The 72,089-nt window shown below is 39.3% G+C and overlaps 3 protein-coding genes and 1 non-coding gene across 4 annotated transcripts in view; 2 read left to right on the top strand and 2 right to left on the bottom strand.

The window, feature by feature from the left end:
- The window catches only part of LOC131956294 (uncharacterized), a 30,370-nt gene extending 87 nt beyond the window's left edge, over window positions 1-30,283 (bottom strand). Inside the window, exons 1-12 of the mRNA XM_059320752.1 lie at window positions 30,258-30,283; window positions 29,538-29,662; window positions 28,812-29,085; window positions 26,738-26,874; window positions 25,972-26,183; window positions 24,935-25,165; window positions 23,440-23,600; window positions 23,069-23,201; window positions 22,154-22,251; window positions 3,130-3,203; window positions 2,396-2,518; window positions 1-291 (exon numbers count right to left, since the gene is read on the bottom strand). The exon at window positions 1-291 is cut by the window's left edge and continues 87 nt beyond it. Of these exons, the coding sequence (XP_059176735.1) occupies window positions 83-291; window positions 2,396-2,518; window positions 3,130-3,203; window positions 22,154-22,251; window positions 23,069-23,201; window positions 23,440-23,600; window positions 24,935-25,165; window positions 25,972-26,183; window positions 26,738-26,874; window positions 28,812-29,085; window positions 29,538-29,662; window positions 30,258-30,283 (1,803 nt within the window). The 3' untranslated portion in view covers window positions 1-82. The remainder of the gene's footprint in view (window positions 292-2,395; window positions 2,519-3,129; window positions 3,204-22,153; window positions 22,252-23,068; window positions 23,202-23,439; window positions 23,601-24,934; window positions 25,166-25,971; window positions 26,184-26,737; window positions 26,875-28,811; window positions 29,086-29,537; window positions 29,663-30,257) is intronic.
- A 10,579-nt stretch (window positions 30,284-40,862) lies between these two features.
- LOC131956290 (complex I assembly factor TIMMDC1, mitochondrial) lies at window positions 40,863-42,156 on the top strand. The gene has a single exon (XM_059320748.1). The coding sequence runs from the start codon at window positions 41,038-41,040 to the stop codon at window positions 42,127-42,129; it is 1,092 nt and encodes a 363-aa protein (XP_059176731.1). The 5' UTR covers window positions 40,863-41,037; the 3' UTR covers window positions 42,130-42,156.
- Window positions 42,157-44,115: 1,959 nt separating this feature from the next.
- LOC131956303 (U6 spliceosomal RNA) lies at window positions 44,116-44,218 on the bottom strand. Its single transcript, XR_009388953.1, has one exon. It is a non-coding gene; the product is annotated as a U6 spliceosomal RNA (small nuclear RNA).
- Window positions 44,219-48,728: 4,510 nt separating this feature from the next.
- LOC131956293 (uncharacterized) lies at window positions 48,729-70,983 on the top strand. The gene is made up of 23 exons (XM_059320750.1): window positions 48,729-48,839; window positions 49,879-49,950; window positions 50,978-51,155; window positions 51,852-52,771; window positions 53,010-53,187; window positions 55,672-55,760; window positions 56,500-56,692; window positions 57,414-58,219; window positions 58,914-59,106; window positions 59,907-59,965; window positions 60,459-60,648; window positions 61,650-61,735; window positions 62,672-62,861; window positions 63,413-63,616; window positions 64,144-64,169; window positions 65,062-65,248; window positions 66,120-66,163; window positions 67,031-67,220; window positions 67,886-67,977; window positions 68,609-68,783; window positions 69,332-69,387; window positions 69,623-69,812; window positions 70,500-70,983. The coding sequence occupies exons 2-23, from the start codon at window positions 49,881-49,883 to the stop codon at window positions 70,897-70,899; spliced, it is 4,716 nt and encodes a 1,571-aa protein (XP_059176733.1). The 5' UTR covers window positions 48,729-48,839; window positions 49,879-49,880; the 3' UTR covers window positions 70,900-70,983.
- The last annotated feature ends 1,106 nt before the right edge of the window (window positions 70,984-72,089 follow it).

The following is a 72,089-nucleotide window of genomic DNA, read 5'->3' as shown; positions in this document are numbered from 1 at the left end:
ACAAGGAAAAATATTTAACATTTGAAAGGATCTGCTAATCAAGAAATTAACAACAGAGTGTCTAAAAGTTAACAAATGAAACTTAATTCTCTTGACATTTTACTGCATCAATCCTCCAGTCCAGAGTATTGCCCCTTTGTTTGATCTCTTTGTCTGCCGTGTATGTCCAGTACTCGTTTCCTTTGAAGAAAATTAACTCCCCTTTAGCCAGCAGAACTGTGTCAATGTTGCAGGGCAGCCCCCACTGCGGCAGTGGGTTTTGTTCGAGTCCTTCTGACGTCACGCTACATCCTGGGGAAATCAAGCACCCTTGTTAATATTTACTGATATGATATTTGTGATTTCGGACCTGGCGACCCACGGGGCAGGTAAAGTAGAGTTTACATGTTTCTGTGACCTCGGTATATGAAGGGATAGTGTGGTCAGCGAAATGCACAACCAATGTGTGTTTTGAACACCATCCCAAGGAATGAGTCTCCCAATTTGCGATTAGTTTTAAATTTTACATTTCAGTTATTTAAAAAAAAATGTCCTTGATATATTTTAAAACCGTGGATGGGTCACAGAAAATATGTCCCCCTCCTGCTGCTTGGTTTCGCGTTTTACCTTGATGGATAGTAAACGGTTTGATGTGTATAATACTGCTGGAAAAACTACCAGCTTTTAATCGCTTAATGCATTATAAGTGTTTTAAATCGTTATAGGGTAAATACTACTTTTTAAATAAATTGATAGTGTACAGTAGAGTTCAGTGCCTTGCAGTGTTAGCAGAACCCACGTCAGGGGCGGAACTACAGTGCCGCCAGACCCCGCAATGCGGGGGGGGGGGGGGGCCCACGCCATTTAGGGGCCCACGGCCGACCATATAAATGACTTAATGTTTGATTTGTAAAAAAGATTACCGTAGCTGCTCATTTTTTCTTCGTTTTTAAACCACTGTGAAAGCCGAGTCCTCTTTCTCCTACAATGAAACTTATCAAAGATAAGCAAACGTTCAAACCACTTCCATGACTTATTTCCCTTTTTTAAATAGTCAAATAGTGATGCTCATAGTCTCTTTTTAATAGATTTGTACTAAACAAATTAAAAAGCAATTACTTCTCTTTATTATTATTTGTTTATAAATTACCTACTAAAGAATGACACTGTATAAAAAGAAAATGTATTTAAAATTAATAAAATAAATACAAAAAAACATAAAAATAAACATGACACGAGACACCATTATTTACAGAAAGCTTTCATGTTTTATATTCTTTTGACTAATATAAGGTTAATGGTCTCAAAGCAGAGATAATATAAAACTGATTTTCACAAAACAGACTAATGCACTTACACTCATGATACGATGCTGTAATTTGTTTTCATTAAAAAAAAACCCACGTATTTCTCATAACACGAACAGGCCAGCATGAATAAGTATCCTATGTTCGTATGTTGTGTTTGAGAGTATATATATATATATATATATATATATATATATATATATATATATATATATATATATATATATATATATATATATATGCCTATATATTTATATGGGGGGGCCTACAAAATTTTTTTTGCGGGGTGGCCCCTTTTTTCTAGTTCCGCCACTGCATACGAACATAGGATACTTATTCATGCTGGCCTGTTCGTGTTATGAGAAATACGTGGGTTTTTTTTAATGAAAACAAATTACAGCATCGTGTCATGAGTGTAAGTGCATTAGTCTGTTTTGTGAAAATCAGTTTTATATTATCTCTGCTTTGAGACCATTAACCTTATATTAGTCAAAAGAATATAAAACATGAAAGCTTTCTGTAAATAATGGTGTCTCGTGTCATGTTTATTTTTATGTTTTTTTGTATTTATTTTATTAATTTTAAATACATTTTCTTTTTATACAGTGTCATTCTTTAGTAAGTAATTTATAAACAAATAATAATAAAGAGAAGTAATTGCTTTTTAATTTGTTTAGTACAAATCTATTAAAAAGAGACTATGAGCATCACTATTTGACTATTTAAAAAAGGGAAATAAGTCATGGAAGTGGTTTGAACGTTTGCTTATCTTTGATAAGTTTCATTGTAGGAGAAAGAGGACTCGGCTTTCACAGTGGTTTAAAAACGAAGAAAAAATGAGCAGCTACGGTAATCTTTTTTACAAAACAAACATTAAGTCATTTATATGGTCGGCCGTGGGCCCCTAAATGGCGTGGGCCCCCCCGCATTGCGGGGTCTGGCGGCACTGTAGTTCCGCCCCTGATGTTGTGTTTGAGAGTATATATATATATATATATATACACATATATAGGCCTATATATTTATATGGGGGGGCCTACAAAATTTTTTTTTCGGGGTGGCCCCTTTTTTCTAGTTCCACCACTGACCCACGTGTGGATGTGTGGTACCTTTAAAAACATGAACCTTCGAGTTCCACACCACGGCAGCGTCAACGTCACAGGTCTGTATTTGTTGTCTGTCTGACGTCACAGGAAGTAGGCTGGCGCCATCGACGTCCCATGATTCACAGCCTGTAGATGTTTACAGTTAAAGTTGATGTAAAATGATTGACGTGTTTTTAAGGAACCGAGTTGATAGTGTGTCGTATGAGGATATTTTGTTTATAAACAAGCAGTGTTCATATTTTTTTCAGAGGGAGGGGCGGACACTCGTAAAGTATATATTTTCTATAATAGTATATAAATCCCATTTCGTTGAGGGGGGGGGGGGGGGACTTTTTTCTGAGCTCCCCCCCCCCAAGAGATGCCTGGAAGAAACTCTGTAAACAATAAAACATAAGAAAAAAAACTGTCTATATTAACTAGAATCTAAGGGGTCGGCGTGGTCGAGTCGGTAAAGCTCATGGTTGCTAAACCGAAAAGTCTCGAGTTCGAACCCTCGGGCAGATGAGGCTCGTTATCTGCGGACAGCCACTCTTCTAGAAGAGACAACTCCAAAATCAAACAACTGCTGCCTTGTAGTTTGTTCTTGGTTGGACAAAGGCTATGGAAGCAAATCCAAAAAGAAAAGCAGGCTGAAATCAGTTGACACGTAATCCTTAATTGTGTTTTTTACTAACAGAGAAACCGTGTAACTAACAAAATAAAAAAGGTAAAAAAAAAAAGACCAGCTTAACACATACCTTTAAAAACCTTTATGATGTTGGTTCCAGGAATTTTGTATGCGGTGTCTATATTGTATAGTCCAGGTACGTTTCTTTAAAAGAAAACATTTGCGGGCCTTAATATATACACTAAACAATGGTAAAACGTGTGTAAAATCTTAAGTTCTTTTATACACATAACGTACACACAATCCAAACGTTTAAGTAACTCAACTTATGATGGGGTTGTGTGACCATCACTATACCCTACTGCCTTTATTTGACCTGACCGGAGTCAGGTACTTATCAAAGCTGAGTGGACTCAGAAATATACACACGCTACACCAGTACCCACATTAAGACAAAGTAAACACATTAGGACGTTAGTGTCTGAAGGAGACCATTCGTGAATGAAAACTGAAATTATATTTTTGAATATCAGCGTAGACACTGAGTTTAAAGTTAGATTAGTTACAAATGCCGTTATGACTAGGGTTAGGATCTATTTTAGGCAGTAGGTGGACGGAGTGGCCTAGCGGTAGAGAGCTAGACTGCTGGAGGGGAACTTTACTTAGGCGGTAGGATGACGATACAATCAAACAACTTCGATTACTTTGATCGTTAAAATCCATATTATTTTTATAATTAGGATAGTTAGTACACATAAATACAGTAAAGAATCCTCTTTAGACCTAGCAGATGAAGTAGAGTTCATACGTTTTTTGACCTCGGCATATGAAGGGAAGGTGTGGTCAGCACTTTGCCCAGCCGCCTTTACTTTCCCTAACATGAGTTAGGTATCTATCAGAGCTGGGTGGACTCAGGGATGTTCTACTGACTTGGACCCGGATTCAAACTCGAGACACATAAATACAGTGATGTATACTAATTATAGAACAAAATAACAGTTTTAAATCCTCTCCAGCTGCTTCAAGAGACCATATATTTCCATGACGTCATAGCCAGCTCTGACCTCAACAGTTTATTTATAGAAAGACAAGATGACGTACTTCACATCTGTTTGGGCCACTTTGTGCACAATAATTTTTTCTCCGACAAAAAAGAGCGTCGTATCGTCGTCTACACTAACGGCTGCGTCGATCTTCACCTGGTGAAAATCAGAATTTGAGATGAAAGGTTTGAACTAGACACTAGCTTCTGTGTTTGTTTCTGTTTGTGGCATTTACTGAAGAGATACTTTATGACTTATCACTCAACTTTTAAGCTGGTGTTTGAATGACTTTGTGCTCAGTGACTTCGGCCAACCACTTATTGATAAAGCTGAGATTTGAAGGTTTTTTTTTTTGTGTGGCTTTCAATAGGGCTGGTAAGTAGGTCACCAACCAGTTATATGGCTCATGCAGGTTTTATTGAGCCGTAGAACTGGTTGGTGACCTATTTACCAGCCCTTTTACAACTCAAAGACCAGAGTTTCTTCCAGGCATACCTTCGGGGGGGGGGGGGGGCGCTAAGCCCCCGAAGTAAGCCCCCCGAAGGAAGTCTACCGCCCCCCCCCCCGAATGATATGGATTTTACATAGTAAACATACAATTTTACTTGTGTCTGCCCCCCCGAAAAATGTTGACCGCCCCCCTCGAAAATATCAATTGCCCCCCCCCCCCCGGAGAAAAAAAGTCTGGAAGAAACACTGTTCAAAGACAAGGCCGATGTTTCAATATGTTTAATGGAATCCACCCGCCCCCCCCCCCCCGTCCAATAAAGCCAATGTTTGAATGTTTCCATTGACTTACCACACAGTTTTGAGGCCGATGCTTGAGTATATTCCTCACGTTTTGATGGAACACAGCGTGAAAGACCGAGTTAATGGAGTCGCTGTTTTCTTCCGGGTAATCTACTAGTAAAACATTTGGAGAGTCGCCGTTCCTGAAAATAAAACACTCTGATGCATTACAAAACGTTAAGAGTTATCTTTGCTTGATACAACCATTGTCACTGGTTGAGGAAATCGCGTCATCCCTGCCAGAAATTAGCCAATGGAAGAGTTTTTTAAAAAGTTACCCTTTCGGGCCTGGCTGGCCTATGGGGTAGGTGAAGTAGAATTCACCTGTTTCGTTGACCTCGGCATATAAAGGAGTGGTGCGGATAACACTCGCTTTAAAAAAAAAAAAAAACTTACGGGTGTCTAAATTCCTCACAGGCCTTCAACGCCTCGTGTAGATACTGCCGGCATTTCTGAGCTTTGTTCGAGTTACATCCGGGGCTCTCTGGGACTATAGAGACCTCCAGGAGTTCCTTGTTCTGTCTGTGGCGGCACATCGCTCGGCTCACATCCACCACCTGAGTCGGTCAAAATATGTCACATAACACACATAATATATGTCACATAACACACATAGTTAGAGCTTAAAATATGTCACATAACACATATATTATATGTGACATAACACATATATTATATGTGACATAACACACATAATATATGTGACATAACACATATAGTTAGAGCTAGGCAATAAGACATCTGAAAGTTGTGGGGAAAACTGAGGATCCCCTCCCCACCCCCCCCCCCCACTCTAAATGGATGTAAACAATTAAAGAACTGCCTTAAATGACTTCCGCTGATTATTAATTTAGTAGTTAGCTTGCCGTAAACATCACTAATTACCATTTTAACACTGAAATTTGCTTTGTAGATCGTAAGCAAAAGGATGTAGGCCTACATTTTTTTTTACACCAGTTTACAAAAAGGGTCGTCCGTAAATGACGTCACGCTAATTTTGCTATTTTTACATCCTCCTTACCCATAGCCACGGGCGGCGTTGTTGAATGGTAGAGATTTTGACTGCCGAACCGATGGTCTTGAGTTCGGATCTCAGTTCGCGATTGTGAATGTTGGGCGCCCCGAGTCCACCCAGCTCTTATGGGTACTTGACTTTGGGGAAATTAAAGGCGCCTGGGCAGAGTGCTGACCACAAATCCACATTTCAAAAAACTAAAAACTAAAATGTGACGTCGCACTTTATGAAGCCTCTTTTAAAACTTTTATAGAAGACTTATTAGAAAAAAACTTTGTATTTAGGATTTAAAAAGCTAGTTTTCAATATTATTTTTTCCTTAAACAATACAGCCAGAGCCGGCGTTAGGAATACACGGGGCTTAGGGCCAACCATCCGCGCAGGGGCCTGAGTTTTTCTATTGGTGTCTAAAACATGTACAGTGAGGCTGTATGAATTCAGGGAAATAGTGTACGAATTTAGTTGTGTGGATACCCGGGGCCAACTCTCCCACTGTATATCCAATGTTATTTACATTGTACTAAGTTATTAAATCACTTGCGATAGCTTTTTAATCGATCCAAATCACTAAAGAAAATTCAATAACTTGCCAAAAAATTAGGACAAAAAGCTGTTTAAGTTGTTTGTTAATGACCATTAGTTAATTAGTCATGCGTTATGTGTGTTTAGAAAAGAGACTGTTGGTAAGCACAGAATTTTAGACAAATTACAATATCAACAAACACTTAAATAATTAAAGTTAAAACAAATAGGAAACATGGATGGAATTTGGACTTGTTACGTATCGTGAATAAACAATGGTTACGGCTAAGGATAGCAAAAAGAAATGACTTTCAAATGTAATCATGAACGCTCAGTAGGGTGGAACTTGTAGGTGGGTGGCAGTTGGTGAGTGGGGTGAGGTAAAGGATAAATTTACATTAAAATTTGTGGCTGTTGGATGCCACACCTAAGAGAAGGGTCCCCCAAGTTCGAGAACTAAGTTACTTGATCTCTGACCGGATTCATTCAAGAGAAGGTGCGTGTTTATAGTGAGTCCACGTATTACATTACAAGTCAAGACCGCGGTCTTACAAAAAAATGTTTGTGTCTATAATTAAGGAGAGAACCACGTGACAGCCAGCTACACCTTATTAATGAGTTTCCCGATGGCATGTTCGGGCTGCCCTGAAAGTCGGTACTTTTGACGTGAGAGAAATCAGGACAACTTTACAATAAAGCGAACTCGGACCGATGTATTAAAAAAGTATAAGTATAGACTTCAAAATTTGTGTGGAATCCCAACAATATAAAAAAATCATAATTCAATATGGTCTTAACCATTATAAAGGGTATCCCTAAAATAAATTTAAAAAACAAACAAACATGTGCTTAATCACATTACGAATGCCGTTAAAGTTCACCAAAATGAATACGTGTATAATTATTGCATCCATGCCCTTCACAAAAAAAAAATACAAGTATAATTTATCTAAAGATGCCCTGACAATATATAAAATGAATATGGGCATGATAACTGTAATATATGTCCTTAAAAAGTATTGTAATGAATAAGCATAACTACATAAAAGATGCCCCTACAGTATGCACAAAAAATGTAATTTAATGAATATCGGCGTAATCCTAATATATAAAAGCCCATGTGCGCACTTCTCTCTCTCTCTCTCTCTCTCTCTCTCTCTCTCTCTCTTTCTCTCTCGCTCTGTCCGCAAAATAAATTCACAGGCTATGACATGTGTATCTTCAGCGATATATGGAAAACTTGATAAGGACTTTTGTTGAAAATAATATGTTAGTTTTTTAAAATGTATAACCTCCATTCACCTCAGGTTAAAAGCGAGGAGACCGTGCCCTGCACAGCTTGGTGTGACACTAATGTCTTCGTATCGAATGACGGCCTGTCCCGGTTCATGTCGGAGATAAATCACTAACACTAACCGTGGTAGTAATATCGGCTATTTACTTGTTTTTTTTTTCAAATTAAATTCAGCGAAGATTATTTAAGTTAATAAACTAATTCAGACAACAATGACGGTGCAAAAGCGCGAGGCTCCTTCAAGCGCGGGACCTGGGGCGGCCGCCCCATTCGCCAGCCGTACCACCGGCTCTAAATACAGCACACGCCGTATGAACAAAATGCACAGTAATATGTAGACCTCTTTACAAGTGTCCGGGATAGAAAATGGCTTCCACGTGCTCCCTAGCAATCTCTCACTGTGGATCCACGTCAGGTTGTAGTTGGACGAGTTCCGGTGAGCCTCGCTTTCGATGATGGGTGCGTAGAAGACGAAGACTCGTTGGTTGGTGCGCACGCTCTCGCCCAAAGTGGGCCAGGTGGTCTCCCCTGAATCTCGGAATCCAGAGTTTAGCATTGGTCCCAGCTGGCGCTAGGGGAGGAGGATTTATATATTTTTGAATGTTTGTTTATAGCAGTTTTGCTTTTTCAGATTTCTCTCTCGGGACAGATAGAATAAAATACATTAAATTCATTAATTCATGAAAAAGATATATAATAATATACTTGAACAGTTCTTATAATTGACCTCCCCCCACTCCAGACCATACGATTCTGAAAAAAAAAACCCAGTTAAATAGTATATTTTCTATTATTAAAAAATGTAACAATTAAATAAGGTTGTGGCTTAAAAAATAAACCACAGGAATGAATAGACGAAGACTTTTAAAATTTTTGCAATCTTAAGCGTTGAAAACGACACGAGGGGGATGAGAGGTTGCGAAAGAATTCTCGCCCCGCTACCCCCCCCCCCCCCCCCCGCCCTAGCGTACTACACTGACTTTAGCTACTGTATAGAACAACATTTCTATTGTTATAAAATATATTACACTGCAAGTAAAAAATCTATCGTTGACAAGGACAAATAACCAAAAACACTAACTTGCAGCTGCTTGTTAAGTCCCTTGAAGACGATCTCAGGCTCGGTGATTTCGTGGTTGAAATTTATCGTTGTGATGTCATCACGATGATCATGCAGAAATCGCCGAACTTGCTTGAGGATTGGGCAGATACTACCGACGCACACTATTGAATGGCACGTACCCACAAGCCCACATGATTTGTAGCAGGGGTCGATATCAAGATGGCGGATACCTACGTTAAAAAACATTTTAAAAAACCCGATATTTTCTAAGTTATGATTAAATGTTTCTGACATCCAGGTCTCAAAATTTGTTTGTTTTTTTAAATAGGAGGGGAGTGTCACAAGAGAATCTGGGGGTGGAGTGTGCCACTTACTCTCCGAAGAACTTTTACCGGCCCCCAAAAGAAATATAATTTATATAGAAAAAAATATTTTACCAGCATCCGACGCCCACCCCCCGAAAATTTAAATTACCCCCCCCACTCTTTGGAAAAAGTCTAAAATAAAACCACCAATCGTCACGTAATGTTAGACGAATCCCATCCCTGTTTCATATCGCCAAACTTCATTACAACCCTTCTAAACTGACGTCTGAGTCCCACCACAATTAAAGGAATTAATTTGTGTTTCATCATATTGTTGTTTTTAAAGTTGAAAAAAAAAGCTGCATCACTTATCAATATGTAAATAAACAAAAGTTAAACAATACAATGGCGTGGATTCGTTCCTACCTAGCGTGAGCTGATGGTAGATGCTGCGAGCGTGGTTCCTCACCCAGCAGTCCACGAAGCCGAAGCCTCCGTCAAAGCCGGCACCGGCATTGTGCAGGCCCGGCAGGGTCACCTGGTTCAGCGTCAAGCTACACAGCCTGGGTAAAGGTCATCATATATATATATATATATATATATATATATATATATATATATATATATATATATATATATATATATATATATATATATATATATATATATATATATATATATATATATATATATTGGGGGCCCAGAATTTTTTTACCGGGTGGCCCTTTTTTTCTAGTTCCGCTACTGGTCGTCGCTTCCCGTTCGACATTACGTACGGGCTGATACTCACACATACTGCCCGGACTGACCTTTTGTCACCGTTGCACGTGAAGTTGCCCTCCCTCGTCTCGTCCATCCAATCCGCTTCCTTGCAGAGTGTCCAGGAGCAGATGTTGAGCTCGTCCGTGTGGTGGACGGTCATGACGTCGTTATGCTTCCTCCAGTACTGGGCGCCCTTGATGAAGATGGCGCCCGACACCCACTCTACTGCGGCGTCCAAGTTGCAGGGCAGGCCCAGGTCTTTAGTTCTTCCACTCGTCTTGAAGTATTGAGTCGTCGCGTTATACTTCCACACCTTGCAGCCTGTAATAAAGTTTCACTCTTGGCTTAGCCGTATCTTACTCTAAAATCTTAGCTGAGGATCAGTTTAAAGGTTTAGACGAGAGCTAAGGTAAGGTATTATTAAAGATCAGTTTCTACAGTCTAGTGTTTTTGGGTGTTTATGGTAGTTAAGTACAGTGTTAGGTTGAGGGTTAGGTTGAGGGTTAGGGTGAAGGTTACTTAGATTTATTTTTATCCATTATGATTTCTCACAGTAGATGGTTTGTAAAGGGCAGTGTTAACTTGAAGGTTAGGATTACGGACTAGTCATAATAGCACGTATGGCATTACGTTTCATCAGGCTAGTTGGAGTTGAGTTTAGGGGTTAGTCCGGATTGGTAAGTTTGAGGTTTATGTGGGTTGAGTTTAGGGGTTAGTCCGGATTGGTAAGTTTGAGGTTTATGTGGGTTGAGTTTAGGGGTTAGTCCGGGTTTTGTTTTTATCCTCGCGGCACGACTAACATAACAGCAGAACATAACTTTGTGACAAACGATAAAAAACGGGAAGTTAAGGAGGCAATGCTGCCTGCTGTCTTCATTGTAAAATATCGGTAACGATGATGAGACATGACAGCCGCTATGATTTGTTTGCTTCCACCAGGTTATGAGTATCCTATTCTGGTGTCTGTCATCTCTTGGTTTAGATGCTGGTACAAGCTATATAACAATACAATAGGATTAGTATAACGAATAGGACCGTATATAATATGTACGGTTCAATTTATATAACGACTACGATTTTTATAACAACTATGTTTTCTGTATATCAAATTTATTTAACTGATAGAGAGGATCATTTATTTGCAGATTTTATAACTTGGACAATCATTGATCGGGCTAAATTTCGTAGGACGAAATTTTATAAATGTGAGACGAATTATTCTGAAATAATTTTTATAATTTGAAGCTTTCATCGTGTTTTAAAGAAATAACTTCAATAACAAGTACTCCGAAAAGTGTGGTATCTTTGAGTGTGTAAAAGGAACAACTGAATTAAGCAACATTACCTTTGAAGGCCAGAATTTCATCCTTCATGTTAATGGCTGCATCAACGCGACAAGGCAGACCAAGGGTTTTCAGCTCCTGGGTTTCTATCACGGTGTTCATGTTCTTGGCATTTGGCCAGGTGAAACTTTACATTATAAGATATAATTAATAGATAAATTTAACTGATTATCTGAACATATTAGCGTAAATGTTATTCACTAGATTAGCTTAGTTGCTAATCAGCGGGTTAGTTTAACTTTTAATCAGCAGCTAATAAACAGACAGGCTCAGCAGTTAATCATATGGAAAGAATGGTATATGCAGAGGCGTATCCAGGTTTTCGTTGTAGGGGGAGCGAAAAGAGCAAAAAAAAGGCGCCGAATTTTTAACACGTTCTAAATTCGAGGATTATACACACACATATATATGTATATATATATATATATATATATATATATATATATATATATATATATATATATATATATATATATATATATATATATATATATATATATATATATATAATTACTAGCTGTATGTCATTACTTCGCTATGATGTAAAATAAATTGAAAGTAGCTCTCTGAAGGAATAAGAAAAAACACACAATGTAGACCGACAAAACAAAAATTGTCTCAATCTAAACAAATATTTATATATATATATATATATATATATATATATATATATATATATATATATATATATATATATATATATATATATATATATATATATATACTATTACAACCAAAAACAATGAACGCAACACAATCTGTTTTGTAATTCTTGTAAAAAACAATTCTTACATAATAATAATTCCTGGGAAATTATTTAGCAAGTGAAATAGGGGAAATAATCACTCTCTTAATATAAATATGTATATATCTACACATTTAATTATAAATGTCAAAACAAATAAATAATTACTCTAGAATATAATGAAATTGTTTAACACTATTTGTGTTTACAAAATGTTTTTGTCTATAAACAGAATTTAACATATCGTCATCATAAATGCTAAAGTATTACAGCATAATGAAAGTTTTTAAAATCAGAGTTGGTATAAAAGCACGCTTTTCAATATATTAGAAAAACATTCGGAATAACAGCCTACATTTAAATTAATATCGGTCTTTTAATTCAGATTATATATTTTAATTAACTACTGCTTCTTTGTTTTCTTTAAAGATCATTTTTTAACATAGTGATAGGTATGGGTTAGATCACTTTATTGCTCACACACCTTTTTACTGGTAATTGCAAAAACAATATTCACAGAGTTTTACTTTTAAAATGCTAATTTTCTGGCGGCATGGTACTTTGGTACATCATTACGCATTTTTCTACATGTACTTAACAGATCAGTTCGGGGTGGGTTGGGGGGGGGGGGTCACCTTCATTCACCACTGTTGGTTCACTTTAGGTCAATTATCCAACCCAGTGTATACCGTCGATGTGTGACATTAATGTCGCTCTACACAATTGTGGTGGAGAGGTGTGTGTGTGGGGGGGGGGGGAGATAACCAACTCAGAGTGAACATAGCGTCAGTTTTTAGATGACTGTTCTAAACATACATATTATTTCACAAATATATATTACACAAATATATATTACAGAAATAGATTTAAATAAGTAGCAGTGGTGTTATGACAATATTTTTTTTACAGAGGGGTCCATGGGGAGGGGGGGGGGGGTTGTCACTGTTTCATATAATTTGTAATCGTAATCACTATCGCCCAAACTGTAAGAACACCACTACTTCATCGTGATGACCTTGTCAAAATGTCCCCACCACTACGCAGTTTGCTCATAAGTAAATTTAAATAGAGGTGCCACATCAGTTGTATTTGTTTCTGTATTGTAATTTTTTTTTTAATTAATCACACGATTCAAACTGTATATACAAAGTAATTATGTGTGAAGTTTTATGTATAACATTTTCTAATTCAGTTATTCGTAAGCAAATACATTATACAGTTGCCTTAAACCTAACAACCCTTTTGCCAAGTGGTACTACCGTAGAGGTTTTTTAAACATTGCAATGAATCGTAATGGTTATTTTTAGAATGGCAAACTGATGCAGCTGTTAATACGTGTTGTATACGTAGACACTACTAGACTAGTACAATAATGCTTAATTGCTGCATGAAAAGAAATCTTGTGATTTACATTGATGTGCTGACCAAAAATATTTTTTTAACAAATATCATTGTTTAAAACTTTGAGTTTAAAAAGTTTCCAAAAAGGCGCCACTTTGCTGAAAATGGCCAGAGGGGGAGCGGCCGCTCCCCCTGCTCCCCCCCCTGCGTACGCTACTGGGTATATGCAGTGTCTATCCGAGGTTTATCTGCGTTGTACTGAAAACAGTCAGTGAGATATTATGTCAGATAAAATTTGTCTGTGATATTTTGTTCATGGTATCTTGTGTTCAGATATATTTTGTTCTCAGATCATTTGTCTCTGAGAAAATTTGTCCGTGGTATCTTTTGTCCGCGAGATCGTGAGATCATTGTTTATAGCTTATACTTTTGTTTTACTGATGTTGATACTTAAGCCTTTTTGGTACTTATTCAACTAATACATGTGTTTCTCTCTGTATCTGTTGTTGAATGTGTGAGAGGGAGCAGAGGTCATCTGCGAAACCCAACTCTTCTATTTGTTGTGTTATTGTTGATTCCAGCAATTTGCTTTATAATCCAGTCAACAATCAGTTATATATAAATGATGCGAGAAGACACTCCAGTTTGTACTTTAAAGGCGTCTGTTAATTTGTTATTGTGTTATTTCTCTGTTAACATCTTTTCCCGTTAGTGCCCAAGACACAAGGGGTATATGAAGTAGAGTTAATCTGTTTAAGGGACTTCGGCATACAAAGGGATAATGTGGTCAGCACTATGCCCCGCCGCCTTTGTTACCCTAACGTGAATTAGGTACTCTTCAGAGCTGGGTGGACTCAGAGACGTTCTACTGATTTGATCCCGGATTCGTACTCGAGACTTTCGGGTTAGCAGTCTATCGCTCTACAGGTATCAAGTTATTCATTTTTAAACACCTTTAATTGTATTTTTATACCTTCTAGCACTAGATGATCTCCACGTTCACTCAAACATCCAGTAGGCTTATCCCAATGCTGACTATGCAGATGTGATCTATTTGATGCTCTGACTTTCTATACGAACAAAAGCAGTAAGCTTAGTATACGTCTTTTTAGAGGAAGGGGTGGGGGAGGGGGGAGGGGGGGGGGGGCGGGGGAGGAATGGAGAAAGTCACCTCAAAGTTCCCCCCCCCCCCCTCAATTTAGTGCTTTATCTCATGATCGTTGTTTTTCAGCGATTAGCATTATAGATATGTTATACCCTTACATACAGCGTCAAATCTCTATTCAATCCAGCAGTTTTTTCTCTATATATCTTTCATTTTTTCCAGTTACATTGGGAATGTACCAGGTCCCTATCATTGTATGTTTCTTTTAGCGAGAGTAGATGTTGCGTTTCGTTGGCTTCCCGCAGGCTATTGCAGACAGTCGTCATTTAGCCGTCTAAGGGTTGATCTTCATGCATTGGCTTTGTTGTATTAGCGTGTGCATCTCTCGTTTGTGTCATAATTTTTATCCATTGCCAAAGCAGTTTCACCAGAGTCCTATTGGACAGGTGTTTGATGATAAATCCGGTGTCGTAACAGCTGGATGTAAAACCAACACCTAAATCCACTCGTTCCATGCAATCACTTACTTTATCCGTTACCATCCACAGGAGGCAAACAGTGGTGAATTGGAGGCGTAAAAATAATCAGGTACGGCTGATCGACTAACCTGTGTACCTTACACTCCTTCATGACATGCACCCGACCATCACTCCCGGTGAACGTCGCACACGGGCTGCGGAGCGTCGGTGGAAGTCTGAGCTGGCTAATTGGACCCTCCTTGGCCTCACTGGAATGCCAAAAACTGTACTTGATGTATCTCTTCCCGCTCAGCAGATAGGTCTCCTTATCCCAACCCACAGTGAAAGCTGCGTTGATTTTCCTGCAGGTGTGTTTTTTGGCTGATGAGAATTCAAACCTGGTCATGAGGACGGCTAGAAGTGCGACAATGTACGGTACCATGGCTGTTTTTATTTCCAGAAAATACAATCAGAATGCCAAAAATGCAAGGTATCTGAAAAAGTAATGTAAACGTTTACAGACAATAGACAGACTCAATAGATAACTATTCAACCTACGTTAGCTGCACTAAATATCAGGGGACGCAGGCATGAATGAACAAAAAAGCGTTAATTTCTCTCTTTCTCTCTCTCTCTCTCTCTTTTGTTATATATATATATATATATATATATATATATATATATATATATATATATATATATATATATATATATATATATATATATATATATATATATATATATATATATATGCGTGCGTGCATGCGCGTGTGTGTGTGTGTTTAATAAAATAATTATTACTAGCCTTACATTCTTAAAGTGAATTGCAAATTTGATATAAATATAAATGCTTACCCAAATGACTCCTATATAGTTAATATTTTTTTAGTAATCTCGTATATTAGCAAACAACATAGAAACAAGAGAAAAATACTTTGAAAGACAACATCAAAGTGTTTAACAATAGGAGAGGCAATGAACATGGCAAAGGACAGAGCTCACGAACGGACCAAGAATAAGAGATAGGTAGAGAGATTAGAAGAATGCTAAAAACTGACAATAGTCTCTTTTCAGCTTGTGCCAAATGTTTGTCTTACATTGGGAGATGCTAGCTGGGTCAAACACTGGGCTAGGAATTCTATTTCTTTAAAATAAAAGTTCTGAAAAGCAATTGACGTAGATAACTTTTTAATCGAACAAGATGTTTTAGTAGTAATGAATCTGAATTCAACAAAGCGTACGTGTTGATATCAACCCGACTATAACTTTTCTGACAACTTACTCGAATGATTAAGCAATTGTTAAACTATGACAGACACATCCTACAAAAACTGGGTTGAAACATTGATCTAGATATTTTCTAAATAAACTAGCCATCAGTACCCGTTTCACGTGAATTATAGGCCTATATATTTTAAAATGTTGAACTTGTTTGAAAAAAATAATTTATAAAATATTTATTTGTCAAAACGCAATGTGCATTACTACACGCTGAACGATATTCGTGACAAAGCAAAGAAATAACAAAATTACTGATTAGCTAAAAATCCGACACATTTAACATAACACAGGCACACACTGATTAAGTGACTTAAATGATTCCGATAAAAACTCGGCTATTTCACGGTATTCTTCTTGTTTTTAATTCAAAGTAATTTAGTTTTATTAGGTTTTTATGAATAGATCTATAGATTAAAATGAAATAGTTCATTTCTTCATTGGTAACCATACCATATTAAATGCACTCGCTGATTAAGAGACTTAAAATTAAGAGACTTAAAAGATTTCTTTAAAAACCCGGCTGTTCAATGGTAGTAATGTTGTTTTTAGTAGATAGTCTAAATCCAGATCTTAGCGTCTAAGTCTAGTTTTTCCGTAGATCTAGTCTAGATCTAGAATCGAGATCTAGATCTATATCTAGAATCCAAATAGATAAAGTAAACATTTATAAAAGTTTAGTCCGAGAAAATCGTATTGTATACATTTCATAGCGTAAGTAGCTCTAAATCATATTTAAATGAAACAGTTCATTTCTTTATTTTATTCTAAACTCGGAAAATGACGTCATTAGTTTCGTGCTTTTTTTTAGTGTAAACATTAAGTGACGTCATTGTTAATTGCGCTCTTGTCCCAACTATAAACGCTTTTCCGGTTGCATAATTAAAATTGTTTTTCTACATTCGAATACGCCTTTATTTTTTATTTTTCTTCTTTAAATAAAATTGTGTTTATACATTTAAAACATCTAACATATTATTTTCAACAAAAGTCCGTATCAAGTTCTCCATATACCGCTGAAGATTCTGATATGATGTCCGGCGAAAATATTTTGCGGACAGAGAGAGAGAGAGAGAGAGAGAGAGAGAGAGAGAGAGAGAGAGAGAAGTGCGCACATGGGCTTTTATATATTAGGATAAGAAATTATTGGCTTGTCCAAACCTATAAAATTGAGTTATATAAGGATTTAATAAAATCTTCTGTTAAAAAATGAAAGAAATCTAATGTCACAGTTCAAATATTAATGCGTAATATACACGAAATTGAGCAACATAAAGCTACATAAAATATTTTGTTTAGAATGAAGTGAAAACCACTAAAGCTTATCACATTTACATGTAACCATACATTATTTACATACGTTTTAAAAACAAAGTAACGTTTTAGATTTAGATTTTTAACGGCAATATATTTTTAACAAAGTCATAGAAATAGTTCGTGTAATTTGAAGTTAGTTTCAGAGAAGTAGATTCGGTGATTATATGTCGGTAAAAAGATTACGGCGCATTTGAAATAAACGTCTTAAATGCATTATATTTCGCTGTCGTTCTCGATTTTATTGAGAAATTACATTGCATAGCCTCGCGAAAATCCTAGCTTTCGCAAATTACCAGAATCTGCGGAATGACGTGAGCTTTTCTTCACTTGTTCTATAGACGTTTCGGTCTTAGAGTTAATTTCACAAAACATGATCACAACACACCACTCACCTAGCCGTGCGGACGACACAACATGAGAGTGTATAAGCCGAGAGGTTAAAGTTGAACCTAGCGCTCACTCTCAGTGACAACACAGGAGGCGGGGCCGACAATTTATGTGTGGTATAAGTAGCCAGCAGCCAGATGCGTAGCTAGGGTGGGTGGGTGGGGCGGCCGCTGATCTTAAAAGGGAAACAAGAATATAAAATATCCTGAGCTAAATAAAAATTGCTACAATGACTTACACACTGAGGTAACTATTGTCTTAATGGCTTGTGTAACAGGAAAATAAATACTATTAGAAGTCAGCGACCAGTAAATAGCACTATAGAATACAACAAATAAAACGGGAAAAGGGGGGCTGGGGGTAAAAAAACTGTTTTCGAGCGCAAGAATTTGTCGCTACGCTTCTGCCAGTAGCACATCGAGACCCGGATGTAGTCAGTATCCTCACAAGACCCTACGCAGTACAAGACACTTCACGCAATGTATCGCATGTGATGAGCGTCTTCCTATAATACACGTCCACACGATGTGTGGTTGTTTGTTTGGATAGTTAAGTAATGTATACTAATAATACAAGGATGTAAAAGGTTGAAGGAAAGGACGGAGGGAAGTGTCTAACCTCACGACACAACTCCCACCGCTTGCTCAGTGCTGTTTATCAGAGCGCTATGTTGCTTACAGACGTAGTATGGCGGACAGTTGGGCTAAGGCTCACAGGGTTGTGGTCAGTTGGTCAAAATATTTCAGGGTTGTAGACAGTAGATAAAAATATCACATGTTAGTAACCGGCCTGACAAAATACCATAGTATAGGGGTCAGCAGGTCATTCTGCTGCTGTGTGTATTCTCTGGTGACCAATTTATTTTCACTTTGTTTTCAGACAGGGAAGTTACCTGTACAAGAGAGGAACCACTGCCATCCTGTCGTCTGAGGTCAAGAAAATTGAAATTGATGTTTTTGGCACTGAAGTCACACCTCAGCCAATGGATACACAATGATAATCGCCAGCTTGTGTTGTTTCTACATTTTCATTCATGATCAAGCTCCAGTTTCAGCTATTATTTTGTAATAGGGTGCCAGTTTTTATGGTATTCTTTACATTGGTTTGAGTTTATAGTAATATAAGTAATTGTTTTGTACTAAGTATTTGACAAATTGTAGGGCGGGTACAGTTTGTTAATTGAAAGTTTTTTTTTTCTATTCTTAATAAACTATAATTGTAAAAAAAAAGAACATGAGTAAACTAGTTAGTTTGAGTTTTGGGTCTTATTTAATAATTGATGTTTTATTACTTTATCCATGCTATGACTTGACATACATATGAATAAAAATATTATTGTTAAAATCAGTTTTTAATGTTTAATATATGGTTTTTAAATTATTTTTTTATAATAAATAAAAATGGTTAGTTTGATGTAACTGTTTTAAATTATTAGAAAATAATGTAATGAAAAAATAAAAATTTTAGGTGTGAAAGTTCATAAAAAAATCAATTTCACATACAGGTTAATACAGAGTACAACTTAAAAGGTAAATCATCAAAATATTATTGACTTAAATCTCATAAATGTATTTGATCTATTCTACACAAGGAAAATATTTAACATTTGAAAAGATCTGCAAATCAAGTTTGGCTACATTGACAGGGTGTTTAGAAGTTGACAAACTTCAGTTCTCTTGACATTTTACTGCATCAATCCTCCAGTCCAGAGTATTGCCCCTTTGTTTGATCTCTTTGTCTGCCGTGTATGTCCAGTACTCGTTTCCTTTGAAGAAAATTAACTCCCCTTTAGCCAGCAGAACTGTGTCAATGTTGCAGGGCAGCCCCCACTGTGGCAGTGGGTTTTGTTCGAGTCCTTCTGACGTCACACTACATCCTGGGAAAATCAAGCACCCTTGTTAATATATACTGATATGATATTTGTGATTTCGGACCTGGCGACCCACGGGGCAGGTAAAGTAGAGTTCACATGTTTCTGTGACCTCGGTATATGAAGGGATAGTGTGGTCAGCGAAATGCACAGCCAATGTGTGTTTTGAACACCATCCCAAGGAATGAGTCTCCCAATGTGCGATTAGTTTTAAATTTTACATTTCAGTTATTTAAAAAAATGTCCTTAATATATTTTAAAACCCTGGAAATACAGTGGATGGGTCACAAAAAATATGCCCCCCCCCCTGCTGCTTGTTTTCGCGTTTTACCTTGATGGATAGTAAAAGGTTTGATGTGTATAATACTGCTTGAAAAACTACCAGCTTTTAATCGCTTAATGCATTATAGTGTTTTAAATCGTTATACGGTAATTACTACTTTTTAAATAAATTGATAGTGTACAGTAGAGTTCAGTGCCTTGCAGTGTTAGCAGAACCCACGTGTGGATGTGTAGTACCTTTAAAAACATGAACCTTCGAGTTCCACACCACGGCAGCGTCAACGTCACAGGTCTGTATTTGTTGTCTGTCTGACGTCACAGGAAGTAGGCTGGCGCCATCGACGTCCCATGATTCACAGCCTGTAGATGTTTACAGTTAAAGTTGATGTAAAATGATTGACGTGTTTTTAAGGAACCGAGTTGATAGTGTGTCGTATGAGGATATTTTGTTTATAAACAAGCAGTGTTCATATTTTTTTCAGGGGGGAGGGGCGGACACTCGTAAAGTATATATTTTCTATAATAGTATATAAATCCCATTTCGTTGAGGGGGGGGGGGGGGGGACTTTTTTCTGAGCTTCCCCCCCCCCCCCCCCAAGAGATGCCTGGAAGAAACTCTGTAAACAATAAAACATAAGAAAAAAAACTGCACTTTTAGAGCAGTGGGTCTATATTAACTAGAATCTAGGTATTATTGAAAATGCTGATATTGATTGTATGGTCAGTGTTACACCATGTTTACACTTGCGATTATTACGGAGTTTTTTTCCCTAGGTATGTGAAATGTATAGTAAACATGTCGCAAGTGTAAACTAGCTATTCTTGTATTGTCATTACAGAAGCAGTTATATGGAAAGTGAGGAAGAAATCGATCAAAATGTACTAACACGATTTGAAGAACAACCCACCCATCAACCTACTTACTGTGGCCTACTAAAAAAAATAGCATAAAATAAAAGCATAAATGTGATATTCAGAGATGGTTGCAATAAATCAACACTGTCTGGGATTTTGTTTTATTACTATTAGAGAAACCGTGTAAGGGGTCATCCATAAATGACGTCACGCTTTTTTGGACGATTTTTACCTCCCCCCTCCCCTCCGTCACACGTCGTCACAAAAAGCCAGACCCCACCCCCCCTAAAATGACGTCACACCTCAACCTACAACCCCCCCCCCTCAAAATTGCAGTTGAATTTTTTTAAAACATCGATATTTTTCCAAAATCTTGTCTAAACTATTACAATTTATTAAAACAGTTATCTAAAACGCGAAATAACGTCTAAAATTCGCTTTCTAACATTGCTTTTTTATATTGCAAAAATGTGACGTCGCAACAGCTGAACCCCCCCCCCCCCTCCTCCCCCTCATCACACATCGTCACAAAATTACGGAACCCCCTCCCCCCTACGAGTGTGACGTCATTTATGGATGACCCCTAACTAACAAAATAAAAATAATAATAATAAAAAAAAGAATCCAACTTTACAGCACATACCTTTAAAAACCTTAATGATGTTGGTTCCTGGAATGTTGTATGCGGCGTCTATGTTGTATAGGCCAGGTACGTTTCTTTAAAAGAAAACATTTGCAGGCCTATATATATATATATATATATATATATATATATATATATATATATATATATATATATATTTATATATACACACTAAACAATGGTAAAACTTTATTGAAATCTTAAATTATGATGTGGAGTTGTTGGACTATCACTTTTTCTACTAACTTTAATATACCCACAAGAGTCAGGTACTCGTCAGAGCTGTGTGCACTAAGGGATGTTCTCAGTGCAGGCGCCAGATTTTTTTAGCGCCCTAGGCAAAACTTATCTATAGCGCCCCCCACCCGCAATTTTTTTTTTCGTGCCCCCGTATTATCAGAGGCGTAGCGACCCTTCCCGGCGCCCGGGGACAAACTTTGCATCCCCCCCCCCCTCAAACTTTTAATTTGTTTTTCCAACCCATTTTGGCGCCCCCAATGGACAGCGCCCTAGGCGACCGCCTAGTTCGCCTTATAAATAACGCCGGCCCTGGATGTTCTACTGACTTGGACCCAGACTCCAACTCGAGGCTTACAACTACAGTGATGTGTACTAATTATAGAACAAAGTAACAGTTTTAAATCCTTTCCAACTGGTTCAAGAGACCATATATTTCCATGACGTTATAGCCAGCTCTGACCTCAACAGTTTATTTATAGAAAGTAATGATGACGTACTTCACATCTGTTTGGGCCACTTTGTGCACAATAATTTTTTCTCCAACAAAAAAGAGCGTCGTATCGTCGTCTACACTAACGGCTGCGTCGATCTTCACCTGGTGAAAATCAAAATTTGAGATGAAAGGTTTGAACAAGACACTAGCTTCTGTGTTTGTCTTCTTCTGCTTGTGGCATTTATTGAAGAGATACTCTAATGACTTATCACCAGAGGCGTAGCGAGGGGGGGGGGGGGGGCTGGGGGGACATATGTCCCCGGGCACCGACCTTAGGGGGCGCCAAAATGGGTTGGAAAAATAAATTGAAACCTTGAACCTTGAGAGGGGGTGCAAATCGAAAGGGGGGGGGGGGGTTCAAATCGAAATCCTAAGGGGGGGGGTGCAAATCGAAAGGGGGGGGGGTTCAAATCGAAATCCTAAGGGGGGGGGTGCAAATCGAAAGTTTGTCCCCGGGCGCCGGGAAAGGTCGCTACGCCTCTGCTTATCACTCAACTTTTAAGCTGGTGTTTGAATGACTTTGTGCTCAGTGACTTCAGCCAACCACTTATTGGTAAAGCTGAGATTTGAAGGTTGTTTTTTTTAGTGTGGCTTTCAGTTACAACTCAAAGACAAGGCCGATGGTTCAATATGTTTAATCAGAGGCGTAGCGGGGGGGGGGGGGGGATACAAATAAAAATGTCATTTTAGCTGTATTTTTGCATTATAAATAGTTTTGCATTATATAAAGTTAGAGGCGGAGGGGGGGCGGGGTGCAAATCGAAAGTTTCAGGGGGCGCCAAATTGAAATTTTGTCCCCGGGAAGGGTCGCTACGCCTCTGTGTAATGGAATTCCCCCCTACCGCGTCCAATAAAGCCAATGTTTGAATGTTAACATTAAACAAAAAGGCTAAATGTTTGAATGTTTACATTGTCTTACCACACAGCTTTGAGGCCGATGCTTGAAGATATTCCTCACGTTTTGATGGAACACAGCGTGAAAGACCGAGTTAATGGAGTCGCTGTTTTCTTCCGGGTAATCTACTAGTAAAACATTTGGAGAGTTGCCGTTCCTGAAAATAAAACACAGTCAAATTAATTACAAAACGTTATGAGTTATCTTTGCTTGATACAACCATTGTCACTGGTTGAGAAAATCGCGTCACCCCTGCCAGAAACTAGCCAATGGAAGAGTTTTTAAAACGTTACCCTTTCGAACCTGGCTGACCTATGGGGTAGGTGAAGTAGAGTTCACCTGTTTCATTGACCTTGGCATATAAAGCGGTGGTGCGGAAAAAAAAAACAACTTACGGGTGTCTAGATTCCTCACAGGCCTTCAGCGCCTCGTGAAGATACGGCTGGCATTTCTGAGCTTTGTTCGAGTTGCATCCGGGGCTCTCTGGAACTATGGACACCTCCAGGAGTTCCTTGTTCTGTCTCTGGCGGCACATCGCTCGGCTCACATCCACCACCTGAGTGGGTCAAAATATGTCACATAACACACATAATATATGTCACATAACACATATAGTTAGAGCTTAAAATATGTCACATAACACATATAGTTAGTGGTCAAAATGTGTCACATAACACATACAGTTAGTGGTCAAAATATGTCACATAACACTTAACATAACACATACCACATACAGTTAGAGCTTAAAAATATGTCACATAACACATATAATATATGTCACATAACACATATAGTTAGAGCTTAAAATATGTCACATAACACATATAGTTAGAGCTGAAATATGTCACATATAACACATATAGTTAGAGCTTAAAATATGTCACATAACACATATAGTTAGAGCTTAAAATATGTCACCTAACACATATAGTTAGAGCTTAAAATATGTCACATAACACATATAGTTAGAGCTAGGCAATAAGACATCTGAAAGTTGTGAGGAAAACTGGAAATCCTCGATACACCTCTCCCCGCCCCAAATGGATGTAAACAATCAAAGAACACTGACTTCCACTGATTATTAATTTATTAGCGAGCTTACCGTATATATCACTAATTATTATTTTGACACTGAACTTTGCTTTGTAGATCCTTATCAAAACTTTGTAAATTGTTTAATTTTTTTTTACACCAGTTTATGTCACATAACACATATTGTTAGAGGTAGACATTTGGATGGTGGTAGACAAATGGAGATACCCGCTACCCCCACCTCAAATGGGAGTAAACAATTAAAGAACTGACTCCCACTGATTACTAATTTATTAGCGAGCTTTCTGTATACATCACTAGTTACTATTTTAACACTGAATTTTGCTTTGTAGATCCTAATCAAAAGGAGGTACATTGTTTAATTTCTTTACCCCCTAGGGATCGAACGTAAATGACGTCACGCAAATTTTGATATTTTTACACCCACCCTACCCATAGCCGGAGTGGTCATGAGTTGGGATCTCAGTTCGCAACTGTGACTGTAGGACGTCCCCGAGTCCACCCAGCTCTCATGGGTACCTGACTTACCTTGGGGAAAGTAAAGGCGGCTGTGCAGAGTGCTGACCGCAAATCCCCTTTTCAAAAAAAAAAACTAAAATGTGACGTCACACTTTATGAGCTCTCCCCCCCCCCCCATTCCATCGTCACACATCTGGACAAAAAATATGAAATCCCTTCCCCCGCTTTAGGAGTGACACGCATTCTTTTAAAACTTTTATGAGAGACTCATTAGAAAAAACAATGTATTTAGGATTTATAAAGCTAGTTTCCAATATTAATTTTTTTTAAACAATAGAGCGCACGCCGTATGAACAAAAAGCACAGTAATATGTAGACCTCTTTACAAGTGTTCGGGATAGAAAATGGCTTCCACGTGCTCCCTAGCAATCTCTCACTGTGGATCCAGGTCAGGTTGTAGTTGGACGAGTTCCGGTGAGCCTCGCTTTCGATGATGGGTGCGTAGAAGACGAAAACTCGCTGGTTGGTGCGCACGCTCTCACCCAAAGTGGGCCAAGTGGTCTCCCCTGAGTCTCGGAATCCAGAGTTTAGCATTGGTCCCAACTGGCGCTAAGGAAGGAGGATTTATTTTTTCTTTAGAATGTTTGTTTATAGCAGTGTTTCTTTTTCAGGTTAGCTTCGGAAAAGGGGTGGGGGTCAGAGTTTCTTCCAGGCATCTCTTCTGGGGGGGGGGGGGGGGCGAAAAATTTTTTACCGCCCCCCCGAACGAAATGAAATTTATATCATTTATATAGAAAATATATACTTTTAACCGTGTCCGCCCCCCCCCGAAGAAAGTTTACCGCCCCCCCGAAGATTTCAAGTGCCCCCCCGGAGAAAAAAGTCTGGAAGAAACACTGGTGGGGGTGGGGCTGTAGCACGTCCGCCCCCCCCACCTCACCGGGGGAAAAATAGAATAAAACACATTACATTTATAAAGTAACAAAAATTATTTAATAATATACTTTAACCGTTCCTATAATTAACCCCTTGACTCCATCCCAGAAGGTTTTGAATCGACTCCCCCTCACACGAGCAAAATGGCTTAAAAAATCCTGTTTAAAAGTCTATATAAAAATTTGACCAATTAATTAAGGCTATTATTAGTTGTGGTTTAAAAAAAATGAACCACAGGGATGAATAGATGAAGGCATTCACATATTTGCAATCTTAAGCGATGAAAGCGTCTCGAAGGGGCACTATGCAGGGTAGAGGGGAGGGAGAAGAATTCTCGACTCGTTAACATCCCTAGCATACGCGACTTTAGCTACAGTATAAAACAGCATTTCTATTGCAATAAAATATACAATATATTACACTGCAAGTAAAAACAAAAACATCTGTAGTTAACAAGGACAGATAATCCAAACACTAACTTGCAACTGCTTGTTAAGTCCCTTGAAGACGATCTCAGGCTCGGTGATTTCATGGTTGAAATTGATCGATATGACGTCATCGCGATGATCCCGCAGAAATCGGCGAACTTGCTTGAGGATTGGGCAGATACTACCGACACAGACTATTGAATGACACGTGCCCACAAGCCCACATGTTTTGTAGCAGGGGTCGATATCAAGATGGCGGATACCTACGTTAAAAAAACATTAAAAAAAAACCAACCCGATATTTTCTAATTTATGATTAAATGTTTCTGACATCCTAATCTCAAAATTTGAAGATTTTTTTAAAAAATAGGAGGGGGATTGTTAAAAATGATGTCACCAGAGTTTCTTTCAGGCATCTCTTCGGTGTGTGTGTGTGGGGAGGGGAGGGGGAAGGTGAGGTTTCGCACCCCCACCCCATCGCCCGAAGAACGTCAACCCTCCCTCCAAACGAAATAGAATTTATATAGAAAATATATATTTTGAAAAATTTAGTCAGCATCCCCGAAATTTCCAAGTGCCCGCTCTCGGATAAAAAAGTCTGAAAAAAAAACCAGTGGTGGTCACATAATGTTTTCCCTATTTCCTATCGTCAAACAACGTTATAACCCACTTAAACCGACAACTAAGAGGATTAACTTGTGCTTCATCATATGTATGTATCAAAAGTTTTTAAAAAGCTGCATTATTTATCAGTATGAAAAAAACACATAAATTAAACAATACAAACGCCCTCGGTCTGGCGTGGATCCGTTCCTACCTAGCGTGAGCTGATGGTAGATGCTGCGAGCGTGGTTCCTCACCCAGCAGTCCACGAAGCCGAAGCCTCCGTCAAAGCCGGCACCGGCGTTGTGCAGGCCCGGCAGGGTCACCTGGTTCAGCGTCAAGCTACACAGCCTGGGCAAAGGTCAACAAAAGGTCAAACTGTCGTGTCAAATGGTGGAGCAGTTTAGAGGACAGTAGAGCAGTAAAAAAATTATACACAAGACCTAGCTAGATAGGACAGAGGGAAAGTTAACCAGGAAGATATTGTATAAGGAATAATGAAGTGGGGATGGAAGCAAGCATTGTTAAGGAAATAAAAAATCTAGATATAAAGAATTAAATGCCAAAGGTAGACACAGGTTCTAGAAAAGTTCGAGTCGCTTTGGTCAGACGGGATCCGAACCCACCACTCCACACGGCACCGAATCACTAAATCGAAAAGGGGTGTCCTCCAGCGTATCAGCAGTTGTAGCGGTTGGGCGCTCCGAGTTACTCAGCGGCCATCTGAATACAAGGGATCCGTTGATTTAGGGTTCTACTTATTCAACAATCAAACTGCAACAGGGGCGGCTTTCGGCGCGCCCGGCGTACGGAAGACACCAGTCACAAGAGTAGCCTACACTAGGGACACGGTGGATCTCTACGTTAGATGATCAAACCAAACCAGTGGTTGCACCCGGCTACCTACGGTAATGTAACCGGTCACTCCGGCTATGCCCCTGACACCTAGGCAGTCGCCGAAAGGTGTTCAACCTCACTATTACAGAGGATGATTAACGTACACTCAATGCTTTCATACATCACGACCATTATTTGCTCATTATGTTGATGATAATTTGGTATGAAACAAATTGTAGATATGGCCATTGGGTCAGTAACTATGCCGTTTTAAGTATCGAACTTACAGAAGCGGCTAAAATGGATCTCAAGGAACTTATTAATCATTTTGCAAAATTAAAAGCAGACAAGTAAGCATCTCAATAAATCATAAGCATTAAAATAATGTTTACTAAAGGTGTCACCCCATATCCCACAACAATTTAGCATTTTCAGTGGGGTGTCACCTCTCTCTCACTGATAGTTTTGCATAGGGGCCCGAAAATCCTAGCTACGCCACTGTACAACAGTAGGTAAAACTGCACTTGTAAGGGTCAATCGTGAGCCTTCTCCTAGCTGATATTTATCTAAGGCTCAAGTAAATATTGCAACACAAGGGTTAATTATACTTTGTTGAAGGTAGAAGAGTTGTATGGACCCTATACCTGGCAGCCCTCGTGTAATATTATGTAAACATTCAGTATTATTACAATTCCGAAGCTAGACATAAGTTGGTAATAAAGTCCCAGTAAAGACAGAGCAATCTTCAGCCAGACAAACCTCAATCTTTGATTCATAAATCTCGTCCCCGTATACAAAGCTATAGTTTATTGAGTTATAGTTTTTACTTTTTAGATGATAAATAAGAGCTACCTACGCACGCTATGCATTTTATGTAGGTAATAATATACCCAAAAATTAACTCAATCTGTTGTTATGGCATTATATTCCAGTAAAATTCGAACCGAAACCACATTAAAAAATGTAATATATCTCAAAAACTGGCGTATGATGCCGGATTTCTAAACTTAAAAAAAAATCATAAAAAAAAAACGTTTTAATAACAAGCTTTTATGTAATAATGCACTAAAAAGTAGAAAATAAATTATACACTACTATTTAAATTACTATAAAGAAAAGCGTGGTAAGGGAAACTTTAGTTCGCTACGCCTGTGTCCCATGGGACATGTTAACATTTTAGACGGGCTGATACCAGAGGCGTAGCGACCCTTCCAGGCGCCCGGGGACAAACTTTCGATTTGGCGCCCCCTTCGGGAGCAAACTTTCGATTTGCACCCCCCCCCACCCGTCAAACTACTTATAATGCAAAAATGACATTTTAATTTGTTTTTACAACCCATTTTGGCGCACCCTAAGGTCGGCGCCCAGGGAAATTTGTACCCCCCTGCCCCCCCCCCCCCCCATCGCTACGCATCTGGCTGATACTCACACATCTATCAACCAGAACTGACCTTGAGTCACCGTTGCACTGCAAGTTCCCCTCCCTCGTCTCCTGCATCCAATCAGCTTCCCCACACAGCGACCAGGAGCAGATGTTGAGCTCGTCCGTGTGGCGGACGGTCATGACGTCGTTCTCCTCCCTCCAGTACTGGGCGCCCTTGATGAAGATGGCGCCCGGCCGCCACTCCACCGCGGCGTCCAAGTTGCAGGGGAGGCCCAGGTTATCGGTTTTTCCATGCGGTTGGAAAGTTTGAGACGAGGCGTTGAACCTCCACACACTGCAGCCTGTGATAAGGTGACACGGTTGGTTTAGCCGTACCCTTCTCTAACATTATATGTGGTTGAGTAAAAGGGTTAAGACGAGAGTTAAGGTAGGGGATAAGTTAAGGTAGATCATGTGAAGCACCCCCACCCCCTTCGAGGATTACTTGAATGCATTTCAATCATCCATAATCCAGTCACAATGTTCAATGTATTCCCAACAGTCCATGACGTCATATATTAGAAATTCTGAACGCGAGTCAGGTACCCATTAGAGCTGAGTGGACTCAGGGACGCTTTATGGACTTGAAACCGGGATTCGAACTCAAAACATTCCGGTTAACAGTTGTATTCTCAATCCAACAACGCTGTTCCACATGGAACTTCTTAAAACAGAAAGAAACAAGTTCAGCCGTTTTACCTTTGTTCCACATAAAACATCTTAAAACAGAAAGAAACAAGTTTTGCCGTTTTACCTTTGAAGACCAGAATTTCATCCTTGCGGTCAATGGCAGCATCAACACGACAGGGTAGACCAATGGTTTTCAGCTGTTTGGTAACTACGGTAGGCTTTATGTTGCTGTTGTCCGGCCAGGTGAAACTTTACGTTGGAGGAAATAAAATCAACATGAGCTTATTTGTTAATCAACAGATTAGCTTAACGGTGTAATAATCGGTAGTTTAGCTGTTAATCAGCACATTATTTTAAGTTTAGATAAATTGACTGATAGACAGGTAGTTTTACTATAGGGCTGGTAAGTAGGTCACCAACCAGTTCTATGGCTCATGCAGGTTTTATTGAGCCGTAGAACTGGTTGGTGACCTACTTATCAGCCCTATAGCACCATTGGCCAGGTGCTGCTAAATCCAAAGTGGCCGTTATGGTTACATTAACAACAGGGTGTAAATCCACCACATCACTCCACCAGTTTCAAGCAATCACTTACCTTATACAGTGCTTTTTTGGGGAATTTTAGGGCATTAAAACTAGTGTTTTTAATGGACCCACAATTTGAAAAAATCATAAAAAATTAGTTTGAAGATATAAACTTATTATATTTTAGCTGAGTACCCCAAAAATATGTAAGAAGATTATAAATTCATTGTTTAGTGGGTTTAAAATATAATATTTTATGTATGGTAGAAAACCTACGAAGGGGTTAATTATTCAAGATGGCCACCGTTGTCATAGTTACCAAAAATTTCCACCAATTTTTTTCATAATTGAAACATATGTACCTTAAAAAAAGCTATAGAGAAACAATTGTTTCCTAAAGAGTATTAAAAAAGTTATTTTTTAACAGAGCCTACCCCCTTAAGGACACAGACGGCTGGGAGACTTACACTTATTTGGGTACGGCTGATCAAGGAGTCCCAAATACAAACAAATTGGACTTCCCTTCCCCCCGTCTCTCCCCGTGAACAACTTGGATTCACATGTGGACCTTACACCCCTTCAACACGTTTACCCGACCCCCCCCCCCCCCCCCCCCCCTATGTGAACAACATAGACTCACCTGTGGATGTTACACCCCTTCAATACGTTCACCCGACCGTCCCTCCCCGTAAACACGGCATCCGGAGTGTGCATCGTGGGCGGTATCTTGAGGTCAGTTATCGGCCCTTCCTTAGCCTCGCTGGAGTACGCAAAGTTGTACTTGATGTAGCGCTTGCCACTCAGAAGGATGTACTCCTTGCTGCCCCTGCCCACGGTTAAAGCGGCGTGAATTTTCCTGCAGGTGTAGTTGTAGTTGTTGGCTGAGGAGGATTCGAACCAGGTCGCGAGGATAGCGAGAGCTACGACAATGTAGGGTGTCATGGCGGGTGGTTTCAGAAAATACAGTCTGTGAGTTAAAACGGCATCAGTTAGATAGTTATCTCAGTATCTGAATCAGCTAGTTATATCAGTATCTAAATCAGTTGGTAGTTATCTCAGTTTCTGAAAAAAGAATGTAAAATTTTACTTTTAGCAAAACAATAATAAATGTAAAAAGTTATTTCTTTACATCGTTACAAAAGAAAACTACATTTATACATCTAAAAGAAAGCATTGTTTCATTTACATTGACACTAGGTCTATATGCACACTTTAAAAAAAAATTATCCTAAACATTTTACAAGCAAGTTTTAGATTTAAAATATAGCTAGCTCTAATAAAAAAAAAGATAGCGCTGGAAAAACAAATTTCATATGGATTTAATTGCAACTTCTGTTTAAAAAATTCGTCTTAACCCAAAGTAGGAATAAATCAAATATAAAATACTTTATAATAATAAGCGTTTAAATGCACTAAAAATAAAATAAATAACACTTTATTTCTGTAATAAAAGCATTGATCGCAAAATGTGTTGGAGATTTATTCAGCTATGTAATCACACGTAACGGAGAATATTGTAAATACATTTCTTTACATAACACTTAGATGTTGTTCTTTAGTTCGCAAAATACCCGAGGTGTGGAATTACGTCAACTCTACCTCACCTTTTCTAGATGCGCTTCGGTCTTGACAGTCAACTCCACAAAACACGGTCACAACATAACACACTCACCAACACGCGTAAACAACGCCAGCACGAGAGTATATGAGCCGTGAGGTCAAAGGTGAATCTATCGCTCACAACAACACAGCAGTTTGCGACAGACACGGCGTGTGTAGCCGGTAGCCACTGGTGACCCGGACCTATGTAGCCAGTAGACTAGACACTTCTCACGGTGTGAGTTACATGTAATGACCGCACTCGTGTAATGAACGATGTAAGCAATGGTTATTTGTACGGGTAGGTCAGTAATTTATGAAGGGTAATATACGGGTGTAAAATTGTGAAAGGGGGGGAGGGGCGAGTGGATTGAAATGAGAGCATTAACAGAGAGGGGAGGGAGGCTGTGATGGTAGTGTACATGAGGAGGGGGAAGAGGGAATTGTATTTTATGTCAACTACAATAGAGGATCATTTGAAAATGTCAACCGGAAGTGTAACGTCACAGTCGTTTGTTGAGGCCGACTTGTTTGTCAGAGTGGGTTGGTTGGTGTGTGTGTGTGTAGTAGGATGGTCAGTGGGGCTAGAGATAACAGGGTAGTGGACAAAGGGATAAAAATAGAACAGGATAGAGGTCAGTAGGTCAAAATATTCCATAGTGTATCTAGTAGTCATTTGGTTAGAATAGCACAGAATAGTGGTTCGTTGGTCACAGGGGCGTAGCGAGGGCGGGGCGAGGGGTGCGGACAGCACCGGGTGACACCCGACCTAGGGACACCACTGGTTGGTCATAATATAAGGATAGTAGTCCGTAGGTCAAATATTAGGATAGTAGTCCGTAGGTCAAATATCAGGATAGTAGTCCGTAGGTCAAATATCAGGATAGTGGTCAGTAGTTCAAATAATTCATACTAGTAGTCTTTTGTTAAAATATCACAGAATATCAAAGTATTTTAGTATAACACAGTGTAGTCAGTAGGTCAACATATCAACTAGTAAGCAGTAGGTCAGGGTAGTAGTCAGTAGGTCAGGATAGTAGTCAGTAGGTCAGGGTAGTAGTCAATAGGTCACGGTAGTAGTCAGTAGGTCAGGGTAGTAGTCAGTAGGTCAGGGTAGTAGTCAGTAGGTCAGGGTAGTAGTCAGTAGGTCGGGTTAGTAGTCAGTAGGTCAGGGTAGTAGTCCGTAGGTCAGGGTAGTAGTCAGTAGGTTAGGGTAGTAGTCCGTAGGTCAGGGTAGTAGTCCGTAGGTCAGGGTAGTAGTCAGTAGGTCAGGGTAGTAGTCAGTAGGTCAGGGTAGTAATCAGTAGGTCAGCATATCAGGATAGTAGACAGTAGGGCAGCATATCAGGAAAGTAGTCGGTAGGTTAAAATATCATTGTAGTGGTCAAAATATTTCAGGGAGATGGTCAGTATGGTAAACGTGGAAAATCAATCAATCAAAAAATATTATTCATAATCACTACATCTTGCGAGACTAATTATGTCACCAATCCCTACGTCTGATCATCATCTGATATTTATAACGAGCCGACCCGCGGCATATCATACGCCGCTATTTAGTTGTTTTATTTTTCTACTTTTCAGTAATTCATAATTTGTGAATTCGACAGTACCAATGCTGCCACTGAAAATATTTGCTTTAAAACACTATCCCCACCCTCCTTTCCCCCAACCCCTACCCTACACCTCCCCCGGGAAAGCAGCCTCCTCTTAGTTACCTCCCCTAAGTTTAAAATAGTTTCAAACTAAATTATCTGCCCCTAATAGCCGTCACTAAACCCGGCTCTACGACTGTAAACATTTAGCGTGAACCACAGCTCACCAGACCATGTAGGGGTGGGGTAGTAGGGAGCGCGCTTACAGCTTGTTTTCTAGCGTCTACCAGAATAGAATTATATATATAGATATAGATAGATAGGTATAGATGTATGTTTTTTAGAATTTCACCACAGACAGTATGATCCATGGAACTTGCGAATTGCATGGGTTTGTGTATTCATAACTATAATTTTTGTTTGTTAAAAATCTATTGTATTGTATGACAGTGTGGGATAGGGGAGGAGTAGAGATGAAAAAATTAATTATAGGCGATCAGTGTTTCTTCAAGACTTTTTTTTTCTCCGGGGGGGGGGGGGCACTTGATATTTTCGGGGAGGGGGCATACATTTCCGTTTCGTTCGGGGGGGGGGGGTGCAGTAGAAACACTGCAGGCGATATAGGCACATTTGGTCTGATCTTACAGACACTGTGTAGCTAGAACCGGGGGGGGGGGTCAAACTCCCCCCACCTCTCATTTGGAAAGGTCGGGGATGGGGCGCTTTTAAGAAGTCACTATTCCAAGTGGTTAGTCTACACTCTTAAATCCAGATGTGTATAATTCAGGGGTCGGCAACCTTTTGAGACACAAGAGCCAAAAGTTACTGTTTACAAAGTTTCCAAGATTTTAAAGAGCCACTAACATGTATATATATATATATATATATATATGATTTTTAAAAGTAAAATAAAATAATTATTAATACGTGTGCATGGAGCCGAAGAGCCGCATCTTGACATGAAAAGAGCCGCATGCGGCTCGCGAGCCGCAGGTTGCCGACCCCTGGTATAATTAACTAATGCAGCTCAGAATAAGTTTTTATTTTTGTTCCTACACAGTTTGCCCCCCCCCCCCCCAGTTAAGATCGGCGCCCTCCCTAAAATTACGCCTCTGTGTGTAACATCACACCAAGTTTTGACTGTGTAAATCAAAACCTGGTCAAGTTGTTGACATATTTGTAACTAGGGGTCAGCCTAACCTAGCTCTTAAGTACACTACATGCTATTTTAATAACTGGTTAACGCATTGTTTTTAGATACGCTGTTTATGTTATAAATATTTAAAGTTTGCATATAGAATTTTCCATTGATGTTATTTATGAATTAGGATTTATTTAAAAGTTACATTAAGATTAGTTTCCGTGTTTTGATACTAGTTTTGCAAGTTGCTTTGAAGCGGAAAAGTGTGATTAGTCTATTGAAGTTGAACAGGCATATATCAGGAGTGCTAAAAAGCGGAGGTTGGCGAGTAACCGACTCTAGAAATCATTCCACTCTTTTGCTGAAGGTTGGGGTGGGGGTGGCTGGGGGTGGGGGGGGGGGGGTGGGTTATTTTGGTACAAAGATACTGTAGTAGGTGTGTTGTTATGAATAGGTGTGTAGTGTGCGTATAGCCTTGTTGACCTAAGTGTGTTGTTATGCATACATGGTGGCTATATTTAGCACTCCTAATAAATGCCTATTCAACTTCAACAGATTGTAATGTCATCATGATAGTAATGTCATCATGATAGTAATGTCATCATGATAGTAATGTCATCATGATAGTAATGTCATCATGATAGTAATGTCATCACGATAGTAATGTCATCATGATAATACTGTCATTTTAAATACGTCGATATACTTGAGATGTCTTTGATTTATATATGGTGTAATTAGTTTGTGGTATTTTTGATGTGATTAGTTAAGTGATGTAATCACTTTCATGTTGTCATTTAATATGTAGGAAGTATATTGCTTTCGTGACGTTGTCCAGTTTGTTCTGATGTCATCTTTTGTTCTGATGTCATCAGTGTGTTTTGATGTCATCCGTCTGTTCTTATGTCATCTGTGCATTCTGATGTCATCAGTGTGTTTTGATGTCATCCGTCTGTTCTTATGTCATCTGTGCATTCTGATGTCATCAGTGTGTTGTGATGTCATCAGTGTGTTGTGATGTCATCTGTGCATTCTGATGTCATCAGTGTGTTGTGATGTCATCTGTGCATTCTGATGTCATTAGTGTGTTGTGATGTCATCTGTGCATTCTGATGTCATTAGTGTGTTGTGATGTCATCTGTGCATTCTGATGTCATCAGTGTGTTGTGATGTCATCTGTGCACTAAGATGTCATCAGTGTGTTGTGATTTCATATGTGTGTTGTGATGTCAACCGTGTGTTATGTTGTCATCTATGCATTCTGATGTTATCAGTGTGTTTGATGCCATCTGTTTATTGACATGCATCCCTCTACTACTACTGTACCATCTGCTGTAGTTCAATCAACCATGAGAGCCCAACATGATCAATTAGCGCTGACACAGACACTAAAGAATCGACCCATGCACTATTGCAGGTCACACAACGTTACAAAATTAATTAACATATTCCCTCCCCCCCCCCCCTCATACAAAATATGTTATTGTAATTGTAAGTGTGAAACAACTGGTTAGCGTACTTTTAGAAAACGGATATTACTTTATCTATCAGCTACAATAATACATTGCATTTATTTTTACCTTCTCATGAATGTGAATCAACACAGAAATCCAATGGATTCATGCCGCTGCAGGTTGCGCAGGACTGGTTTCTCAATCGTTTGATTTTCTTGTGTCCAACCCTTCATTACACTGGGTGTGGCTCCGTATCCTTAACTTTACCTTTTCCTGTTCGTGCCCAAGATGAATGGGGCAGATTTTGAAACGCATCATGTTTTGTAGAAACAACTTAAACATCTTTCTGCCCGTGCAACATCAAGTGAAACAACTTAGTAAATTACCCGTTGGGCAGGTGAAGTAGAGTTCACCTGTTTCAACGACCTCGGCGTACAAGGGGATACTTGGTCAGTAATATTCCCAGCCGCCTTAGTTTTTCCATAACGTATGTCAGGTACCCATGACGGCTGAGTGGGCTCAGAGACTTCCTACAGACTCGAACCCGGGATCCAAACTCGTGACTTTCGGGTTAGCAGTCATAAGTTCTACAATCCGAAGCACGCCGTCCATAATAGTAACTCCATTATTGTCTATCAAATTCACGCTGAATGGACCCCAACGTTGTGGCTACTAGGCGTCGGTTAGACGTCATGTGGGAGGGGATGTGGTCAGGGGCGGATCAAGCTTGAGCGGGGCCCCCGATTGAAATTTTTCTGTGGGCCCCTGCTGTTATTTAGCTAGAAAGTTAATACACGCTTAGTACATGTGTCACGTGGCTCTCTCAGTACTTTCTACACCACTGAAGGTTGGATATCCGCACACACGTGTAAAAAATTATACGGGTCTGCATCCATCAAGGAACGTAGAAAGGAATAGATCTATATAACACAGAACATTTGAACAGACGAAAAATGACTTTTTAAAAGCCTATGTTTGGTCGATAGAAGATAGAATGCCAAAACTCGTCAGAATTTGGTTGCTGTTTGTGTATTTTAAACTCTAAAAATCAACTAATTTTATTGTCATAAGTGAACGCTGGGTTGGACTATGTTATTTTAGGGAACGTCGGCTTTATATAAACAATGTCTGTGTATGATGTGATAAGAGATAGTATTTGTACTTAAGTGTGTAACCGTTTTAATATTTTGAAAAAAATAAGGTAACGAGTTTGCGTTGCAAACTTTAAACGATTCGTGCTTATACTAACGGAAAACAAACAATTACGCTGTAAAGGAAAGTAACTAGGCCTATGATTTGTAAGAGAAAATTTGGTGGCCCCTAAAAAAACGGGAGCCCCCGGATGCAGCCCTGTCAGCCTCCCGCTGGATGTGGTGGAGGTACTTACACCATACAAATAGACCCAGCTGACCCAATGATACACGTCTGTACAACCAACATAACCCCACGTTGGTGCTGAAATGTCAACATCACCCACTCGACACCAGCTTCCATAACTTGACATAATCCTTATCCAGATTATAGCAATTAGTGATTTTAATTACATACAGTTCTCATAACGATAATAACATGGAATTGACTGCATGCGGATCAGGTATAAATACAGTCCTCAATTTTAAAACATGTAAACATCAATCTTCAAGTCATTCTGCTGATGGTATCAGTGGTTCTAAAACTGTGCTGGATTAGCGGCATTTCTATAAGTGGCAAGTGTCTGAACAAAATCTGAACATCAAGAAGCTGAACCCAGTACTGATGTGAAGCTTCATACACGATCTTATGTACAGCGGCGTGGTTAGAGTGGGTGTCGTGTGTTTCTTTCAGACTTTTTTCTCCGGTGGGGGGGGGGGGGGGGGGGGGAAGGCACTTGAAACTTTCGGGGGGAAGGGGTGACTAAATTTTCCGGGGTGGTGGGTGGGTTGGGGAGGGGTGATACACAGATGCCTGAAAGAAACACATGGGTGGTGAAACAGAAAGCTAAGGGAGTTAACCAAGAAAATAAATTAAACGAGCCGGCCCGCGGCATAACATACGCCGCTATTTAGTTGTTTCTAATTTTCAATAATTCATAATTTGTGAATTCGACAGTACCAACGCTGACACTGAAAATATTTCTTTAAAACACTATAAGTAGCTTCCCCCCCCCCCACGTTTAAAATCGTTGGCTCTGCTTGTAAACATTTAGAGTGAACACAGCTCACTAAAACCATGTAGGGGTGGGGAGGTAGGGAGAGCGTTTGCAGCTTGTTTTCTAACGGCTCGAAGAAGAGAATTATATATATAGATTCCTGAGCTGGATTTATATTTGACCGGAACATTAGCTTAATTTAAATCTCGTGCGAGCTCGGCTGCAGACACTTACACTTTTCGCGAGTTTTTAGTAAGATATAAATGAAGAAAATATAAAACAATAGATTAAAGAATCATACATTTTAACATTTTTTTTAGTAAAAGTAATCAAACAGAAAACATGTTAGGTAAGTAACATGGAGAAAGTGAAGTTTCAGTGACCACAGCAGATGATGGGATAGTATGGTCAGCACTATGGAGTCCCCTCTTTTCAAACACAATCATCACAGTTTTTTTCTGATTGTGTTGGCGGTTCTAAAAGTGTTGGATCACCAGCCCTGTCAGCTACATTCATTCAAACGTGACTGGTCTCAGTAAATAATTAGGCCTTATGTGTGGTTTTGTTGGGGAAGGTTAAAGGTCACTGTTGTAATGGCTAAGTGGGCAGAGAAGTTTTGCTTTAAATAAAACAAACACTAAGTGAACACCATACCCCTACACCATCACATCACATCACTGCCCTGCTGGGGTATAGGCCGCCACCTAAAGATCTCCAGAGTCCTCTGTCCTGTGCCAGCTTTTCCATCTGACTCCAGGCGAAGTCCATCTTTGTGGTTTCAGCTTCAACGTTTCCAGGTTATTTTTGGCTGACCTCTTTTGCACCTCTACATACGTCCATGTTAAGTTAACCAATCAGCGACCTGCCTCTTATCCACATGACACTGTTAGCCAGCGGTTTCCATATTTTTGAAACTGTGCTTCCCTTGAAAAAAAATCTCTATATTTGTCACGTTTAAATTTAGTCAGTTACAAGTTGGTGGATAGACACCATTTGATCATGGTAGACCGCACAACAATTTTGAGCTGCTTCAAATAAATAAAGATTAAAGGAACACATCGTCACATCGTTACATCGTCACATCATCACATCATCACACCATCACATCATCACATCATCACATCGTCACATCGTCACATCATCACATCATCATATCATCACATCGTCACATCATCACACCATCACATCACATCATCACACCACATCATCACATCATCACACCATCACATCATCACATCACCACATCATCACATCGTCACATCATCACATCATCATATCATCACATCGTCACATCATCACACCATCACATCACATCATCACACCACATCATCACATCATCACACCATCACATCATCACATCACCACATCATCACATCGTCACATCATCACATCATCACATCATCACATCGTCACATCATCACATCATCACATCATCACATCACACCACATCACATCACATTTACATTAAGTCAGTTACAAGTGGATCGATATCCACCATTAGATCGTGGTCTCACGGTAGACCTTACAATAATGGCGAGTTCAGTTCCAAGACTAGAGTCCAACTATCTCTATAGAGTTCCACCCTGAATGCCATTAGAGAAAATAGAAAATGACCACACCATCCCTTTCTTGGGATATACTCTACTTCATCTGCCTATTGGCCGATAAGTGCGAAAGCGTTAACCGCTACCCGCCATTAATTGGAGTAAGAAGATGCTGGATGGTTGAACATTTAGCTATCGAGGGGACAGAACTCATCTTATTGTAAAGTGTAATCAGCCAATGAATTGTAGCATTTGCAAGTCGCGCAACTCATGAAATGGCAAAGCACATGGGAAGTAATCAGGATCAACGGATTTAAATTTTTACTTATTCTTTTATTACCAAAGAAATCACATTAACAATTGATTTAGTTATTTAATTTTGTGCACTTAAAATGATCTGACATTAGTAAGTGAATACTGTGAATATAATTTCTCATTAGAATTAAATATAACACACAAATAGACTCCTAAAACATATAAATCTACACTCTAAGAATATATATTTTAGCATTTTTTAAACAAGACTTAATAATTAATAGCTTCCATTAACTCCGGTTTTAACAGTACACTATCTTAAAAAAATGTCACAACGTGTTACGATCATCTCTGTACATTACCTACTCAAATTAATTAATAAGTTTGTTTTGAAGTTTAATTATTTTAAAATTTTGATTAAAAAAATAAATAAATAAATAAATAAAAAAAATAAAAAAAATAAAATAAAAAAAAAATGAAGACTGTTTGCAGATAATAGGCACAAATGGAAAGTGTGAATGCAAATGACTACCTATTGTACATAATATATCATGTTTTTTGTATACTTCAGACATAACTATGTGTACTTCTTTCCTCTTTTAGGTACTTCTCCCCTCTTTTAGGAAGCCTAGACAAACCTTTGAAGCCAATGTTATTAATATAAAGTTTACTACAACTCATCACTTTTATTTATCATAGACAAATATTGTCCCCCTTTTCAACCTTATTATTTAGAAATAGCAACTACCTATTGTACATAACATATCATGTTTCCCTGTATACTTCATATATAACTATTTGTACTCCCCCCCCCCCCCCCTTTTAGGAAGCCTATACCAACCTTCGAAGCCAAAGTTTGTTAATATAAAGTTTACCATAACTCAGCACTTTTATTTATTATAGCCAAATATTGTCCCAATTATAACTTTAATTTTCAGAAATAGCAAATTGCTTTTGGCCCATGAAATAACCCCCCCCCCTCCCTATAAAATACATATTTTATTTTGTAAATAACATGTAAAAAATTTTGAGAATGAAAGTTTCAGGAATAGTTTATATTGTAAATCTGCACCAGTCTTCTTATGTCGCATGATGAACGTAGTAAAAATCAGCTACTGCCACCACTCATTGGCCGGGCGCGCTGAAAGTCAAATCTACAACACTGAGACATAAAAAAAAAAAAAAAAAAAAAAAAACAAAAAAAAACGTGTTAACCTAGCAAGGGAGGTCTAGAATTTAGATTCCAAGCATAAATTTAAAATTATGGCCTACCATAAATCTAGTGACGTTGATTCAAAGGCATCCATCAGAACTTTTCAAACTTGTTGACAGATTGCATGTTTTTCCATACTTGAAGCATCTTAAAGAAAAACATTTGTGATCATGAATAGAATACTTGATTTGGAGATGCAATGCAAACGGACACACAGCCCTTTTTATCCTTTCCTCAATACACAGTGCACATTGTTTCCAGCTTGTAAGCAGTCTGACTGCACAAGCAGCAGCTCTCCGTTTAGAAATTTCAAAACATTTATTGACTTAAAGTCAAACAGTACATTTTTGAGTTCACTTTTACCAACAGCTTGTTGTTCATCCAAAAGTGAAAATTCAAATTTGTATTCCAATGAGTCAATTGACAAGGATAAAGCAGATTTGCTGCCGTGCTCGCTAGAGAAGAATAAAGGAGATATGCTGCCGTGCTCGCTAGAGAAGAATAAAGGGGATATGCTGCCGTGCTCGCTAGAGAAGAATAAAGGGGATATGCTGCCTGGCTCACTAGACAAGAATAAAGGAGATATGCTGCCGTGCTCGCTAGAGAAGAATATAGGGGATATGCTGCCTGGCTCACTAGCGCCCCCAAGTGGTAAACAAATGAGTTACAGCAATGAGATAAACAAATGGCTGGAGAAAGAGACTGGATTTGATAGGCTGAAAATCATGTTTGCTTTCAATGAAACAGGTTTCTTGCAAAAGGATGTCCAAGAAATGAATACCATGCTTCGACGCAGTATATTTTTAGGCATTATCTATGGCGCTATTTCTGCTACTTTGGAGGATAATAAAAGAAAAGCAGAAAAGTCTGCATCTAAATCAGAAGCTGTTTTAAAAGGAATTATTAAGGAGGTACTTGGTAGAAACTATATCATCAAGGAAAGTATGAAAACAACACTTCAGATAGCTACACTCTCACTGTCATTCATCCATCTGTCTCAAGCCATAGCTGCCTACAGGAATGAATCCACTGTGTGGGAGTACACCATTTCTACTGCTGTAGGCTTGGGCCTCATTAACCTGGGGCGGCCCCTGAAAACTGTTCTCAGTTCCACAGCTACTGGTGCTGTTATTGGTACTGTGGGTGGTTATGTAGCCTGCTACGTTCTGAACAATGCTGGACTTAATCAAGAGCAAAGGCACAGGGAGAGGATACTTAGCTTTTTAGCCAATGAAAAGCCCATGCACAAATCATCTGTATGATGATCTAGTCTGAGACTTTTGAAAGATAGTTTGTGGGGCCAGCCTCACCACACACAGATGCTCCACACATCATACACTGTACATTTTAGTCTTAACTTGATAGATTTTTAACATCCATAAAAAAATCTTTTAATTTGTTTCAAATATGTTTTGATACTTCTTTATTTTATTCAATAAATATCATTAAATCCAAAAAAAAAAAAAAAAAAAAAAAAAAAAAAAAAAAAAAAAACTATCTTAAAAAAAAGAGACTATCTACCATTAGTTAACCATGTAAAATTTTGTGGGGGAAAAAATTGCAATGTTAAACTACCAAATAAATTATTATTACTATTTTAAATGTTTAGAATAAATAAATAAAAAAACTGCGACAGGACGGCTATAGATATGTTTGATAGGGAAGAATGTTTGATTTGATGTGTCTCATTGTAATCAAAATAACATTCCGGTTGCTTAACATTTTTATTAGTTTAATTTTCTGTAATCCCAAATTTATTTCAGTTCTACTTAAAAGCCCAAACCCCACTTCAGCCCACCATGCCGATGGAAAAAAAATCCATTGAATCATCATTTAATTACTCATTTGCATTTTCAGGTTTTTAAAATAAAATAAAATTGTAATTAGACGTTTTGTATTAGATCTATGTATGAGTAAACCATCTGAAGTGAATGAATTAGGCTTCCAGTAAGAAAAGTATTACTATTGTAAATTTGTATCAGTCCTCACAAGCCGAGGATGAAAACTATAAAACTAAAGCAAACACGCAAGGCAAACTGACGCTGTAAATGACATGTCTGAGAAGAAAAAATAAATTACCATGTTCACAGCTCCACTTACATCCCCCCCCCCAAATAAATTACAATTTAAGCCCATACAACATCAACCTACCCAACTAAAAATAAAAAACAACACACCATTTAATTACAAATTTACATTTTCAGGTTTTAACCATAAAATTGTACTTAGACATATCGTATTATGTAATAGTAAACCTCCATAGATGAATGAAATTACACGCCAGAAAGAAAACGTATTATAAAACTACAAAAATAACTCTAAATGAGGACTTCTATGAATAAAGCTGCTGGACGGGGAGAATGCTTATTTAGATGAGTCTCATTTTCTCGCTGCTTTAAGTACATTATTTTCCTTAAATCTTAAAGTTATTTCAGCTCTAGTTATAAGCCTATACACCCCCAACCTACTCCACGGGGAAAAAATGAAAGAAAATTCCCCTCTATTCCCTTTTTTTTTTATATTTCAGATTGTTTTTGTTTTTACTTTTGAGAACCCTCCTAACTTGTAAATATTTAAATTTTCAGGCTAAAAAAAAAAGCAAAAAAAAAAAAAACATTTCAAATTAAACGATTTGTATCATGTAAAGTAAACCATCTCAAACAAATGAAAGTACATGTCAGAAAGAAATATTACTATTATAAATTTGTATCAGTCCTCACAAGCCGATAATGAAAACTTACACTAAAGTGAACATGGCAAGGTAAACTGACGCTGTAAATGACATGTCTGAGGCGAAAAAAAAAACAAGTTAATAAAAAATAGATAGACGTATAATGCTGGGGTGCGTTCAAGCTAGGAGAACGATCGGTTTGTAGGTGTTTATGTAATTTAAAAAAAATTTTTGTGACCGAACGAAAGGATATTTTTGAAAACTTTCTTCGGCAATATTGTTCTAAATTATGGCAGGAATCGATTGGTAAATGTTTCAAGTCGCTAAGAGATGTGGGCCAAAAACTGCATTTTAAAAAGGTTTTTTGACTTTTCCGGGAAATCCAGGAAGGAATTCCGAGAATTTTTTTTGGCCCACAATCATCCTCGGAACTTGCTTAACATATTTGCTTTTGGAACTAGTCCTCGATATTGCTTCGTTGAGGAGATACGACTTAAAGCTGCGGACACACATCGGACACACATCCATCCTTGACGAGTTAATAATCGCAATTGTCAGTATGGAAATTGCGCTAAAAATGATTTGGAAACGCTTCACGATTATGCGCGTCATCTCTCCACGACGGCCATGCTTATCTCTCTTGTATCGTTCCAATTTTATTGTATGTACTTCGTCGGAACTATGGTTGGAATTTTACAGCTTTCTATTCTAATACAATTCAGCTAATCAAGCATCGAATGCAACTATTATTCATAGACCGCTGTGAGGTTATGCCAACCACATTCTCGAATGATCTAAGCCAGTGATTCCCAAACTTTTTCGAATGGCGACCGCCTTTTATTAAAAGTAAGGGACCAGCGACCCCCCATAGAATTAAAAAGTCGAAATTAGTATGGAAATTAATACACACTAAAACAGATGTTCTAGTAGACTTTCAATGTGAATTATTCTTGATAACTGTTTTAATACGATGAGTGAAATTACATGCCGTTAGCTAGCCTCAACATTCGCGGCTAGGTTTTTGTAAACGCCTACCTCATGTTATTCTCAACATTTAATTAATTTTTTTTGCATTTGTTTTCAATTGAAGAAGTATTGAAACTATTCTCGCAAAGATATGTGGACAAAAAGGAACTAAAACTCGAAAGGCAGATTTAGGAATTTATCTTGTAATTCATCGGTAATGCTTGCATCATAAAGGGAAGCAGAGAAAGGGTGACGTGTCAATGCAGTTTCTACTTTAAGCTCAGGTAAATACCGCCGCAGTTCGTTTTCAAGAAATTCAAGATGCCCACAATCCTCTTTCAAATTTGTATTGATCTCACAATCATTTTAATCTACCACAATCAGAGTTTTTTCCAGGTTTGTTTTAAATGAATCGTCTCAAAATGAGGTTTTAGTTTTGAAGGTTTTATAGATTCATGACTGAGAACAGCTTTGCAATGTCAGAATTGTTTCTTATCTATTTAATTTCCATTTATGTTAGTAAAACCGAATTTCAGATATTCTTCTACATATTTATGTTGTTTTTTTTCATTACTATGGTTTAGTATACCAGTCGGCGACCCCCCAGAAAGCCCTTCGCGACCCCCAAAGTTGTCGCGACCCCCCCAGTTTGGGAACCCATGATCTAGTAGTGGTGAGTTTAGTAGTAGGGAACTGAGTAATCGAGAGTTGTGAATATCGAGTAGTCGAGTTGGTTGTTTGAGTTTAGTTGTCTAGGTTGCCGTAGGTTCGATGGTATTGGGACTGAACAGCCTACCTAAGATTGCTCCTCGGTAGGCGTCGTCTAGCTAGCTGAAAAAATTGAAAATAGGTATTAGACACTCGTGCATTTAAATATATAAATACATTGAGACTTCTGCCTTGAGATACTAAAACCAATACTAGACCTTGGTCTTTCCCAGTGTTGATGGCATGCAATGGAGAAAGAGTTGAAGGAGAGAGGGCTAACATTCAGTGTTTCTTCCAGACTTTTTTTCTCCCGGGGGGATGGGGGAGGGGGGGGGCACTTGAAATTTTCGGGGGGGGGGGGGGGGGTTGGTCAACATTTTTCGGGGGGGGGGGGGGGGGGTGGGCGGACACTAGTAAAAATGTATGTTTACTGTATAAAATCCATCTCGTTCTTGGGGGGGGGGGGGGGGCGGGTAGTAGACTTTCTTTGGGGGGGGGGGCGGGCTCCGCTCCCCCCCCCCCCCCCCCACCGAAGAGGTGCCTGGAAGAAACTCTGCTAATATTGCAACAGGCAGAGCTTATATCTACAGACACGTGTGAGGGTGGGGGGAAATAGAAGATCTACCGCCAGTTGTGAGGGTGGGGAAAAACAGAAACCACCAAATGTGATGGTGGGGGTGATTATGATGATACCAGCCTGGTTATAGTTTGGAATTAACACACACAAGTCCGATCCAAGATATAATGTTCTTTATTAGAATTTACACAATCAACTTCCTACCTAACTAATCTATACTGTACTACTACTACTTATAACTGTTCCCTAGCTCTACATATCTCCGACCGTCTCTACCAAACTGTCTACGTCTAATTCTCTACCTAACTCATGCGTTCTCTTCGCTAAATATCTGTCTGCGCTGATCTAACCACTGACCCACGCTACAGTGGTCAGCTGACCGTCCCACGTGACCGGTCAGCTCCTGTATTTTCATTGGTCTCTAACCAATTAGCTATAGCCTGTTTCTACTCTCTACCCTGAACTAGCGTCATCACAACAAGGTGAAATGGATGGTGTCGTAATCATGTTTTTTCAAGTCTTATCTGTATAATTACCCGAGTTGCCACCCCTCACCCTCCATTGAAGGATGATCATAATCTGTGTTAAGCGATGTGGTTGATACTAATCTGTTGCTAATCTAGCTGGAGAAAATATCGTCACCTGGGTAAAATTGTGGGGTAAGATTAAACGAGTGGTTAGACGTAGCGAGCGGGATGAGGCTAAAACACAGGACAGATGTGGTTAAATTAGCCAGTGGCGTAGCGAGGTCGGGTGTCACCCGTTGCGGCACTTAATGGTGTCACCCCCCTCCCCAGAGGCGTTGCTACCCTTCCCGGGGACAAACTATCCAAGTTTTCGATTTGCACCCCACCCCCCAAACTTTCGATTTGCACTCCCCTGAAGTTTTTCTCTATATATTTTGCTATTTTTTGCCTTGGTGTCACCCCCCTAAATGGTGTCACCCGATGCGGTCCGCCCCCCCCCCCTCGCTACGACCCTGAAATTAGCCAGACATGTAAGAGTTCAGGGAAGAGCTGAAAGGAATGTAAGGCTTTGACATAGAACCTATGCTCAGCCAGACACGACAGGGAAAAGCGATTGTGTGGATGATGAAGTTACTAAGTTTTAAATAGTGAAGGAAATAATGATTATATCTTTTATTATTTATTCCTATTGTCGTACTTCCCCATTCCAGCAGATGTAAGAAGCAAGTAGTAATAACAATGGAAATTAATTCTTTTAAAAACTGAGAAATCTCTATAGAAATAATTAAAACTGATAGCTATCCTATATGTAGGAATTAAGAGTTAAAAAAACAATGTTTGTCTTCAGTTTAAACTAAACTAAAATAATAATTATTTAATTTATAAAACAATATTATTGACAAAATAATCTTACATACATTTTAATAAACATAGTTTATTAGATAATAAACATTGATCTTAGATTTTATTATATTTAAAGAAATTTAAAATTATTTGTAATTAATGTAGTGAGCATAGTTACAAGTTGTCTTCCTTAGTATAATTAACTATTTCAAATGGGAAATAATTAACACGATATTCATTGCTTCTTTTCTGAATTTGTATTTTTAAAAATTATATTAGTATCGCATGTGATAGTTTTTTTTTAATTTTTTAATCATTATTGGAAAATTATTTCTATAATCTTAGTTTTGTGGTTACCCAATTGGATGTTCTATATTGCGTGTGGGTAGATGATTGTGTGGAATTTTTTTCTTTCAAGACAGTAAGACATACATACACCAATGTTAGGTACCAATCAGCGTTACTAAATCCATTAAAAGTCAGCCAGAGATTTATATACCAATATAAGGTACCAATCATCTTTACAAAACTCATTCGAGCCAGCCAGAGATACACCAATGTCGGTTACCAATCAGCTGTTACTAAATCCATTCAAAGTTAGCCACACATACATAGACCAATGTAGGATACCAACAGAGAAGCCCCCCCCCCCACCCCGAAATTTTTTTACCGCCCCCCCCCCGAACGAAATGAAATTTATATAATTTATATAGAAAATATATACTTTTAACAGTATCCGCCCCCCCCCCCCCCCCCGAAGAAAGTCTACCGCCCCCCGAAAATTTCAAGTGCCCCCCGGAGAAAAAAGTCTCGAAGAAACACTGGATACCAATCAGATTTACAAGACTCATACAAAGCTAGAAATTCATAAACCAATTGTTTGTATTGTAGTTAGATTTTCTTCACACAAAGGTAATGTTAAGAGATATATTTTAGTGAAAATTAACATTCCGTCAAAAATTTTAACCTAGACAAATATGTAGATGAAACCCAAATAACTTATCAGCTTCCATCAATGCCACGATTTCTAACCTAGTGTTCTTTGACCTTTCTCAAATAATTTGAAAAGAATTTTCATCTATTCACTAAAATACGATGGCGGCGACAGTACCTAACAAAATATAAAATACGCCATTAAGTTTATTTTTAGAGTTTAATGACCTACTTACTTAAAACACTAAAAATTGGGTTCTATCTGAAATATTCCCGACAAAATAAAACAATTAATTGCATCCGATAGGCTTTCGTTTGTAATTCTTCCTCCCTTGAAGCTATTTTCTGTTTCAGAATTGAAAAGAATGTGCCCGTGTATTACTTTAATGTCCCGCACGAACAGGGAATTGATAAATGTTATTGATACTTAGAACAGAGCGAAGGGTGGACACCCCGAGATCCCACTGATACAAGACATCGACTTAAAACTGGATTACTTGAATCACTTGTGGTCTGAGTCACCGAGTTTGATTTTCCCGCCTCCGGGGGTTGTGTATCGTTGTGGTATTTTGATGGGGGTGATAGTGACGTCAGCGGGCGTCTACCCGGGCTGTCACGTGACTTGGGCGGTCATTTATATGTCCATGTCCCGAGGTCTGAACCAAACAGGACGGAGGACAGTAGGACAGTAGGACCTAGCAGGAGGAAACATCAACTCTCCTCAGTCGTCATTTCTCGGAGTGTGGTCTTGTCTTCTGTCAGACTTCGTACGATTTTCTTTACAAGAGAGTTACTGTCTAAACATTGGTACGTTATTTTTGTTGGTTTCTCTGTTGTGAGTTTTTTCTTTGCTTACAAAGTTAGTTTGTGAGTTTGTCTGTGGCTATAATCTTATTGCTAATGTTTGTATATTTTCCAACTTGAGAAATGGGTCTTTAAAAATAAAAACTTCAAAATCTACTCTTTTAGTCTAATTAAAAAGTAAATTAGTCTAAATAAATTTTTTATTTTATTTAATACAGAAGGCAAAATTAAGTATTTTAAAGTTAATTTTAATATTAATTTATGCAATAACGAAAGGGGAAATTATGCGGCGGTGGTGACGTCAGCTCAAGTGAGCTGGTGTTTACGATGGTTGTGTACACATTTTAGAGTTGCCATGGAGACTAATAACGTGGACAACATTCTAGAATCAACTGATCAACAAAAATATTGTTATCGTGGAGGGAGTGTCGAATTATTTAAGAATGTTCGGAAAGAAAAGAAAAAAAAAGTGAAACTTAACCGTTTTTAAACCTTGAGTATCTACCTAGTATTTTAATGTTTGAAATTCATAGTTAAAAAGTAGAAAGTAAATTTAATAAACGTTATTAAAAAAATAATTTTAAATGCTCTCTTAATAAGACAGTAGACATTGTATTCTTTCGTTGCCTATAAAATTAAAAGTTTCTTTTTTGGGCAGTTATCCGATTCGGGCAAGGGCCCGTTCGGGCATTTGTCCCATTCGGGAAAGTGTTCATTCGAACATTTGTCCGATTCAGGAAAGTGTCCATTCGGGAATTTGTCCCATTCGGGAAAGTGTCCATTCGGACATATGTCCCATTCTAGAAAATGTCCGTTCGTGCGTTTGTCGCTTTCGAGAAAGTGTCCATTCGAGCATTTGTCGCATTCTAGAAAGTCAATTAGTGCATTGGTCCGTTTAAAGAAAGTAGGCCATTAGTCAACTAGTGCTCATAAGGGTGCAACGCAAATGTCATAGTAAATGACCCATACAATCGTTTACATTTGTGAATGTACTTGTAGAAATAAAAGTATATCATTTGTATTTTAAAAATTTCTATTGTAGAGATGGCTAGAGTCAAGAAAAGAAACCGCTGTCAACTAGTTGCTGTCTGTTTGATTCTACTTTTTACTCCAGGTAAAACCGGCTTATAAATTAGTCGCAAAGACAATATGGCGACGGAAATAATTATTTAGATTAAAAATATTGTAATAGAAATACAACAATATTATAGTTAAATAAAAAAAGGCGCTCTACACAATGCATTTATACAACATACCCCTAACGTTTTCATTATCCATAACATTATCTGTAACATTACACATTTTTGCAACGCTTACCAACATTTGAATTTCACTGCTCTACAATTCTATGACACTACCAAACCTGTCTATGACTTGATCCACCCACATGTGTATGATACCACTGCTACGATTGTATGACACTACTCATGTCTATGACACTATCCAACTACAAGTGCCACTATCGGACATTCGTATAACCCAACCTAATTATCTATAAGTATAATACTACACAACAATTCCATGACACTACCCAACAATTCCATGACATTGCCCAACTACCTATGACACTACCCAATATTTAGATGACACTATCCAACTACCTATGACACTACCCAATATTTCCATTACACTACCCAATATTTAGATGACACTAACCAACTACCTATGACACTACCCAATATTTCCATGACAATACCCAATATTTCCATGACACTACCCGACTAACTATGACACTACCCAACTACCAATGACACTACCCAATATTTCAATGACACTACCCAACAATTCCATGACACTACCAAACAATTCCATGACACTACCAAACAATTCCATGACACTACCCAACTACCTGCGCTAAACTACCTATGACACTACCCAACTACCAATGACACTACCCAATATTTCAATGACACTACCAAACAATTCCATGACACTACCAAACAATTCCATGACACTACCCAACTACCTGCGCTAAACTACCTATGACACTACCCAACTACCAATGACACTACCCAACAATTCCATGACACTGCCCAACAATTCCATGACACTACCAAATAACTCCATGACATCACCCTACTACCTATGATACTACACAACTACCTACGCCACTACCCAACTACCTATGCCACTACCCACAGCTGAGCCTCAGTGTGTCAGTGACTGTACGGGAAAATCCGGTAACTACCCTGACTGCCAGAGCTGCAGCCTGTTCATAGAGTGCAACCAGGACTACTACTACAGGAAATCCTGCGAGAGTGGAACTTACTTTGATGGCGACTCGCAGACATGCACCGCATACATGCCTATATACTGCGAGTAAGTTAACAGGAAAACAAACACGTTAATTCACACAGGATTGAGTTGTAAAATCTTACAACAAACGCATTTATTCACACGTGACTGCGTTTTAAAAAAGTTTAGCAAGAAAACTATAGATTTAATATTGTATAGACTTTTCTAATGATCATAATGAAATCTTTAAAACTAAGCGTTAAGGGTAGAGTCCAATTATCCAACTAGGCAATGGGGGTGGGGGGGGGGGTCTACTGAAAAAAAAGGGCTATTGAAGACGAATTTATTGAGGGAGGGGTCTATTGAGTGATTGAGTGGAGTGTATATTGATGGAGGATTCTACTGGCTGAAAGTGGTATACTGAGGGAGGAGTCTATAAAATGGAGAGGTGGGGTCAATTGCAAGCATATATTTATTGAGGATGGTCCATATAGGAACTGTCTATTGAGGTGAGATCTATTAAGATTGGTCTACTAGAGTGAGGCGTAATAGAACCATGGCTTCTATTTATAGATCAGCAGGTTCTCTTGATATGGGGGAATTTTAAATGCAGTGGACTCATGAAGTAAAAAGAAAATTCTCGCCCAAAAGAGAGCTATGAGTTGTTCAGAAAAAACATTCAATTAAAAAGTATTGAAGTTCACTTTAAAGCAGCCATTGCAATGATCTATGCCTTATTTCACTTCAATGTTATTTAATTTCTAATTAAATTTCTTCCAGCCAAGACGGGAACTACGTTGGCGAAGGCGCTGTGGGATATCCCAGCTATACCCCTGATCCTACATACGCCACCACACCAACATCGTACTACGCCACCCCGGCCCCATACACCACCCCCTCCTCGGATCAGCTCGACTCCGACCCTTTCGCGGCTCTGGACAGCATGTTCGAACCCCAACCAGCTAGCCCCAAAAACGACGACCCGTTTTCCGCGCTAGACAACATGTTCCAGCCCTCTAACGATGGCGGGATGTCTCTGAACGACGTCTTCAACACCGCCGCGGATCCGTACTCCTACGGGTCTCCTATGGATTTCGGAAACACATTCGACGCTTCAGCTGTAGACTACGGCACGCCGGTGACTTACACTACCGCCAACCCCGGGACGACGGCTTTACCTTACTATCCAACTTACAAAGAGCCGTACGGATCCACAGCGGCCCCTCCGGCGTATTCACCACCCCTGAGCAGCGGGGCCAACCCGCCGTACTACTACGAGGTACCCTACGGTACCACAGCATCGCCGTCATACTCTCCAAACTACGAATCTCAGTACGACAACCTGGCCGCCCCGGCGCCCTACTACTCCCCCTCCACCGCAGCGCCGCCGGCGTACACCCAAACCTCTCCGCCCAAATACAACCCCGTGGCCGCCCCACCGCCTTACTACGCCCCCGCGTCATACCCCTCCACTGCTGCTCCACCAACATACGATAAAAACTACAGCCCAACATATGCCCCTCCCACATACAACGCCCAACCCCCATCTTACCCTGTACCCTCAAGCCCAAACACTTACAGCCCATCCCCGAGCCCCGCAACATACACTGCACCCCAGTACCCCGCGCCCGCTCAGTACACGCCCAGTTCCCCTCCATCTTACCCATCATACGGGACAAATAACACTGCTGCTACCCAAGGTAGGAACATAAATTCAATAATTCTAGAAACATATAAATTGTTATAAATATAATAACTTGCATTCATATTCATATGTGATGAGTATGTGAAGTATTCTTTGTAAGAATTTGAAAATATTGTGCTTACGGTAAATTTAATGAATTTATGTAGTAAAAAGTGACGCCCGGGGCGGACCTCCCCAGCACCCCCTAGTAACGCCCAAGAGTAAATAAAAACGTGTTTATTTATCCCACATAGATTACGACGACTGCAGTAATTCTTGTTCGGGTAAATCCGATGGCAACTATCCAGACTGCACATTCTGCAACAAATACTTGGTGTGTAGCAAGGGCGTTGTCAGCAGCTACACGTGCGGGTATGGACAGTACTACGACGAGAAGGTGGGGGCGTGTCAGCAGGACACACAATACCAGTGGTGAGTAAATTAGTAGACACACAATACCAGTGGTGAGTAAATGATGTAGTGGACACACAATAACAGTGGTGAGTAAATTAATGGACACACAATACCAGTGGTGAGTTAATGATGTAGTGGACACACAATAACAGTGGTGAGTTAATGATGTAGTGGACACACAATAACAGTGGTGAGTAAATTAATGGACACACAATACCAGTGGTGAGTAAATTAATGGACACACAATACCAGTGGTGAGTTAATGATGTAGTGGACACACAATAACAGTGGTGAGTAAATTAGTGGACACACAATACCAGTGGTGAGTAAATTAATGGACACACAATACCAGTGGTGAGTAAATTAGTGGACACACAATACCAGTGGTGAGTTAATGATGTAGTGGACACACAATAACAGTGGTGAGTAAATTAGTGGACACACAATACCAGTGGTGAGTAAGTTAATGGACACACAATACCAGTGGTGAGTAAATTAATGGACACACAATACCAGTGGTGAGTAAATTAATGGACACACAATACCAGTGGTGAGTTAATGAGGTAGTGGACATACAACCAATATTGAAGCAATGAACTATTGGGCACACAATTTCCAATCAGCCTTAGAAGAAGAGGTTTTGCGTCTTTTCGAAGGTGCTTATAAAATCCTTTATAATACTTGAAATCTCTTATTTTCATCACAACATTGATACGCATCAGTAGTTAATCTAATACGTTCTTAACATTACAGTAAAAAAAATACCACTACAATCATCTACCACATGCAATATCGAATATTCAGTTGTAAAATTCACAACTGCTAAGATAATGAATAATCTTCCATTAATGATTTAAAATTAAAATTACTATTCAGCAATATTGAGTAAAAAAAAAGATACAGATGGGAAAAACACCCGTATGGAAAAGAATATGATATATTTTAGTTGCCTCCCATTTCAAATAAAAACTGTACTACAGGAGACAACTTGTAACTATGTTCAGAAAATTTGTGATAAATAATTTAAATTTTTTATTTGCATTAATATGAATTAAAATCACAGTTTATTATCTTGTTAAATATTTTTGTATAAAATTTTACACGATAATTCAGTAAACATTTGTATTTTCTAAATTATAAGTATAAGTATTTGATCATAGTATAAGCAAAACCCTTGATCGAATTTCACTTTTTAATTTCTATAAAAACGAAAGAACGCCTTCATTGATTGCTCTTCACATGATGGTCACTTTTGACTTGACTTAATTAAGGATTTTTAAATTTTCACCTTTACTATTATGGGCCCAAATTAAAAATAAAATAATATCCCAAATATATCAAGGTTTGAAGATTATGACCTTGTATAAAAAGTTAAAAATACCATAACAAAATAAAATAATTATGAACACGTGTAATACACCAAATGTGTGGATAAAGAAACAGATGGCCAACACTATCCACAGGATAACAGTGTGTTGGTAACAAACTTACATCATCCCCACAGCATCTCTAGAAAAGTTGTGTAGTTGCTTAGCAAACATTAAACATATAACAAAGTAGACAACCACACATAACATCTCACCAACATCTCTAGAAAAGTTGTGTGGTTGCTTAGCAAACATTAAACATATCACAACGTAGACAACCACACACACCATCATACCAACATCTCTAGAAAAGTTGTGTGGTTGCTTAGCAAACATTAAACATATCACAACGTAGACAACCACACACACCATCATACCAACATCTCTAGAATAGTTATATGTTTTAATTGACAAACATTAAACATATACCAAAGTAGACACCCAACCTGCATACATACCGGGGTACAGTGGCGTAGCGTGGTTGGGTGTCACTCGGTGCGGCACTTAATGGTGTCACCCCCCCCCCCCCCCCCGAGGCGTAGCGACCCTTCCCGGGGACAAACTTTCAAATTTTTTCGATTTGCAACCCCCTTTAAAACTTTCGATTTGCACAACCCCCCTCAAACTTTCGATTTGCACCCCCCCCCCTCAAACTTTCGATTTGCACCTCTTAAAAGACTATTTAACACTCGAATTAATCACTTAATTAAGTGGAATTAACATTTTTCTCTATAAATTTTGCTATTTTTTGCCTTGGTATAACGGACCTAAATGGTGTGATCCGGTGCGGTCCGCACCCCCGCCCCCCCTTCGCTACGCCACTGCCGGGGTACCATCAGAGTTTCTTCCAGGCATCTCTTCGCCCCCCCCCCCCCCCGAAATTTTTTTTACCGCCCCCCCCCCCCCCCGAACGAAATGAAATTTATATAATTTATATAGAAAATATATACTTTTAACAGTGTCCGCCCCCCCCCCCCCCCCTGAAGAAAGTCTACCGCCCCCCCCCCCCCCCCGAAAATTTCAAGTGCCCCCCCGGAGAAAAAAGTCTGGAAGAAACACTGGGTACCATATGTATATGTCGACCACACTCTCCCACGTAATGCTGAATAACGTATTTTTTCTTCCTGTTCCTCAGCTACAGTGCTCCATCGGCATCGGCGTCACCCACATACACACAGCAAGTGGGTAGTGAGCCGCACGCTGGTTCATATTCAGACAACACAGGTGTGTATATGTCATGTTATGTTTAATATACAGGTGTGTATATGTCATGTTAGGTTTAACGTACAGGTGTTTATATGTCATGTTAGGTTTAACATACAGGTGTGTATATTTCATGTTAGGTTTGACATACAGGTGTGTATATGTTATGTTAGGTTTAACATACAGGTGTGTATATGTCATGTTAGGTTTAACATACAGGTGTGTATATGTCATGTTAGGTTTAACATACAGGTGTGTATATGTCATGTTAGGTTTAACGTACAGGTGTGTATATGTAATATTAGGCTTAACTCAATAGCTGAGGACCCGTCTAAGGGAGAAAACTCCAAAAACAAACAACTGCTGGCTTGTAGTTTGGTCGCAGAAAGAAAAGTTTCTACTGGAATAGGAGTCAACGGACCATTTAGCACATCACATGTTGACACGTAGTACTTTATTGTTTTGGAGGAAATCCCTTACAACATCACAATTAAGAACGAAGAAGAAAAACTCCATGAATTTAATAGCTATAAAACATTTAAAATTGTCTCTGTAATCATTCCGAAATAAAAAAAAAAAAACAACTATTATTTTTAGAATAGGATACTCCCACTATCGCTCAATTAATCTCATCCTGTCAACTCCCCCCTCTTCCCCCACGTAGACTTAAGAATATTATGCTACTATTATAGCTGACATTCTCAAAATCTTGTATTTACCCCACCCCCCCCCCCCCTTCCCCCTCCCCCACACCTCCCAGTGTTCAACTACTGTACCCCATCGTGTCGGGACCACACCGGGGCCAGCCTACCCTCGGGCCAGTACCTCCACTGTCACGACTGCTCCCTCTACGTCCACTGCTCCAACGGCATCTACACGGAGACCCGCTGTCCGGCCACCACCATCTACGAGGGCACCGTGGGAGTCTGTGTGTTCGGATCCAAGTCGGACTGGTAAGTGTGTGTGTTCGGATCCAGGTCGGACTGGTAAGTGTGTGTGTTCGGATCCAGGTGGGACTGGTAAGTGTGTGTGTTCGGATACAGGTCGGACTGGTAAGTGTGTGTGTTCGGATCCAAGTCGGACTGGTAAGTGTGTGTGTTCGGATTCGATTGATCGGTTAGAAGTGCTCGAAATTTCGCTCGTCCGTTTCGATCTAACAAGAAAGACTAACAGAGAAAGTAAGTTAAATAAAATCTAGTGAAAATATAATTTTCCCGGGGGGGGGGGGGGGGGGGTGACATAAAAGTAAAGTAAAGTTTCCCTTTCAAACCGGACGGTCTATGGGGCAAGTGAAGTAGAGTTCACTTGTTTCTGTTACCTCGGCATATGAAGAGATAGTGTGGTCAGCACTATGCCCAGCCACCTTTACTTTCCCTAACGTGAGTTAGGTACCCATCAGAGTTGGGTGGACTCAGGGACGGTCTACTGACTTGAACCCGGATTCCATCTCGAGACTTACGGGTTAGCAGTCCAGCTCTCTACCGATAGAGCACTCCGTCCCATTGGGGGGGGGGGGGGGGGGGGACGACGACATTCACATTGGTAAAGTATATATTTTTATATAAATTTTCATTTCGTTCGAGTGAGGCGGGTAGTAGAGATGCCCAGAAGAAACACTACGTACAAGTGTCAATGTCCTGAGGTCCTATCCTTGTTACACACTTCTATTTGCAGCAAACAAGTGACTCAGTTCCCTGGCAACACTCAGCCGTCCTACACTGGGCAGGCGTATGCCACATACCCGTCCCCAGCCCCACAGTATACCAGCCCACCAGCCACATCATACGCCAACCCACCTTACTCCAGCCCACCAGCCACACCATACGCCAACCCACCAGCCACACCATATGCCAACCCACCAGCCACACCATATGCCAACCCACCAGCCACACCATATGCCAACCCACCAGCCACACCATACGCCAACCCACCAGCCACACCATACGCCAACCCACCAGCCACACCATACGCCAACCCACCAGCCACACCATACGCCAACCCACAAGCCACACCATACGCCAACCCACCAGCCACATCTTACTCCAACCCTCAAGCTACACCTTACGCCAGCCCATCTGCGTACGCCAACCCACCAGCCACACCATACGCCAACCCACCAGCCACATCTTACTCCAACCCTCAAGCTACACCTTACGCCAGCCCATCTGCGTACGCCAACCCACCAGCTAAACCATACGCCAACCCACCAGCCACATCTTACTCCAACCCTCCAACTACACCTTACGCCAGCCCCTCTGCGTACGCCAACCCACCAGCCACATCCTACACCAACCCTACAGCCACGTCCTACACCAGCCCACCTGCTTATGCCAACCCACCAGCCACATCCTACACCAACCCACCAGCATATACCAACCCCACATATGCCAACCCACCAGCCACATCCTACACCAACCCATCAGCTGCGAACTCCCTGTACGCCAGCGATCAGTCGCCCAAGTCTCCTTTCACCAACCTAGGTAAGTAAGAAACTAACTTAACGAACTCATCTATTACGAAAAACGTACATTACAATATTTTGTTTCGTTGATGCGGTTTTTGAAAAAAGTTGAGTCAGTGTATTATAACTTTAAGAGGGAATAGGGCGGGTCAAGCCTACACGTGTAATGTTTATCTAGAACAGTTACTTATGTTATGTAACTCCTCTGTTACGAAAAATATACATTACAATATTTTGTTTCGTTGATGTGGTTTTTGAAAAAGTTGAGTCAGTATATTATAACTTTAGGAGTGGATAGGGCAGGTCAAGCCTAAATGTGTTTAAGTCTAATGTTTATCTAGAACAATTACTTATGTTATATAACTCCTTTATTGCGAAAAAACGTACATTATTATTTTTTGTTGTTGTTGTTGAGTTAGTATGATATAACTTCAGGAGTGTGTAGGGGAGGGTCAGACTTAAAAGTGTTATCCCTTTATTAAGGACAGTTACTAATGTTATCTACATAATTAGTTAATCCAGTCGGTTATATTTAAGTTCTGAACTATAGTATTTCCAATATGAATTGAAGTTTTTTTCTGGTAGTATTTGTATATAAGCTGGTGTATGGGTGTGTAAGAGAGGGGGGTGGTTAGCAAGCAGGGAGCGGTGAGCTGATGGTATATTCTTGGGCAAACCGTGATAACGGCTATCTTTACACCCCCCCCCCATAGTGTCCCACCAGTGTATCACGTCATGTGTGACCAGCGGGGGCCGGGCGCGGGAGAACGGCATCTACCCCATCTGCAACAACTGCCGCTCCTTCATCATGTGCGTGTGGGGCTTGACCACCACCCAGGACTGTCCGGCCGGCACGTCCTTCAGCAACAACCTGTTGGTTTGTGACTGGGATAGGGCCGGCAAGTGGTGAGTGGTTTGGCTTGACCTTTTGGTATTCTTTGTCTTGTGGATAGGTCTCTCTTTTTCTCTGTTTATATATACAGTGGCGTAGCGAGGTCGGGTATCACCCGGTGCGGCACTTAATGGTGTCACCCCCCAGAGGCGTAGCGACCCTTCCCTCTGACAAACTTTCAATTTTCGATTTGCAACCCCCCCCCCCCTCAAACTTTTGATTTGCACCCCGCCCCCCTCAAAATTTCGATTTGCACCTCTTAAAAGACTATTTCACACTCGAATTAATCACTTAAGTGGAATTACCATTTTTCTCTATATATTTTGCAGTTTTTTGCCTTGGTGTCACCCCCTAAATGGTGTCACCCGGTGCGGTCCGTACTCTCGCCCCCCCCCCCCCTCTGTATATATATATATATATATATATATATATATATATATATATATATATATATATATATATATATATATATGATTTCTAATTTCGCTTCTAAACTTGATAAAAAGAAATTTTCGCCCAATATATTTTTGCTCTTAGCTAAAACTATATGTATTTACAAATGCAATAAAAAGTAATGATTAATTTTTCTTTAATAATAATATGTTAATTAAAAGTCTCAGAAATTAGGCTATGTAACCTATGCATATGTATTGAAGTAATACCACTACAAGTTAATATTCTGATAGTATTTTTTTGAGTTAATTACTAACTTGAATTGCTGTTCAAAAAATAGAAAGTATCCGTGCAGAGATTTGGTAATGCTGATACATAGCTTATCAGAATACGTTGTTAACATGGCATTCAATGTTTTCAGCACGGCTAATGGTTTCCAGTCTCTGCAGGCTCAGAACCCTGGTGATGGTGTAATGACAGGTGAGTGTGGGGTCGGTTTATAACGAGATTTGAGGTGGTTGGGGTGGTGGTGGTACGAGGGTTGGGGGACGGGGATGGTCAACACTCCTCTAATTCACTCAACACTTCTCTAATTCACTCAACACTTCTCTAATTCACTCAACACTTCTCTAATTCACTCAACACTTCTCTAATTCACTTAACACTTCTCAAATTCACTCAACACTTCTCTAAATCACTCAACACTTCTCTAAATCACTCAACACTTCCCTTATTCACTCAACACTTCACTAATTCACTCAACACTTCTCAAATTCACTCAACACTTCTCTAATTCACTCAACACTTCTCTAATTCACTCAACACTTCACTAATTCACTCAACACTTCTCTAAATCACTCAACACTTCCCTTATTCACTCAACACTTCACTAATTCACTCAACACTTCTCAAATTCACTCAACACTTCTCTAAATCACTCAACACTTCTCTAATTCACTTAACACTTCTCTAGTTCACCCAACTCTCCTGGAATCGTGCCAAAGTACCGACGGGCCAGTGGCCGACGGTCAGTACGGCTCAGAGAACTACTGCAACATGTACATACGCTGTGAGAGGGGTCAGGCGACCCGGCTGTTCTGTGACAGGGGTCAGCTGTACGCAGAGAACCAGGGCGCCTGTGTGGCAGACATTGATGGAATCTGGTGAGGCGGGGACTTTTTTCTTTCAGTTTTATTTATACGTCTTTAAGTTCTTTAAAGAGTATTCATTGAGACTAGAAAGGATGTCGTTATTTCGTGGCATATGGCGCTTGTAAACCTGGCAAACGTTGTACGATTACAATAATTCCTCTATACTTCGTATACGAGAAAGTAATAAACCGGGAGTGATCTCCCCTAAACTTTCTCGAATATTTTTATATAAATGATTAATATAACAGGGGATGGGAACTCGGGCTATAGACATGATTTTTAATCCATTTTAAATACTTAAAGTTTTAAAAATAGAATGAAATCTCGTGGACAAAAGAATTACACACCAAGTGAACGCTAAATAAAAAAGTGCATACTAGTGCGCAATATTATTAGTACTTTAAAAATTTACATTAGTTTTTTGAGAAATCGGAAGTGGCGTAAATTACTACTTCCGGTCAACGGAAGTTACTCAAAATTTAACAGAAGGTAGAGAATTAGATCTTATACTTACATGTGAAATTTCATTTATCTATCTGAAATAGTACTCAAGTTATAGGCTTTTGAAAAATTCAAAGTAGGAAAAATACCACTTCCGGTTATCGGAAATCGCTCAAAAGTTGATACGGATCTACGATTTTGATAAAATACTTATATATGAAATTTCATCAACCTAGCTGTAACGGTACTCAAGTTATCGTGTTTACACACGAACACACACAGACATACGGACAGAATTGCAAAGCCCGGTTTTTCAGACTGGATTACGCATAAAACCTCTTAGTTTTGATAAATCTGGATTGATAATTTTTGCCCGATTAAAATAAGTCCTCTAAACTTCGGATGTGATGAAGGACTGAGGTGTAATACGGTGAAAATTGTTAAAATTTCAAGTGATTTTTGTGCACGATTACAATACTTTCTCTATACTTCGTATATACGAGAAAGTAAAAATGAGAAATATGACGTATGAAAAAGATCGTAACCAAATAAAAAAATCTCAAACATTCCAGTGTCCAGTCTTCGGATGATTTAGGTCAAGGTTTTGCACCTGTTGTGCCAGAATCTCAGCCCAGACCAGTCGAGTCGACTCTACCAGGTGAGTGGCAATTCTAACACCAACACTACACACATAACACAACACGCAAACATAACACAAAAACACAAAATACAACACGCAAACATACCAGTGGCAACTCTACTACCCACACAACACAAACACAAAACAACACGCAAACATAACACTAACACACATACAACACACACACAACCACACAAACACAACACAAATAAATGCAATACATAAAACACAACCCACAAATACAACCCACAACATTTTTTACACATACAACACACAAACAAATACAATCAGGAAACACAACACAAACACATCACAAAAACACAACACAAACATAACACAAAAACAACACAAGGACATGATTACAGAGCTGATACAAACTTTTCACCTAACGTTGTCATGAAAAAGCTTATCATTTATTCCTATGTGGAATCATTTGCATTAGAAGTTTAATCAAACCAAATATTTAAAATTTAAAATGACGTTTAGAAGCAGTAAACTAAATATGCTTGCTATCAAGATGCCAGACTGCAAATTACAAACGCCTTTTTGTCACATTTATTAAACCGGTCATTAATGGAGAACTGCTAAACATAAAAGTAAAAGTAAAGTTCCCTTTCAAACATGACATAAAGTTAACTTGTTAACTGCTTAATATATGCCTAATCAATTTTCACCATTAAAATGATCTTTAAAATCTGTTTTAAAAATGTACAATTTAGAATCAGCTATAAGTGATTCAAACCGCTGTGATAGAAACATCGCAATTGTTTCGTTTGTTTTGAGATTTTCTGTCTTTTTAATTTGTTATTATTATTTTCTAATTTTGTTAAAATCAAGAAACTAACACATGTTTTCTATAAACTAACACAAAATACTTTATGTTTTCCATAAACTACCACAAAATACTTTGTTTTCCATAAACTAACACAATATACTTGATGTTTTCCATGCAAGTGTTTACGGGATGCATCAGGAGCTGTATAGAGGGAGGTATTGTACGGCAGAACGGCAGGTACAGCCACTGTGATTACTGTAACGTCATACTGGACTGTCAGGGCGGTGCGCAGGCGCAGTACTTCTGTCCGGACCACGAGATGTACATGGAGGCCACGGGCAAGTGTGAGAAGGACTTCAAGGGGGAGTGGTAAGGGCAGGGATTTTTTTTTTGCTTGTCTTTAGTCAGTTTTAAAACTGTTAAGAGTAGGTTTCGTTTACGTGACTTTTGTCTTCTAAAACTGTTAAGACACACTTTATTGTTCTCCAAATGTAACTATCTGTTACCAATGTATTTCTTATTAATCTTGGCTAAAACTTTTTTTTTACAAAAAAAAAAAAAAAAAAAAAAAAAAAAAAAAAAATTATTAAAATAAAAATAAAATAATAAAGCACGAATTACCAAGAATTGTTATAAAAGACAACAGTTGTTATTGAGGACAACAAATGTTATATTTAAAATAGCAATTTTTTATTGTCGTTATTTTCAATAATTTAAGAATACAAATAGGATTATATTTTCTAGTTATTCCTAGCATTCGGAAACATAACTAATGTAGTATTTGATTTTTACTAGCCATTCGGAAAGATAACTTCTGTAATATTTTCTAGTTTTTCCTAGTCATTCGGAAAGATAACTCCTGTAATATTTTCTAGTTTTGCCTATCCATTCGGAAAGATAACTCCTGTAATATTTTCCAGTTACGCCGAGCCCTTCAAGCTGTCGGTGCTAGACTTCTGTGTGGACTCGTGCACCGACGTGGCCGACGGCCGCTACAGCTCCTGCACCTACTGCAACGTCTACGTGGACTGTATCGGCGGGGTGGAGAAGATGGGCTTCTGTCAGCAGGGGGAGAAGTATGGCAGGGTCGAAGGTCAATGTGTGGTGGATACTGATCATGAGTGGTGAGTAGTGGGGGTGGGTTGGGAAGGGTTGGGGTAAGAGGTTTGGGGCGGGGACGGGGAATGGTGGGGAAGAGTTGGGAAGGGAATGGGGTTGGAGGTTGGAGTTACGTATAGGCTTGGAGTTTGGTTATGAATGTTGGGAGGTGGGGGGGGGTTGTAGTTAGATAGTGGGTGGTGGAGTTTGGTAGTGGGAGGGTAGTTTGGTAGTGGGAGGGTAGTTTGGTAGTGGGTTGCGAGTTTGGTAGTGAGAGGCGAAATTTGGTAATGGGGGGGGGGTAGTTTGGCAGTGTGTGGCGAGTTTGGTAGTGGTAGGGTAGTTTGGTAGTGTGTGGCGAGTTTGGTAGTGATAGGGTAGTTTGGTAGTGTGTGGCGAGTTTGGTAGTGATAGGGTAGTTTGGTAGTGTGTGGCGAGTTTGGTAGTGATAGTATTAAATACGAAATCACTTGCTAATGATTTAACCTACCTAAACTTGCTGGAGAAAACAGTTTGAACACACGCTTTAAGGAATCAAATCTTCTCTTTACAGCACACCTGATAGCGGCGATATGACAGGTGAGTTTTTTTTTTAACATTTGCACATTTCAATAGTGCAATAGGCTACCAATACAATACTGCATTTAAAACGTGTTGCGTAAATTGTTCAAGCTGAACTATTCCACATTTAGACATTTTAATGTTACAATACGACACTATATGTGGAGGTATTCCCTAAGTAGATGTTTTTGTACACAGACGGTCGTTGAGCTATCTATTGTATGATATTTCTATCAACTCAGCTATTTCTATCTGCGGTGTTATATTTCTATCAACGGGTATCTACTATTGCTATTTCTAGCTGCTGTCTATTGTTTCTATTAATTTGCATATACTACTATTTCTATCAATGTTTTAGGTTTACTATCAACTTAGGTCTAATTCATTAATTTCTATCTAAAATCCAATATTTCTACCGGTTGTCTAATAATTCTATGAATTTATGTAAAACACATCAATTTCTATAAAAAAATCCAATATTTCACCTAAAATTTCTATCAAATTATATCTAACTCATCTCTTTCTAAAATCCAATATTTCCACCTTTTTGTTTTACTCTTTTGTTTGTTTTAAAATCCAATATTTCTACCTGCTATTTAATATTCCTATCAACTTAAATCTAACTTATCTATTTCTATCTAAAATCCAATATTTCTATCTTTTGTCTAACTCATCTATTTCTATCTAACATATTTCTACTTTTGTCTAACTTGTGTATTTCTACCTAACATATTTCTACATTTTGTCTAACTTTTGTATTTCTATCTAACATATCTCTACCTTTTGTCTAACTTTTGTATTTCTATCTAACATATCTCTACCTTTTGTCTAACTTTTGTAGTTCTATCTAACATATCTCTACCTTTTGTCTAACTTTTGTATTTCCCTCTACGATATTTCTACCGGCCAGTCTTCGACCAGTGTGTGGAGGATGAAACAGCACCTGGCAACTACCAAGACGGCCGGTATGCCAGTTGTAGCTACTGCAATGTTTACTTCGAGAGGACCAACAACGTGTGGGAGAGGAGGTTTTGTTCTGACCGGAACAAGTACGTGCAGGCGTCTGGCGCATGCGTGGAGGACACTACTGGAGAATGGTAAAGTTTGTGGGTACAGTTAGGACACTACAGGAGAATGGTAAAGTTTGTGGGTACAGTTAGTATACTACAGGAGAATGGTAAAGTTTGTGGGTACAGTTAGGATATTACAGGAGAATGGTAAAGTTTGTGGGTACAGTTAGACTCGACTATATTGAGACTAATAGTTTTATCGAGGTGATATCAATATACACAAACAAATATGTACTGCTTACGTGTCCAGATTTCTTGATAAAAATGTGTTAACATTTAAAACGTTTGTAATTTATGAAACGATCGTTCGTCTAAAACTAAATCTTTATTTTCTCCAATAACAACACCAATTCCTTCGGGTTTGGTCTAAACAGATAAGAATAGGGTGAGAAAGAAGGTTAGATACTTTTTAGTGTTAGCAAAGGAGTGAAACAATACTATTGATAGGTTTTGGCGTGCAATTCTTCTTCTTCTATGTTTTAAATTGTAACATTGAAGGATATTACCCCCGATACAATTCAGTATTACGTGTCAATATTTAATGGGCCATATGGCCCGTCGACTCAAACTTGTGTCTGCTTTTATTCTGGGATTTGCTTCATGGCCTATACTAACACAAGAACAAACTGCAAAGCAGCAATTGTTTGATTTTGGAGTTGTTTCTCCTAGATGGGTTGCTGTCCCCAGCTATCGAGCTGCATCTGCCCCGGGGGATCCTAACCGGGGACTTTTATCGCTAGCAATCAAACGCTCTCCTACTCAACCACGCCTTCCCCTTTTATGTGCAATAACTGTCTTGATCTTATCACACCCCCAAATGTGTTGCCTGAAGCTGAGACATTCCCCCCATAAATAATAAAAAACAGTTCAATGAATCTTTGTTTTATTTTGCCCCCAGCTTCACTGAAGGCGCGGGCAACAATACCTTGGCACTTCCACCCTGTAAGTATGGTAGAGTAAGGTGGTCCATTAATGGAGTCCATTAAGGGAGTCCATTAATTGAGTCCATTAAGGGAGTCCATTAATGGAGCCCATTAAGGGAGTCCATTAATTTCATCTGACATCAGTCATCAACTCCACATCTATTTTGATACATCAATGAGCATATTACACTGACCCCAGCCATGTTTTATGACGTCATTGGCCACCCCCCCCCCCCCCATCATATTCTCCCCACCCCTGTATTATGACGTCATTGATCCCCATCACATTGACCCTCAGCTCTGTTTTATGACGTCACTGAGCACTATTATTTTGATCCCAGCCCTGTTTTATGAAATAATTGACCCCCCATCACAATTACCCCCTAATCCCCTGTTTTATAATATCATTAACCCACCCCTTTTTCTGACATCATTGAGCCCTTATCCCAATGACCCCCATCACATTGGACCCACATCCCAACGAACCCCATCACATTGACCCCCCACCCCTGTTTTATAATATCGTTGACCCACCCGTGTCTTCTGAGTTCATTGACCCCCCATCCCAACGACCCCCATCACATTTACCCCCCCCCCCCAGCCCACCCTTCTATTAACCCACACACTCCACCATCCTATTAACCCACACACTCCACCCTTCTATTAACCCACACACTCCACCCTTCTATTAACCCACACACTCCACCCCCAGCCCACCCTTCTATTAACCCACACACTCCACCCTCCCAGCCCACCCTTCTATTAACCCACACACTCCACCCCCAGCCCACCCTTCTATTAACCCACACACTCCACCCGTCTATTAACCCACACACTCCACCCCCAGCCCACCCTTCTATTAACCCACACACTCCACCCTCCCCAGCCCACCCCGATTGTATCAAAGACTGTATGGGTGACGACGGTCCCGTGGCCGACGGCTTCTACTCCCACTGTGAGTACTGCAACGCCATCCTCACGTGCATCGGGGGCGTGACCATGTTCGAGTTCTGTAGCCCGGGGTACGGCTACAACATGGACAAAGGGAAGTGCGACCTTGACCCTAACCGAAAATGGTGAGTGGCTGTACTCTTGTATTACAAGGTGAAGGGTTATGTTTTAGTTTTTGTATTAAAGTGATTGTTTGAAATACGATGGTAAATGATATGTGTATAATCAATGATATATCAATGTTGAGACTTCAATTATTTGATTAAAAGAGTTAATGTATTGGGTATTGGTGTAATTTAAAAATAAAAGCGTAGGCCTACTTCTTGAAGGAATAATAATAAAAGCTGCAACAGTGACTAACAAAATGACTGTAAATCACAAGGAAAAAGCAAACTTCTTTTATGTGATATGTTTTGAACATATTATATTAAAACATGTTTATTTTATATCAAAGTAAAGTTAAGATGCGCAGATAAAGTAGAGTTCATATGTTTCTTGACCTCGGCATTTATAGGGAAAGCGTGGTTATCCATTTGCCCAGTCGCATTTACTTTCGCTAACATGAGTTAGGTACCCATCAGGGACGTACTAAAGATTGAACCCGGATTCGAACTCTAGACTTTCGGGTTAGCTGTCGAGCTCTCTACCGCTTAGACCATGTCGTCCCATTTAGATTTAAAAAAAAAATGATATTTAAAGTTTTAACAAAAGGGAAACGAACGTGACTTTATAACATGACTTATGACTTATGTGTCTCACGTGATCTGTAAACTTTGTTTTGTCACGCCAGCGAAGAGCCGCTGAACTTGCCGGAGCCAATCACGTTTGATGAGCCGGACAACCAGATGGTCCTGATCAAGGCGACACGACCTGGCGTCAACCGTGAGTACAGTCTAGGGTTAGGGTTAGGCTAGGCTAAGGCTAGGCTAGGCCAGGCTAGGCTAAAGCTAGGCTAGGTTATGGTTTTAATGGAATGTTTTTGTAAACTGGGTGAGAAATATAATTTTATTTTAATATTTTAAAGAAATAGTGTTTGTTGGATTGAGATCTATGGGTTTTTGGTAGTGTAACTGTGGTAACAAGGAAGTAAAGTACCCTTCCAAAGCTGAAGCTCCATGTTGCAGTTAATGCTGATTTCATTTTCCCCTTCCAACAGTGAGTTAGTGGTGATTATCACTTTACAATCTTAACAGGTTTCGTAGGTGTACAAACATTGCATTGAGTCCCTATACGTGGTTTGTGTTACAATGACTGAGTTACTATACACCAAAGCATTTATGTTAAATACCCTCTCAATCATATTTTGACACGAGTTCTTTAAGACTCACGTGCACACACTTGATGTTGTTTGTGAGCGAGCATATTAGCGCCCTCTCTCTCACAAGTCTAATACTTGTGAGTACATCAACACTCACGTTCACCTACAATCTAATATTTCGATGTGAGTACACGAAGACTCACGTTCTAATAATTCTAACCACCACACCACAACTCCCCCACCCGCCTCTTTCAGTACTCACGGCGTGCCTGGACTCCTGTGTGGGACCCAACAACCAGCTGGCACCGGACGGCTACTACAGCTACTGTCCGGAAAAATCCGGCTACATCCTGTGCGACAAGGGCCGGACATTCATCTACTACTGCATGGAGGGCGCGACATACCTGGCGGAGAACGGCACGTGCATGATGTAAGCGGTGACGTCATAACTCCACCCCCTCTTATAGTAATTAGTAGCCTTAGATTTGTTCATAAAATGTGATGCATTTTGTGTTGCATATTTCATAGTCCTCCCCCCCCCCCCCCCCATCGTACCACTTTGTCACACAAAGTCAGACACCCTTCTGTTTTAAGAGTGTGACATGCTTATAATGACCCATTAACCCTTAATTTTAGTTTTATATAATTGTGACTCCAGTTGTCAGCAATGATTTCACCAATACCCCCCATGAACGTGCGCATGGCGTTACATTACAAAGCATTTATTTAAAAAATTCAGTGAAAGATTTAGAGTTCAAACGAAAACAGAATAAGCCCCACTAACAACTTGAGTAGTCTAGGTACAAACCATACAGTCTTTAGGAGTGATGAGTTTATTATCTGTACATTGACTTATGAAGGAACTGTGTGATCAGCCTTATGACATTAAAGCTTTTACTTAAATTGATATGACCTAGTACTCTTTAGACCTAGGTGGACCCTAAGTAATTCTCAAGACTTCTGCTTTTTTTTTTCCAGAAGTTCTCTGAGCACTGCCAAGCATGGACAATCTGTTCTAAGAGAAGGCGAACTAGGTCAGTTCTAGACACTTGGACATATGCAGACACCGATATTTATTTGACTCAATCCAGACAATTTATGTATCGCTATCAGATATATATATATATATATATATATATATATATATATATATATATATATATATATATATATATATATATATATATATATATATATTGATAATCCACCGAGCATACACCTACTAATCCACTGTCCACACCCCTGCTAATCCACTGTGTCACCCCACAGGTCACCCCGCCTGCATCAGCAACTGTTTCTTCTACGACAAAGTGGCGCCCTCTGGCAGGTACCGCCACTGCGAGCACTGCGCCCAGTCTGTCGTCTGCAGCGGTAACCTCATGCACCGTGAGTCCTGCCCAGTGGGGACACGCTACTACTCACCTGCTGGCACGTGCGATGAGGACACGATAGGCCAATGGTGAGCTGTTGTTTACATTGTGGGGGTGGGGGGGTGGGGTGTGGGGGAGAGGTCTACGTATATATAGTAAGCTATTATATACATTGTGTGTGGATGTGTGTGTGTGTGTGTGGGGGGGGGGGGGGGAAGTTGGGGAGGTCTACATCCATATAATGAGCTGTTATTTACATTGAGTGTGTGTGTGTGGGGAGTCTACATTTTCATGGTGAGCTGTTATTTACATTGTGTTAGGGGGGGGAGTGGCTACTTTTTATAGTAAGCTGTTATTTACATTGAGTGTATGTGTGGGGGTGGGGTGTATGTGGGAGGGAGGAGGTCTACATTTATATAGTGAGCTATTATTTACATTGAGTGTGTGGGGTTAACCGGTTTAATGTGTGTTGGAATAATGTGTGTTGGACTACAGGCCAAGAAAAATCATTATAATTATAATTAATAGTAAGGAATTGCTACTTCACCTCGAAATATTTTAATCCAAACCTATAGCTCTATCGTTAATAATTTAGTCCTGGACTGGACTCCAAAAACTATAAATGCGATGGTACGGCTAATCTTTACTGTATTCCTGACGCTCTTCCATCCCTCTTTTAGTTTTATAATAACTTATTTTAACCCCTGACTATACCGAAATATTAAATTACGTATACGATGGTATGTCTAACCGTTATGACGCCCTCCTATCCCCAGTTGGCCCAGCACAAACCTCCCCGCCACCTCCGCTGTTCCATCCAACGCCCTGGTCCTCAACCAACCGGTCGCCAAGTCCGACTTGGTTCGAATGCTCCAAGACGCCAGGGAGGGCCGGCTGTTCTGGGGCCAGTCCCAACTCACGGACTACATCCTGGGGCTGCTGCGTGAGATGGCTAACAGGATGATGGTGCCGGTGGAGACACAGGCGCCGCTAATGGCAGCACCAGCGGTCGACCCCAACGCACCAATGATGGGACCTCAACCCCTGTTCGACCCCAACACCAACCAGTACTACTACCCGCCACAGATGTACCTCCCGCCCCCACCCAGTTACGAGAACCCACAGACGTACCTGCCACCCTACCAGCCCTACCCCACAGACCCGAACATGGGATAGATCCCGCATTGTGAAGCCATCTGACCGCAAGCAGGTTGTCCATTTCAATCATGATCATCTTTTGTAACTCTTGCCAATCAAATAAACGGCACAGTTTGTAATACAGTCTTCTGAGTTACGTTTTTAACTTCGTTCAATACTAGTAGAATCCTATCTTATCCTTTTATCTATTGAAGTTAGACTATTTACAGATGGGAAAATTTTATGTTAGCCATCACAAGACGTATTTTGTATAACATTAGGCAGTCAAATAGCTTTTTACTTGGATAAGATGGTAAGCGTCACTTTAAAGCATGGCAGTATTAACGTTTGCGTTATTTTATATGGTCAATGTTATAACCTAGTTCATTACTATTAAGATGGTCACTTAGCATCACTTATGAAAAAATTAACTGCTTTAACTGACTGGGACTAGTAAAGTGATTTAATTTGATAATTGTTGACAACATTAGCGTTAGTTTTGGATGAAGTACAAAAAACAAAATAGTACATTATATTTCACAAGCATGTTTATTGAAGTGTAAAATATTTGTACATATTAAAAAAAAAACATGCATTGCATATAAAAACAATTGGCTTGTCTAAGTTACAATGAACACAAGCGTAAGATGACAAAATTTAATTACTGGATGATTGAAGAATAAGTAATTTGCAGTATGAGACTACCAAACATTTCTACAAAATAAGTAAACATTTTCTAAAGCCGACTAAAATGAAATTCCAAATAAAAATCCACAGGCACATTAATACCATCAGCCACAGTATTTGTTAAATGTCTAAAATCTAAGAGGTAAGTATCTAATTTATAAACTTGCAGACGTTCTTAACACATAGAACAAGGCGGCTGTAGGAACAAGTTTACAGTTAATCTACATCTAATTAGACAGCTTTGTGGAGAAGGGAGGTATTTTGTTAAATATCAGTGTAACTAAACATTTAAAACTTACAATACAAACGTACAAAATACGATGATTACAACAATAAAATTCACAACAGATAGGACTATATATTAACAAACAAGAGCTGAACTATACAAAGTTGAGTACACAGCTATATTCACAACAGATCTATATATTAATAAACAGAAGAGTTGAACTGTTAAAAAAAAAGTTTTGAGTACTTCCCAACACTGGGGATGGAACAGTGTTAGGTGTGCTGTTGTACTGCAGCCCAATGTTAAACCAAAAGTT

Source organism: Physella acuta, unplaced genomic scaffold (genome assembly GCF_028476545.2).
Source record: "Physella acuta isolate Inbredline_101_S28 unplaced genomic scaffold, ASM2847654v3 ptg001145l, whole genome shotgun sequence".
NCBI lineage: Eukaryota > Metazoa > Mollusca > Gastropoda > Physidae > Physella > Physella acuta.
The sequence above is the reverse complement of the archived record's forward strand: the minus strand, read 5'-3'. Positions and strand labels throughout refer to the sequence as shown.

Bases quoted from the DNA above. Each gene is read 5' to 3' on its own strand.
- LOC131956290 (XM_059320748.1), top strand. From the start codon at position 41,038: ATGAATAGAATACTTGATTTGGAGATGCAATGCAAACGGACACACAGC.
- LOC131956293 (XM_059320750.1), top strand. From the start codon at position 49,881: ATGGCTAGAGTCAAGAAAAGAAACCGCTGTCAACTAGTTGCTGTCTGT. The intron at 59,966-60,458 runs GTGAGTGTGGGG...ACACTTCTCTAG, and splicing joins TGGTGATGGTGTAATGACAG to TTCACCCAACTCTCCTGGAA. The intron at 65,249-66,119 runs GTAAAGTTTGTG...TTTTGCCCCCAG, and splicing joins GAGGACACTACTGGAGAATG to CTTCACTGAAGGCGCGGGCA.